This window comes from Emydura macquarii, unplaced genomic scaffold (assembly GCF_026122565.2).
Source record: "Emydura macquarii macquarii isolate MOO-44397 ecotype Brisbane River unplaced genomic scaffold, CSIRO-AGI_Emac_v2 contig_1477, whole genome shotgun sequence".
In the NCBI taxonomy this organism is placed as follows: Eukaryota; Metazoa; Chordata; order Testudines; family Chelidae; genus Emydura; species Emydura macquarii.
In genome coordinates this window covers 4,287,166-4,359,254 of record NW_027131614.1, presented here as the reverse complement: position 1 = coordinate 4,359,254, position 72,089 = coordinate 4,287,166, and the positions used below count along the sequence as shown (strand labels likewise).

Below are 72,089 nucleotides of genomic sequence, written 5' to 3'. Positions count from 1 at the left end.
AGATTTTCAAAGGGGTGGAGCATCCACAGTTCCACTGGACGTCAAGGGACCTGTAGGTGTTCAGCTCTTCTGAACATCAGGCTAGTAGGGCAATGAATGGGATGTTTAATAAAATGCAGGAATTGATAGAAAGGCCTTGCTTCCACTCAAGCAGAAAGAAATGACCACTGGCATGGGGATGGATTAAATGGTCTAACAGAACTCTCTTCCAGCCCAAAAAATTCTATGAAAGACTGGATGACTACATCCAGTGCTATTCATTTCTGGAATCAAAGATAAATTGCATTGTGCATTGTGTGTGCAAAATAATTCTGTCAAAGCGATGGCGCCTATCATGGCCAATTTACCTGAAACGATGATGGTTAGTTCTGTGTCCTGATTAATCCAAGGTCTTCATGGGTAAGCAGGCTGAGTATTTTCTTGACAAAATCAGCTGAAAAATTGGGACTCACTATTCCACGAGGGAGAAATTGATTAAACTGACAAAAGTAACTTTTAATGATTTTACCATCAGTGAGGTCAGTTTCATAAAATGTTTAGCTTTGTTCGAAGGTTGCAAAGGAAAAAAGATGAAGTAACTGATGTATTTGCCAACTGGTGACCAGACACTGGATCAGACGTAACCTGTTAGAGGAGTCTCCCCATCTGCTAGCTGATCTCAGTTGGCCTGATTCTGATCTCAGTTTGACAGTTTTCAATTTGACTTCCTTGACTTCAGTGGAGTTACTCCTAATTTTCACATGTGTAAGACACCAGAATTAGGCCCAATGTGTGCATGTCCTTCACTTTAACACAAATTGGTCTCCAACCAGGAATCCTATAGTCCTTAGTCAGTAGTATTGTAGGTTTAATACAATCCAGCAATTTATTTTTAGATGAAGAGGGTGGATATAAGTGACAGTGTTTACCTGACAATGTTTCACTATTGATCTTCAGGAACAATTTATTGTTTCTTATTCCTTGATTCTGTTATTGGTAATGGCTGCTGCTATTACTGCTTTACTTATTTTTATGGTTGGGAAAGACCCAAAAGGGACAAAGGCAGACATTTTCACCTTTAAACTAACTTCTCTATACCAGAAATGCAACAAATTGGTAGAAAACCTGAAAAGCTTTAAGAGATTAGGCCACAGTAATGATAGTTTGAGAATGAGAACAAAAATAACTGATTATATAAAATGGATGTAAGTGATCAAGAAAGAAATATTTTAGTTTATGAAATCATGTCAAAAATCAGTGTATCATTTTCCAGAAGTATTAGAAATCTGAGCATAAGTGGATGGATTTCTTAGCATTTGGGCTATGCAGAATTATGAACAATCCTCATTAATGGGGGTAATGTATTTTTAATAGGATTTTGCTTTGCATAACTGTATTAAGCAAAATATTTCAGACTGGTCTGGTTTAAATTACCATCTTCAAATGTAAAACTGGCATTCAGGAACATAAGGAAATTACTTTACTGTCTAAAAGAAACAATGTAACCACTGAATGTTATCAAAACTGATCTGACTATAATTATTAGAATGACAGTGTGTATTATCATAGCATTCGTTACACACATCAGACTGAACCCACAGATTAGTCTGTCCATCCAAGCTGCCTTACTTGTATCTATCAGAAATTTAATGACTGCAGAATTTTTGTTTTCATGATACAGCAAAGGTCAAGAGGATTGCTGGGTTTGATGAACTAGGAACCTTTATATAGATGCATGCTTCCAAGTGTTAAATGTTATGTTACCACTGCCTCATGTGTTACGAAGCTGAATTATGTTTTTTAACATGACTATATATGAGCACATTACAAGAATCTAGCCAGAACAAGGAGCAGACCTTTGAAAACATATCAAAACCTGTCTGAAGAACAGACTAGAATAGATATTCTGAATTCACTAATGTGCATTTCAATTAATATCCCACCTGCCAAGTGTAATGAAGCTGAACAGATTGTGGCCATTAGTGTTCAAAAGCAGCTTTCTGACAAAATGGGAGAAGAGTATTGAAAAGAAATGCTGGTAGCATAACTATTGTGATTCCTCTATGTCTGTCAGACACTGAGGTAAAAGGGTTGATTTTTGTGCAAGCTAAGGAAATCTCCTTGCTTACAGACTTACTAAGCATCAGAGCCATCCCTAGGGTAGGGTGAATCGGGGCTACTGCCCTGGGCCCCGTGCTTTGGGGGTCCTGCACCGGACTGGGCGGGAGGTGGGCAGCTGCAGCCCGTCTCCTGGCTGAGAGCAAGGACCAGGCCAGAGGCAGGGGCTGCAGCCCACTCCTCTGATACCGCCAGGGTCCTGGCTGTGCACCGGACCAGCCGGATGACTGCAGCCTGCCTTCCGACTGGGAGTGGGGACCAGATGGGAGGCAGGTGGCTGCCCCCAGGATCCCTACTTCGTGCAGGACAGGCTGGGAGGTGGGTGGCGGCAGCCCGCCTCCTGGCTGAGTAGGGACCGGGCAGGAGGCGGGCAGCTGCAGCCTGCCTCCCAGCTGTGCACCAGACCGAATGGGAGGCGGGTGGCTGCTGTCAGGGTCCCAGCTTTGTGCTGGGACCTGACAGGAGGCCCACACAGTGTGGTTTTTCCCTGGGCCCTGCATCCCCCTAGGGACGGCGCTGCTAAGCATTATTATTACAGGAAGATAAGAAAGAGCAAGCTAGGAAAAAATACAGGTTGGGTACATCAAGGAACTGATCATTCAAGTATTAACTCCTGCTGCACCTGGCCCACAGATGCTGCGGTGACTTCTGATATAGGAGGTTAATTCCAATTCTCAAGGGGAAACTACCCTACCCAGGATCTAAAAATGCTGAATTAGGCATTCCATCCCATCCCTTTCCTAAAGGTGAAGTCAGAGGTTCAGCTGATTCTGTCACAATTGGGGTCTGATCCTGGCTAAGTGCAGCCAGCCCCCAGAAGGCTCTCATCCTAAGGAACAATTTGAAGGGAGTCCAATGAGTAAGCTCAGTTGGGAGGACTGTTGCTTGGTTCTAATGCAAGGCCATGTTCTTTCTACAGCTGCCTGCGTTTAAGAAGAGCCACAGCCCAAAGCTGTTGATCTTCTTCTCTTAGCAAGAAGCTAGAGGCCAAATTAAAGGTTTAGAATAAAATGACATGCTAAATTCAAGGATCTTGGTTTTCTTGCTAGTGACATCACAAATGCTTACATGTAATGAATGATAAAGGTTTGAGCTTCTTTGAAAATCCTAGCCTGTGGGAGTTAGGTGACCAATTGCCGCTGAATGACAGTAGAAATTGCAAGTTGGATGCCATCAGACTCCTTTGAAAATGTAAGTCTAATTTTTTTTTTCTGTCAAGCTTTTGTTGATGATGCTTCTGTTGTCACTTATTTACCCAGAGAAACCCAGAAGTCTGCAGTTCATATTTGTCAAGAAGGTGGCAAATATTTCAATGATAATGCATTGTAATTTAATGTTTAACAATTCCTTCGTTGTTTTTGACACCTTACAAATAATTTTTAAAAGGGCTTAGTAATTTAAAAGCAATCCCCTGCAGTTCACGTCTAATATAGCCATAATAATTAATTAAAAACCACAGAAAATAATTTTGAAATACATCTATGCAGCATGATATCGCAGGTGCCCCAAGCCAGTGGATATCTTTAAAGATGTAAAGCAAACACCGTCCATTAAACAGGAAAGAATTACAGGCAGCATAAAATTGAAATAAGCCACTACTATAGATGCAGAATCTGATACATGTATTTCATAGCTTATAACATGAAAGATTTTACATATTTTCACCTATTTAAAATCTTCTGCAAGAAAATATGCCCTAGGCAAACTTTCAAAATATTTCCCTTTTGAAGAAAGGCGCTACTGCTTCAAAGTGTATCTGTTTGGTTGTGTAGTATAATCTACTTCAAACACAGGTGAAATAAAGCTTTTAACTTAGCACAGTGTTAGGAAAGAGGTTTAAATCTCAATTTTCTGAAGCCCCTCCAAACTTCTTACAGAATTTTCCAAGACACCACCCCATACTATTCTCATGCACTCTTTAAAGTCCATTATTACTGCCATTATATTTACCTCACCAGACAACTATCAAACATAATAAGCCAAATTAATTCCTAAACTAATTCCACTAGACTCATTAGATTACTTCAGGGATTACCTGGCCAAACCTGGGTACACAAATGTAGAAATCATATATATGCCACCTTAAAGACACATTGAGATATTTAATTTGCTGGCTTGTGTTTTGTCTTATCTTGACCCCCGCCCCTTTCTTTTCCTCCCCCATCTGTTCCGCTATGTAATCAGACCAGTCAGACATTGTAATAAGTGCTGGACATGACAGAGCAATGTGGATTTTGAACTGCATGAGTCTTATCTATATGCCCGCCTATCTAGGGCAGCCCTCCTGCAAGCATCACAGCAAGGTATAGAATTTTCTCTAATAACCTCACTAGGCACTCAAAGGCTAAAGCAATGGAGCAGCTCATTTTACCATTATAGTGTTCGTAACACTGCAGTTAAAGGTCTGACAGAATCACTATACAAAAACATATTTCAGGAGTTCATATAATTTAGCTACAAAAATGATACTCCATAATGAACTGGGGCATATCCAGTGCCCGCTAATCAGGAGGATGTCCTTAAAGCAACTTAAAAAACAATCTGTTTTTAATTTATGGAAAGGTTTTTTAAAAAATCCCAGCCCTCCTTAATTCCATTATTGTCTATGTACAAGGTTAATGCTATACTCTTTGTGCACACTCCTATTTGTCTATCTAAAATTACTGGTATTAGATAGTCTTTTGCCCTCATTTAGAATGGATATTTCTGAATTCAAAGGCTTTCTTTTTACACTACCAAACTTCATAGCCATAATTCACCACAAGTACAGCTCCAGCAGTGGTAACAATAGTGGAAGCTGTAGAGTAGATAGGGATCAGATTTTTGCCACTATGCTGCATGAGTTATGCTTTTGCTACAGCTTGCACCATTGCTTCCAACAGTGAAACTGCACTGGCAGTGAATTAGGCTTATGAAGTTACCCAGTGTAGACTCAAATTAACAGTCCATAAAGGAGTCTATCAGAGAACAGGCACAGTCTAACATATGCATATGAGTAATGTTGTCAGGAAAATGTCACATTTCTAAAAGTCATCAGAATACAGATTTGCATGTTTGCCCATAAATAAACAAGCAAATGATGTGCTAACAAAGATGAAATGAAATATTCTTCCAGCCAACATAAAGAAGCAATGTGGTCTGATAGATAAAGTATTGGATTAGAACATCAAGAGACCTAGGTTCTACCCCTAGTTTTGCTATTGACCTGCTGCGTGACCCAGATCCACAAAAAGACTATGGTGCCCAGCTCTCACTTTAGGTGCCTGAGTCGAAAATGTAGGCACTACTGAGACTTTAAACCCCTTCTTGGCAGCTGCCACCTAACTCTGTAGGCATCTACGTTTTTGCCATAAAAGTCCACTGGTGTCTAGGTTTCTGCCGCTGGGCATGCACACAGCCTCATGGCAGGCATCCAGACATCTATCACATACCTATGTCCCCATGCAGTCCACAAGTCTATTTCACCTGTGGGGCCCAATCCAGGAGGCATGTTTTGAGCACACTTACTGGATCAGGGCCATTACAACTCTGGAGCAAGTGGTGGTGGATGCTCAATGCTGCAATGCCTCAGTTGCTTTGTGGATCCAGATGTTCATTTCTCTGTTTCCGCTTTCATTCTTTGGCCATCTTCTCTATTTAGATTGTAAGCCCTTCAGGGCGGAGGCTGTGCCTTATTGTGCATTTGGGGCCCACATGGTTTTCTAAATGCTACTACAATACACATAATAGCAATAAACTGCTTTTTCAGAGTAGCAAAGTAACTGTTCTTTCCCATATTAACATGCATGTGCAGTTCTGAGAAAGGACTTCTATGATTTACCATTTTAGTATTTGCTATTCTAAAAACATACTGGATTTTTTATGTAAAATATTACCTGGTTATGTTTTGAGGTGCCAGAAGGGTTTTGTACCACCTTCACCAAGACACCTGAAAATAGGTTAGCAGCTATATGTTTTAAAAAGAGCTGTAATGCTACAATGGAAATGGAGTTAATCCTGATGTATGTGCCAAATGTCCCCACTAACCTGGCTGTAGGGGACAGTCAGCACATCAATAAATCTTAAATAACTTTTCCTGAGTGGTTATATTCCTCCGGCTTTTGCCGTTTCATTAAAAACCGTGGGCCAAATTTGTCATATGGGTATGCCTCAATTTAGGCATCTAAATCCATATTTACACAGCTAAGTTTGAAATGTTTGGCCATTAATGATATCACAGGCTATAAAGAGAATTCTAATATCAGAGAAACTGCTGAGCTTGAACTGATCTGCAAACTTGACACAATTAAACTGGGTCTAAACAGGGACTTGGAATGGTTATCTCATTACAAGAAGTAATTGTCACTGTTCACACATTCTCACCTCCTAAGCAATGGTTATGAATAGGCCTCAACTTCTTCCCCATTGTTGTTCCTTAGCCTTGGATACGCATATATATATCTGCTATCTGATTTCTATTCCTTACATCTGACGAAGTGGGTTAAAGCCCATGAAAGCTTATGCCTGCAGAAATTAAATTTGTTAGTCTTTAAAGTGCTACAGGACTCTCGTTTTTGCTGTATACAGACTAATACGGCTACCCCTCTGGAACTGATATCCATGAACTCACATAATGATCTTATATAGGATATCTTTAGGAGCTAAAAGAACATTAAATAAAATTTATTTTACATTAATTTCTATCTGGAATGTCTGCTAAAGGCCACATAGGGGGAAAATTCAGCATATAAACTTAGAGTTAGCTAAATTTTCATAACAGACAGACTACTCAAGTGGGGACTTAGCTGAACTTGCATAAGTTTGTAAATAGCTATCTGATATTTGCAATACATTAAGGGTTAGTGTGAGTGGGTGTCTGGATGGGCCACACTAAGAATGCCACACTCAGGGCAGACTGCAAGAAATAGGGCAGACAATCCCCAAAACTGGTAGTTTATTCTATAATTAGATTCACCAAGCCAGTAACAAAAAAGCTTCTGCAACACAACACTGGTTAATCAGAAGCCAAACACAGTCCCCTATAGGCATTCCAGCCCTTGGCTCCCATCTAGGCAGACAGGTCTAATATAGTGAGAGGTTACTGAAAACTCTATTCATCATATTTAAAGTTCTACCAGTCCCAAAGGATCAGACACTTACCCTCAGGTCAATATATATCTCAGATCTTACTCAAATAGTAACTAACTAAAAATTTATTAAAAAAGGAAAGAAGATAGATATTAAATGGTTAAGCAATCATATACATGCAAGTGATTTTCAGGGTTCACTGTTCAGAGATCAGGATATTGATATTCACATATGAGTGAATTGTCCTGATACAACTGTAATGCCTTTTGTTAAGTTGTTATGGGTCATACACAGGTTGGCTGGTCTGCCAGTATGACCGTCAGATTTTTAAAGATATTTTGGTATTTATGTTCATCTTTAGGTACATAAATACTTTTAAAATCAGGCTCTAAGATCCCCAAAGTCTTTTATAACACCGCATTAACACTTGGTGTACTCTCTTTCCCTGAATATTTCTTCTTTGGCATATTTCTTTTCAGTCCCTTGTTTATTGCTTTAAATGATTTTTTTTTTGTATTTAAAATCTGTTTTGACCAAATAAACAAATGAGGTAGGCTGAGGACAAAGAAACAGGCAAGGAAAAGAAGAAGAGAAGGTAATGCAATTTTGTAGCATATCAAAAGTCACTTAAATGTTACTTTTTAATATTTTAGAAATCTTTATACATGGCAGCCAATTCAGGCCTAAGAAGGCATATACCTTCAGTAGCTAAGGCTATTTGCTCATTAGAAACACTGCAGCAGCACGGGATTCTCCCATTGCTGTAAGTAATCCACCTCCCCAAGAGGTAAGTAGATAGGTCGATGGAAGATTTCTTCTGTCAGTGTAGTACTGCCTACACCAGGGGTTAGGTCGGCTTAACTACGTCACTCAGGGGTGTGACTTTTTCACACCCTGAGTAGCATATCTGGGTTAATCTAATGTTTGCATACAGACCTGGCCTGAGTTTCACAAGAATTGGCCAAGGAGTTCTCTGAATCACTGTTGCTGGTTTTTAAAACCTTGAGATACTGAGGAAGTTCAAGTGGACGGAAAAAAGCTAATGTTTTGAAAATGAAATGGAGTGACCCAGCTAACCACAGACTGGTTAGCTTGACATTGTGCCCGAGCAAAATCATGAAAAGACTGCTATGGGACGCAATCCATAAAGAATTAAAATATAAAGCATGCCAATGAGCATGTTTTTTTGGAAAATAAGTCTTGTTTTACAAATCTGATGTATTTTTAATGAGTTTACAAGTTTGTTTGATTAAGGTACCTGTGTTGACATAATATATTTAGACTCCTGTAAAGCATTTGATTTAGGACCACATGATATTCTGATTAAAAAATAAGCACTATACAAAATCAATGTAGCCCATGTAAAATGGATTGAAAACACAGTTAATTGACAGATCTGAAAAAGTATTTGTAAATCAGGAATCATAATCCAAAGAGTGATAGTAATTCCTACATGTATCTCTTCATGGCCCAATGCTATTCTACATCTTAATCAATAATCTGGAGGAAAATATAAACTCATTGTGGTATAGTTTGCAGATGAGACAAAAATTGATGGACATGTAAATAGTAATAAGGACAGTTCAGTTACACAGTGAACTGGATTCATTTGAACAAGATGTATTTTAATAATGCGAAAAGAAAGCTACAAGGAGAGTAACACCTTCTGGGAGATTAGTATTTCGCACCAATTAATGTTTCTCTCCTGTCTGATGATTTACGCAGTTAGAGGCTTATAATACAAACACTTAAATATTACCTTACAATATGGAAGACAGATGTTATAAATCAGATTAAGGCATGCAGCAATTTGCAGGCATTAAGTAGAGTCTAAACACTAAGCACATTTTTTATAACTCTAATACCTATTTTAACAATACTAACACACAGATGAACTGGATTGATTCCAGCTACCTGTTTGTCAGTATTCAAGTGAGGCATGGGGAATTTGGCATAAGATGGCACCGGGTTTGCCAGCATCACAATATTGTAACAAGTTGTAAAGATATTGTAACTAATCGGTTGTCATCTAAGAATACATTATTGTCACTATGCTGCACACCATGGCCACTCAGAACTTCATGGTGAAAGCCACGACTGGACCAGGTCTTCCTACATGAAAAGCAAAGACCTCTTGACCTAAAGGAGAATTTCTGCTAGTGGCTTTGTGCTCATGAGAGGCTGTTGAGCAGTTCCAGATTCATTCAACGGGTGATGGTGGCTCCCCTACACTACAATAATATGTAATACTTGAGAGGAGACTTTTTGCAGGAAAGTTAAACATAAGATTCATGATCATACACTTCTGTGGTGAAGGATTTCACCTCTAGTGTCCTAATAGGCCTGTTTAAATTTCAAGTGTCAAGTTTACATTTATCAATTAAATGATAATCATTATGACACTGTCTCACCCACTGTCAAGGGGGCAAACATTCTTTTCAACTTTAAATAGATTAAATTAAATAGGCTCAAGGCCTGCACCAAAGACAGATTGGCTTTGTGTTGACAGGAATTACTTTGATTGACATCTGTCTGGCTGACTCGGAACAGTTACTATGATGAATGGCATCAGTACAAAGGGGTTTTATGCGCTTGAGAGAGGTTTGTACATACACAATCACACAATCAGCTGTTGGAAGCAGGCCTTGGGAGAAGCAGCAAACAGTTGAACAGCATCATTGGTTCTAAGTTTGAACAGAGAGCGCTTTCGCTCGAGCCCTGAAACTGTGGCTAAATATGTGTAAGGTTTGTTGTTGCTATTTCATTTATCCTTATTCCAGGAAACAAATGTATATCTGTAAACAAAAATCAACTAGGAAATAGTAACCCAAGTCTGGATCCATTCATTTCTTTTCCCAAATAAAAAAATATTCCAATAAACAGAAGTCTTCTTTATTCCTGTTTTAAGACGTTCTTTAACAATAATAAAACATTTGTGTTAACAGCTTTATGCTTATGGTTATATATTTTTCACTTAAATTTCCTCCAGATGTACAATATTTTTGACTAGTATCATCAGATCTCTGTAACATTTACATGGTCTTTGAGAATCCACCCTTGTTATCCTTCATTCTAAACAGCAGCAAGTTCACAGAACACATCTGAAAGTTGTTTTTCTATAAGGCCATATTTTGGTTTCAGATGTACCTTTAGTACCACTTCCAGAACTACTTGAACCCATGGAACCAGATCCTCAGCTGGTGTAAATGAACATAGCTCCACTGAAGCCAAAGAAACTATGCCAATTTACCCCCGCTGAGAAGTAGGTTTTTTAAGAAGAGCTTGAAAGAAGCTGAAGAGAATTTCCATCTTCACTCTGAGATGCTAGTTCCAAAGGCTTTTTTTAAGTGTTCACTTTCATAAATTCATTGTACGTTTTAATTACACAACGGCAGCAACTTCAAAAGACTCTAAGTAAGCTGCAATTATAGCTGTACAAACACTTGAAACTGAGACTGAATAGTGAGAGAACCGCATGTCTACGTTTATAGGCAGATCAATATCCTAACCTTATTAGAAATACTTGATATTCAGAGTCGCTGTTGTGAGCATATGAACAAAAGTGCTTAGAATTCTAATACAAAACATTGATTACTGAAGAGGAATATTCCAATAATTACCTCATATAAATATAATTGTTTCTCAGCCAAATTGTTCATTTCTCTTTCTATTTGCTTCCACATAGATGATACGTTCAATAATTTGTTTGCTATTTTTGTCAGGCATTCAAGAACTCGATTCTGCTCTCATATAAGTCAATGAAAAACTCCCCTTGACTTCAATGATCTGAGATCAGGCCTTTGCCTTCTGGCACTGCAGACAAAGGGAGTTACAGGTTCTCATCATCTCTGAACGGTAGGCCACTAGAGTGCATTTCTGTAATCCAGTCTCCAGATGACAAAATGCTAACCCAGGGCTCAGAATGGGCTGATACACAGTGATGCACTCTCCAAGCACCTCTCTGATGATGCTGGCTCGTACAGCTTTCACTTGGAAACAAAAAGTAAGTCTGTAGCTATTATGGCTGTGAAGAAAATCTCATAAAATGACAAGTGAGCATAAAGCAAAGATGTTTACGCAAATCTGCAGAGAGCTTGGAACAACAGTGCTGAGAAGTGAGATGTTAACTCAGATGTCCAGTAACGATAATTTAGACATCAATACTGTTAGCTATTTCTTTGCTCGTGCAAGAAAGCAGGAGGATCACAGATCTACACAATTTACTGAGTGAGGTCTCATTTTGGTGCTACAAGTAGGGGGTGGTTAGGAGATGCCATGACTCGTTTCCCCACTCCAATCAAGAAAGAGCTGAGCCCAGCAGTGCCCAGGGTCATATTCAAACCCCACCAAGGGGGAGGCAAGCTCACAGATCCCAGTGGAGTTTAGACAGCACAGACAGTCATATTTTTGACTTCTGCACACTATACTCTTAGTGGTGTATCATTTTGGCAGCTCTCATGGGCAGAGTTTATTTTGTGGTTGGGGCATGCAAGAGTGCCGCAGCCTTTTTTCACCACAGTTCACCCCCCTGACTAAACCAGTGAAAAAAGAGTCTTAAAAGATGTCTTTCTTTCCTCCCTTCAATTATAAATAACAAGACTTGTCCACAGACTAAAAACCCATAGCTAAGAATTCATTTATTGCTCAATGTATCAGTTTGTGACTGCTTCAGGGCCCAAAGAATAACTATTAACATGACTACCAGTCAGATGCAAAGATGCTCACAAACATAGTTTGCTTTTAATGTTTAGCATATTTTACACATTGCTGTTCAATACCGTTTCAGTTGCCATTCATAAATCACTTCAGCTATGCTTCCTTGGTTTATGATCGGAGCTAACTTAATGAAAGCTGGTTGTCAAAACAGGGTGTTCCCTTCTGAATCAACTAATTTTATTTTTATATCCATAATAAATTTGTTATGTAAATTTATTTGTATACCCATAATAAACCAATACCCATAATAAAATATATCTGGAATAATTGACTTCTAGTATGGAGTTTACTTCAAACACCTCTAGTAATTAAAACTACAGAAGGACAACTTGTGACAGCATATTTTATTATCAGAACTTATTTTCCTATCATACCCACAGAGGGCAACTTGGTGGCCATGTAAACACTCACATATGAATGAACAATGAAAGCTCTATTTGTTTAACAACTCAGAGAATTAATTTCCAAAGCCAGCACAGCAGCACTAATAGTAACATTGCCATGAATGTTGTGTAGGAAACCTAAGTTGGTGAAGGATTACAAGAATTCTGCTCCCTGAGGGCAAAATGTTCCCATCTGATCTGTTGAGGATCCAAGGTAAGGAGCAAAAAAGATGAGTGCTCTCTGTTGCAATATACCTGCTCTACATATATTCATATGCCAAACAGATTCTGCAGCACATCTGCATTAACTTCAATAATACATAAACACTCATTGTTCACCTCAGATCCCTTGGGAAATCTGCCTAATTATGAGAGTCATACAAATATGACAGTTTCCTTTTATTTAAAAGAGAAATTCACCAAAAGAAAAAAATGATTGGATTGTCCAACATTATTTTTTAAACATGGATGCCTAAATTTAGGTACCTAAGTAAGTGACCTGATTCTCAAAATTGCTGACTGCTCAATACTTTTGAAAATCAGCCTACTTATTTAGTTGCTTAACTATGGATTTAGGAGCCCAACTTTAGTTTTCCATTTTTTAAAAATCTTTGCCAATAGCTCTAGACACTACTTAAGACCCTTCCCATGATCTTCTGAAACAAACAAAATACAGCAATCTAGCACTGGCTATGTAGCAAAGCAATACCTGTTGTTTGTAGGACCTCTGCATCATTCACTGCACAAGTATGTATACATATGCATAATATATGGGCCAAACTATGCTGGTAACTAGATGGGGATCTAGGAGAGCTGGGTTCTATTCCTGGCTCTTTCAACTCCTATGTGATATTAAGCAAGTCATTTAAACAGTAGTTTTTGGAGGCAACCACCAGCTGTGAGTTCCTCTTTTTCTGGGTGTCCATCTTGTAAACCAGTATACAGAGGTGCAACAGAGTAGAGAACCAGATCCTTTTTCTTCACAGCACTTCCCATTCCTGTTGACTCAGGGACAGAGAAATCAGAAACTGAACACCACATTTCTCAAACAAAACTGAGCAACAACTAGAGATTTTGAAAATAGGTCCATAAGTAAATGTAAGTAATTTATATGTAAGAAAATAACAAACTAATCTTTATTATAATAAGGATTTTAGAATGTACCAAGCTCAAGCCAGGGGGATCTCAGGTGGAGATGTTTCCTCATTCTGATATTTCATAGCTTCCCAGAGCTTAAGGCCAGAAGGGACTATTAGAGTCTGGTCTGATCTCCTGTATAGCAAGGGTCATTAATTTTCACCCAGATACTCTAATATTAACATCAAAGACTTTTTAGTTAGACCAAACCAATTCCATCCTCAGGAAACTATGTGCCATGGAGAGAGAATGAGAGAAGCCAAAGTGCACCAATGTCCAAGGCTGTTGCAGATGATATATATCCAGATGATCCCACCTGGTGAACCATGCCCCATGCTTCAGACAAAGGCAAAACCAACAACAAAAAACACGCATGTTCCTACCAATCTGACTGGAGGGAAAATTCATTCCCAACCCCAAATCTGATTGATCAGTTGGATCCTGAGCGTGTGAGAAAGATACACCAGCCAAGTATCTAGATCAATGGTTCCCAACCTGGGGGACACCAAAGATTACAGGAGGTCCATGAGGCTTCAGTAATATTGAGGTTATTTAGCCCTCCAAGGTTCGTGCCAGGCACAGCAGCCTTGTGCTCCATGCCAGCCGGGCACAGGCCCCCTGAGCTCTGTGCCAGCCAGAGTGGAGCAGCAGCCCTGAACTCCACTCCGGCCAGAGCAGAGGAGCATCCAGCCCCAGCCCCATAGTGGCTGGGCGCCTGGCTGGAAAGGAGCAGCCCCACGCTGGTGGGGGCCTGCAGAAGCCCCAGCCAACCCGCCAGAGCCCACCTCCATTACCCTCAGTCCATGAGAGATGGGAAGAGGTGGGGCCACACAGGGCATGCAGTGGGGGCTGCACCAGGGTAGGCTTAGCTTCTTACCCAGGACAGAGTAATGTGTTATTATGTAATTTAGTGTTGTTATTATCATTATATGTATTTGTGTTCATGAGTGGAGGGGGAACATATTTTACCTAGTGTTAACTAGTGGGACTTTCACACAAAAAGGTTGGGAACCACTGAATCTAGATGGAGGATTCTCTGTACCACCTCAGAGCATAGTTCCACCCCATCTGTGTCCCACCTGTAGCTGTGCCAATCTTTTATGCTTGAGAGAACGGCAAACTCTTCCCTGCAAAAGAACCCCAGAATATATGTAGCCAATTGTGCATCAAGGAAAACGTTCCTTCCTGACCCCTGTAGGTGACTGGCTGAAGCCCTGAAGCATGACATTTTATTACAGGCATTATCTTAAAGCTGCAAGTGCTATATTCTCTGTTTTATATGTTGGGATAAAAACAGAAAGTCATTTACAAGAATAAAATGTAGAAAATGAAAAATAATTAAATTATGATATTTTTTCTAATAAGCACTTATTTAATTCTTAATTAAGACACACTGTCAAAAGAGAGTTTGTGCTCTATCCAAATAATGCATTTAATAAAAGCTTTTTTGGTGATAGTTGAAAAAAGCAAACGTATTTCTATATCCACATTTTAAAAGTGCTTCTGTGTAACACATCTTGACTGTCAGGCATATTGTACATTATCCAAATAACATGAAATCAGCTGTTCACCGTAACTTGGAAGATGGAGCTTCCTCTCCTTTAAAATGAACCATTATGTTTAGAAATAGAAAAGCTCACTGTAAATTATAAATAAAAGTCAGATATTTTCTGCATGGATCATTGTATTTAGATGCAAATATAACCTGTAGGTCATGCTCCATTAGCTATACAGGATACTGCTTCTGAAAGGTTGCTGCTGGTTAGCCAGTGCCACCAGCAATATTCTGTTGATATAATCTGAATTAAAAAACCCACCACAATATAGCAAGTAATTTGAGATTCCAGATATTTAAACTCTACGCTAGAGACATATCTTTGAATTCAATTTGTATACTATGCTGCGTCTCAAAACAGAAATGTCTGTGACATTTGACTATGCTTTTCAATGTATCAGTGTATGTGAATGCATTTGATTTGAACCAGAAGCTAATAATCTCTACTTTATTTGGATTTATAAAGATCAGTTTCTTTGCCAGTTAATCGCTATACTAGCTGCTACTCACGCCATCTGGAAACACCCTTGTAAATATGCAAAAAAAAAGCTAAAAATAAATAAACCAAAGCTGTTATTAGATGGAGATCTGAAGATACAACCAAGACAGAAAAAAAAAGGAAGTGACTTGTTCTAAGTAAAGCTAAACTGCTTTAACACTGAGAAGCTCATTTTCTGTTCTCCAAATCAATATGCGGTAAGAACATCCAGGACAGAACTACTGAATATAAAGCAGAGAGATGCATTACAACATGCATTTTCATAGCTATAATATTTTCTTACTCTCAGCTACGTTAACAACCGTAGTAATTTTGCTTTGGAACAAAAGGGTTTTTATATAAACACGTGGTTTTTTTCTTACAGATAAACCCAACTCTGATCAAAATTAATATCTGAATTTACAGCCAAACATGACACTTTTAGACAGTAATATATCTTCATTGAATTTAGCAAAAAAAAAAAAAAAAAGCGTCTGTCCAATAACTGTATTATGACCTCTACAACCTAATATTATAAAACTGATAAACGGAAACCTGCCACATTACCTTAGATTTCCTATAATCATCATAGTACCAATCAAAGGAGCAAATTACTGTAGGGTACATGCTATCCTAAACAGAACCACTTCGGGAATCAATCTATAATCTCCTGTTTTCAGTAATTCCAGTTATTTACACAGTGGCCATTTAAAACAAACAAAAAAAAAAAGTGAACTTTTCTCATGTCTGATTTTCTACTTCCATTTCTACACAATACACACAAGGGGTTAGCTAGGGCGGAGAGAGAGAAAAACCTTTTTGCTTTTCATCTTAAACAACTGCAATATGATCCTTGCTTGAGGGCTGTTCCACATCAAAATCTGAGTTTCATCATATAGACAATAATGGAGCAGCAAGCACAACATCCACTTGATATGTTGCCCTTTACAGTGACTTTTTGCACCTCTCTCTGCAACAAGGGAAATAAATGCATGAGCCTGAATGGAGTGCCAGCAAATTGTGCAGGGTACTATTTGTTGTTATTGTTGTTCAGACTAGAAACTCATTTTTTGTTGTTGTTGGTTGATTTCTCTTGTTAAGGCTTGTGTCACATCAGTTTTACCACATCAGGGTAAGAGCAGGTCTACACTTAAAATGCTGCATTGGCACAGCTGCACTGATACAGCTGTGCGGTTGTAGCACACTAATGAAGATGATTTAAGCCAACAGGAGGGAGCTCTCCTATCAGCATAGTTAATTCACCTCCCTGAGAGGTGGTAGCTATGTTGACAGGAAAAGCTCTTCCGTCGACATAGTGCTGTCCAGACGGGAGGGGAGTTGGTAAGGATGGTATTACTACGTCGCTCAGGGGTGTGGATTTTATACTGATATAGGCTATATCGGATAGGTGTGTATTGTAGCCCAGACCTTAGAAACGGAATCCAAACAAAACAAACTTTTTGACCCTGCTTTCTGTGTCTATATAGCAATAGTCTTAGGGCTTGTTTACCCGAGGAAACTATTGTGACATAAGCTGGGTATGAATTGAAAATGCAATAGCTATTCTGGGCTATTTTCCCTAAGCGCCCACTAAGGAAAGGTGATTTTCCCTCAGAATCATGCTTTTCAAGCACCACTGTGCAAGCAGGAGAGTGTAAAATACTCTATTGTAACAAATACACCAATCTATTTAGTATGTCTCAGACTCATCATGCTCTTTTCCTCCATTAGCTAACGTTGATGCAAACCCAAAGTAAGCTCTGAGGGGCAGAGAGAGAAAGAGAATGTTCACAGAGAGCTGGTGTTGGGGAGGGCCCAGAAAATATGCTCTCTCAATTACACTAACAAGTGGCATGGTGTAGCAGCAGCTTTCAGCTTCATGCTGCTCATTAGCTGCTAGTGCTTAGCTGCAAAAAACATTCAGGAACACCATAGGAAAAATCTGGGCAACAAAGGAGCGACAAATGCCTTCTCCTGCTCCCACTGAAGTCAGTGGCAAAACTCACATTGATTTAACTGGGAGCAGGCCTGTGCTCCAATAAAATTCAGATTCCTGTATCTAGTAGATAGAGCCTTTTTTAAAATTTCAGTTTTAAAGCGGTTCAGAATTGTCTTTTTTTCCCCTGGAGGCACAGTCATTGGCTTCATACAGAAATAAATGACTAATTAGATTAGCATAGTGAGTAAGAAAGGCCCTAAATTAACTCCACTTGCAACACATGTAAATTTGGAGGCCTGGGTTTCAAAACCAGAAAAAATCCGAGTGCAAGAAATTTGATAGGCACATTACCAGTGTCAAATGATTGTCTATTACTGCATGTCTGACCAAATGCATCCTATCTTTGTGTGAGAGAATATAAGCGGGGGGAGGGGAAGACAGACGGTGAAGCAGGGGGATCATACCTGTTCCCTCTGGTATGGAAGAAGAACCATCTTCTCCTTCTCTGAGCCCTGCAGAGGCATCAACAGCTGAAGGGAAACCTTCTGAAGCTAGATTAAGTCTCCTGGTGGATTGGTTTCCCCTAGGTCTGCCATGTCCTCAGCCAGGCCACAATGCCTGCGAGCCTGGAACCAGTTTTGGAACTAATCTCTGCCCTCTTTCTCCTTTATTTGGGGACCATTTTCCCCATTTCCTCACAGCATGGAGTAGCATTACTTGGGATTGTTGGGCCACAAAACAATGAACATTGAAACATGTTCTAGTTCCACACCATGCCACTTCACAATCCACTCTAAAATCCCTTATCGTGAATCCTGCTCATGAAATAGTACTGATGGCCGAGGTGAATGCCTGTCAGGGACATGACTCGGACATGGATGGTCAGGTGGAGTGGTGAAATTGACAAGAAACCCCCCTGAAAGCTGAACAGCTGGTCTACACTCCCGGCTGGAAGTGTGGTGAGAAACCTGGCTGGAGTCTACATTGACAGCCCCACAGCCGATGCAAGGGACACAGTGTCTACATTGACACTGCGTCACCTTAACTAAGCTGACATAATTCTTACACCAATCCTTGAGGTGGTTTTATTATGTAGGCATAGCAGGGAACTTACATGGATGAGAGGAACATTTTAGTTTGTACATCTCCACTGTTTTGTCAACAAAATTCAGCTTTTGTCAATAAAAAAACTCTCTAGTGTAGATCAGCCCATAGCCTCTATTCTAGAATGAAAGTGGCATTATTGAAGTAGTTATACTGCAGAAGAAGTCAATTTATCCACAGATGCAAGCCCTTAAACATGGAAACCCCAACAAATGCTAATTCTACCACTTTTCTCTGGCTAGTGGTAGCTAAAGTGTTTTATGCTCACTTCTCACCAGTGGTGTGAGAACAATGGTTTGATTACTATTGAGCCCAAAAGTGGAAGGGTGGAAATGTAGAGAACAGCTGGGTTTAATGAGCTAGAACTGATGTCTGTACTAAAACTGTGTATGCATGTGATTCAAGCACTATCTACTTATATGTAAATAATGAGCAGTCTAATTTAAGACTTTTGTTATTAAGTTTAGAATAGAGATAAGACTCTGAAAGAACTTTTAAAAATGGGAGACAACATTTCTAAACTCTACTCCAGGGATAGCTAGTTTGGTTGTTTTTTGTTTTTTTGGCACTTTATAAACAAAAACCAAAATAATTACTTTATCAAGGCATAAAGTACAAATCTCTTCCCAAATGTGGTGGCCTTTCCATTCTAGGCTACACTGTTGGTCTCCAGATAATGCCTTACAACAACGTATGTTTTCACTTCACTTTTTTGCTTGCATTTTATTCAAAGTTATGTGGATTTTTCCATAGTGAAGTCCTAGAATGTCAGTAGAATGATCACTTATTCTTTTGAAGAAAACAGTTCCAGAGGTAATGCATTAATAGTTTTGTGCCACTGTGCAGTGGTTGAGCCAGACAGTAAGGGAAAAAACTTAAATCCATGCAAAAAAAAAAAAAAAAGTTTTATAATTCCAGCAAAGTAATTAAAATATAAATCATATGGTAATATGATTTGTATACTTCACCATGAAGCAACCTCAGACAACAGAATCTGGTATCTGGAATATGGAATTTTCTCTATGTAATTAAAGATGTCAGTTTATGTTTCTTCAGATTATTTTCAGCTACTTAACAGTTTTTCATGCTAGTCGTTTGTCTCTTTCCACTAAAACTAGTCTTAGCTAGATTGGGAAAACTTTGTTGATGAAATCACAATAGGAAAAATTAAATAAACCCTAGTAGTTAGCCTTGTGTTTAGGATTTTAATCTAAAATGAGTGATTATTACTTAGAAGAGGGCAGTGAGGAAATTAAAAGCACCAAAAAGGTATTGCTTTTATAGTAACTATAGTATCTGTCTTTAAAATTTAAATCAGCTTTTTGTTATTGACCATGAAAACTTACTGTTTTACTTTTATGGATTCAGTCTCACTTCCTAATCTTCAAACTGCTACTTGGAGATATGCAGGCAGAAAATCCACAAATGTGAACTGTCCTCAGACATACAAAATTACTTCTTTTTCAAGGCGAATTCAGTCTGTGAGAATTCTGGAGATTCACTTTTTCAACAGATCAGTGGTTGGCTGACTTTTGTAACACATCTCTGCCAAAAGCTCTCTCCCGCAGATGGTAACAGCTGGGTTGTGACCGAGTTTGAAAAAATACAGACGGAGTCCTTATGAAGGGTCCATTGTATTATCCCAATGATTTTTTTCTTGTGAGTTTTCATTGTATCATTACATAATTTACTCAGGAATTTGGGGAGGAAGGGGGTTAAAGCAGTGATTCTCAACCAGGGGTACGCATACCCTTGGGGGTACGCAGAGGTCTTCCAGGGAGTACATCAACTCATCTAGATATTTGCCTAGTTTTACAACAGGTTATGTAAAAAGCACTAGTGAAGTCAGAACAAACTAAAATTCCATACAGATGATGACTTGTTTTTACTGCTCTCTATACTATAAACTGAAATGTAAATACAATATTTATATTCCAACTGATTTATTTTATAATTATATGCTAAAAATGAGAAAGTAAGCAATTTTTCAGTAATAGCGTACGTGACACTTTTGTATTTTTATGTTTGATTTTGTAAGCGAGTAGTTTTTAACTCAGGTAAAACTTGGGGTACACAAGGCAAATCAGACTCCTGAAAGGCGTCTGGTAGTCTGGAAAGATTGAGAGCCACTGAGTTAAAGGATCTGATATGGTAAACTGGGTTACTTGGCCACATCCTATACCCATTGCAGTTAACAGGAATTTTACTACTGACTTCAGTAGAAATAGGATCTAACCAATAATATTACTTAATCATGTAAACAAATTATATGAAGTGGGAGATGGCTCATTTTATTGTTTGGGTTGAATTAAATTGTGATATTGAATATTTTTAATTAATATGAAAGTGGCCTGAGCAATGTATAGGCACTTTAAATATAAAGTAGAACAAAAATAAATGTAATATATTGTTTTTAATGCATCTGCTCATATAACACAACAGTCTAATTACACAACACAGTAAGGGATTATTAATAAAGTACTATAAATCTGGAATGAGGGAAGTAATTTTATTAATCAGCTTCCAAAAATATATGGCATTAAGTATTTGACCCATTAATGTTAGGTATGAGTAGTACAAAGGGTACACTGTCACTCAAGGGGCCACGTGACCGGAAGGTCCGCCTTACCTGCCTCAGTTTACCGGAATTTCCGCCTCAATCAGGCTCCCGATTTCCGGCCCCGCCCCACCGAGACCACGCCCCCTTGACCTTTAGGCCACACCCCCGACCTTTAGGCCACGCCCCCCAAGGCCCCACCCCACCTGGTCACCTGACATCCAGGCCCTCCTTGGGTTATGACGTCCTGGTCAAGATGGACCAATGGGAGAGGGTTATCCTCCGAGAGCGGGATTGGTCCCAGAGGGGGACCTGACCGGAAGCGGGCATTGTGCATTACATGCCAAGAGCGGGGGTTGGGGTGTTTGAATTTGTGCCAAGAGCAGGGATTGGCCCAGAAAGAGCTGGGGGAGGAGCGTGGCGTCCCCATCCCCAAGGGGAGCGGGGTTAGGCCGTCCCAGAAGGGAAAGGTGCACCAATGGGGATGTTCGGACGGCGGCGGCGCAGCCCCCGGAAGTTTTGGGGCCTTTAAAGCGTCTCGTTTTCGAGACAGCGTGGTTCACAGCTCGTGGAAAAAAACGCCGAGAGGGGAACATGGACGCCTTCACCACCCCTGTGTGGCCTTCGAAAATTGTTTTGGCTCCTCAGTTCTTGGCCCCCAGGCTTAGAAACCGCCACCTTAGCGAGAGTTCCGAGGAGGAGAGCCCTGTGGCCCAGCCTTTGTTCGACACGCCGGAGATGCCTGACGAGCCTGACGGCCTCACGCTGTCCGTGCCCCTGGAGGAAGGCCGGTTGCAGGAGGAGGCCGAAGGAAGAAACGAGCCGCAGGTAAAGGACCGAGCAGGGCTGGTGGGGGGGGGGGGTAAGGGGGGGGGTTAGTAGCCGAGCCGGGTACTGTAAATCTAAAAAGCCAAAGCCAAGCCGTAGAGACTTACAGCTATTTCTTTTTTTGAAAAATCTCTCGACAAGTCGACGATGCCTTTTTACAGGCCTTTGAGAAGCTACACATCGATAGTCCTGAGGGAGTAAATCAACCATGCGTCAGCTGTTTTTGCACATGTGTGTTACACCAATCTGAGAGGGAAGCAGCTGTAAAAAGGGGGGGGTGTTAAACCCGGCTGTTAATAAAGATTGTCAGCATAACTGTGTCTTTTCATACTTGTGTTATGCGCGACAACCATGTCAACGCAGGCGGCTCTTTTAAAGCAAATATATTACACCCCTGGGGAAATTGGGCGCTTTGGAGGGGTGAACTCTCTTTTTCAAGCGGCCAAAAAGCATAGTAAAACTTTGAGCAGAGGTGCGGTAAAAGCCTGGCTTTCGGACCAGGATGCTTACGCTTTACACAAACCGGCCCGAATACGTTTTAAAAGAAACAAGACGGTCGTTTCCGACGTGGACGCGCAATGGCAGGCAGATTTGGTGGATATGCAAAGGTTTGCCAAACACAACAGCGGTTTTAAGTACATCTTAACAGTGATAGACATTTTATCCAAATACGCATGGGCTTTAGGCCTCAAAAAGAAGACTGGTGGCGAAGTGGCCGGGGCCTTTAAAGCTATTTTTAGCCAAGGGCGTGTGCCTCAGAAATTACAAACCGATCAGGGAAAAGAATTTTTAAACAAACCTTTAAGCGGTTTGTTAAAGCGGCATGGCGTTTGCCATTTTGTTACTAATAACGAAGTCAAAGCTGGGGTTGTGGAGCGATTTAACAGAACTTTAAAATCTAGGATGTGGAGATATTTTACCTCCCACAACACCTTTCGCTACATCGAAGCGTTACCCGAGTTTATAAAGAGTTACAACGGGAGCTTTCACAGAACCATACGTGCCAGACCCATCGACGTGAACCCCTCAAATTCTCTGAAAGTGTGGAAAACGGTATACGGAGAAGGTTTAGAAGTAAAACCGGTTGTTGCCCTTTTTAGAAAGGGTGATCACGTGAGACTATCTAAAACCAAAGGTGCTTTTGAAAAAGGTTATGAACAAACGTTTACCGATGAGATATTCATAGTGACTGAAACCTTAACGAGGGGACAGAGGCCTGTATATTGATTAAAAGATTACGCGGGCGAGGCAGTTGTTGGATCTTTTTACCCTGAAGAATTACAAAAAGTGAACCCCAAACGGGACAGGGTTTACAGGATTGAAAAAGTTCTAGCGGAGAAAGGAAAAGGGAGAAAAAAGCAGCTGTTGGTGAAATGGTTGGGGTGGCCCGCGAAGTTTAACAGCTGGGTGGAAGCTTCTCAACTCTGCGACGTTTAGAAAAGAAAATGAACGATGGAGGCTTTTACATTACTTTACCTAGCAACGCCAGCTCTGGGGTTTTTCCCCAAAACACCAACTCGAACTTTACTGTACAACTAATTAAATCCTTGGATCTCCCGGGGGCCTGGGAGGTCGGGTTAGTGGAAATACAGTACCCACACAGCTGGAACAACATCAGCGATGCCACGCCTTTCGAAATCACCTATGGAGATAAAAAATGGAATTTCGTCCTACGACGAGGTTATTACTCGTCCCTGCCCGAATTACTGGAACATATGAACAGCACTGTGGCTAGTCAACCAGGGGCACCTGAGATGGTGCTGAACTATGACCCCGTGCGTAGAAAAGTTAGACTTAAGGCCTCTGATGAAGCTTATATGTTTTCCATGGTCGGAGAGTTGGCTCATATTCTTGGTTTGCACCCCAAGAGCCGTGTTAATAAAATCCTTTTCACGGCAGACATCACAGGGGGTTTTAACTCTTTATATTTGTACACGGACATCGTGGAACACCAGTTTGTGGGGGACTTTTCCGTTCCACTGTTACGCTGCGTGCCCGTCCGAGGAACAAACAACGAGTTTGTCACCATCACCTACGATAAACCACACTACATTCCTGTCAGTAAACACCACATCGACACCATCACCATTGAAATAAAGACAGACCAGAACAAATACGTCTCATTTCGCTCTGGTAAGGTGATCGTCAAACTGCACCTGCGTCCCCGGAGAGAGCGAGGCTTCTAAAAAACAAAACAAAACATTATGGTAATCCTAAAAAATTATGGCGACCCGGTCGTCTACAGCAACTATTACAAAGCCCAGGCTGGATACGCCCTTCCCGGTTATCACAGGTCCCCCGTGATGTATGGTGCAGGAGTGGGTGGAATATTCCGTAGCCTCTTCAGAAAAGCCGTACCGCTTTTGAGGAGGGGGCTAGAGATCATTAAACCCCACGTCAAAACCGCCGCTAAAAACATAGCTAGAGACATGGTAGGCAACGTCACCCGGGCTGTTCTGGAGAAGGTGGGGAACCCTCCCGAGCAGGAGGGGTCGGGATTATTGTACATTAAAAGGAGAAAGAGGAGCGCTTCACACCAACGACGCACGGGACCACCGAAGCCCTTTAAAAGAAAGGCCGTGACGCACGGGGGCCGTCATAAGCGAAAGACCAAGGGTAAGCGTAGGAGACGCCCAGCACCTGGTAAAAAAGACATATTTTAATCACCATGGCTTTCGTTCACTGTGGGTCTGATGAATGTGCCAAATCCGAACTAGACTTGTTCCAAATAGCCCCCACCCAGACCAGCATCGAGAAAAGCATCTACATCGAGGTGCCACCGCTATCGGCCATTACGGAGGCATCCCCCCTCGACTTCTTTATAGCTGGGAATGGCATAGATTATATGGATTTAAACAACACGCTTCTGTACCTCTGTTGCAAGATCGTAAAAGGAGATGGAACCGCCCTCGCCCGGGACGCCGCTGTGGGGCTGGTGAATTATCCCGTGGCGTCTATTTTCAGCCAGCTGGATGTCACGCTGGGAGACCACCTCATAAGTCAAAGCAACAACTGTTACCCTTACAGGGCCTTTATAGAAGCCGTGCTCAATTACAGCGACGACACTCTCGCCACGCAATTTTCCGCCAGTCTGTTTTTCAAAGATACCCCCGGACAACACGAAGACGTGGCACGGGACGGTGAGAATCTAGGGTTTGTCAAGAGGTCAAATTTGACAGCCCAGAGCAGGACGATAGAGCTGTTGGGCCATCTGCACAGCGACCTGTTTTTTCAAGAAAAACTTTTGTTGAACGGCGTGGACGTGAAAATTAAACTGACACGCTGTAAAGATACCTTTTGCTTGATGGGGGATGCGGCTGAAGGCTATAAGCTGCGCATCGTCTCAGCGTCCCTTTTTGTGAAGAAAGTACGGGTGGCCCCAGGCGTCCGTTTGGGGCACGCTGAGGCCCTGCTTACCGCTAATGCTAAATACCCCGTGGACCGTGTGGGAATGAAAGTGTTTAGCATCCCCGCAGGCAGCAGGGTCAGTAACCAGGAGAACCTGTTTTTGGGACAGCTGCCCAAAACGCTTGTTCTGGGGTTTGTGGATAACGACGCCTTCAGTGGTAATTACGCTAAAAACCCCTTTCACTTTAAACATTACGATATTAATTTCGTGGCGTTGTACGTGGATGGTGAACAGATACCCACCAAGCCCTTGCAACCAGACTTTGGGGCCGGGCGCTGCGTGAGGGAGTACATGAATCTGGTACAGACGGCCGGTAAACACATGAAAGATCGCGCGCTGCTCATCGACCGTGTGGAATTTGCACAGGGCTACACGCTGTTTGCCTTCGACCTGTCTCCCGACCAGGAGTGCGCCGACCACTATTCCCTGATTAAAACCGGGAACCTGAGAGCAGAAATACGTTTTGCGAAGGCTTTGACGGCCACCGTCAATATGATCGTGTATGGGGTTTTTGACAACGTCATAGAGATAAATCAGAGAAGAAATGTTCTGTTTGACTATATGTGAACATGGACACCGTGCAGCTCTTGCGTGTCTTATCAGCGGACCCTGACACGAAAGAGGGTTTCTTAGATGTGTTCCCTAGCGATTGGCTCCCCGGCGGCAGGCTGTCTCGGAGACCCCTGCGTTTGGTGGTCAACACGCATCCGCACAACCAACCGGGTGAACACTGGCTTGCCTTGTACCTGGCGAAGGGCGACTGCGGAGAGTTTTTTGACTCATACGGACACCCCCCGGACAGCGTGTTGTTTCCTAGAAGCATCATGAAATTTTTAAACAAAAATGCCGCCGACATCGCGTTTCACACTAGACAATTACAAGACCCCCGCTTCGTCGCCTGTGGCTACCACTGCGTGTTTTTTTTACACCACCGTAGCAAGGGTTTACCTTTTGACCAGATTTTAAAATTATATTCTAACGACGTAGTGCAAAACGACCGGATGGTGGTGAATTTTGTAAGAAATATAAAAAGTAAATTCGTGGGCAAGCCCGGGCATGCCCAAAACATGTTTCAACATGCCCAGACATGTATATCGGCCTCCTCCCGCAACCGGCCTTCCTCCAGGGGCACGGACAGCGTGAGGTCGTCAGGCTCGTTGGGCGTCTCCGGCGTGTCGAACAAAGGCTGGGCCACAGGGCTCTCCTCCTCGGAACTGTCGCTAAGGTGGCGGTTTCTAAGCCTGGGGGCCAAGAACTGAGGAGCCAAAACAATTTTCGAAGGCCACACGGGGGTGGTGAAGGCGTCCATGTTCCCCTCTCGGCGTTTTTTTCCACGAGCTGTGAACCACGCTGTCTCGAAAACGAGACGCTTTAAAGGCCCCAAAACTTCCGGGGGCTGCGCTGCCGCCGTCCGAACAACCCCATTGGTGCACCTTTCCCTTCTGGGACGGCCTAACCCCACTCCCCTTGGGGATGGGGACGCCACGCTCCTCCCCCAGCTCTTTCTGGGCCAATCCCTGCTCTTGGCACAAATTCAAACACCCCAACCCCCGCTCTTGGCGTATAATGCAGAATGCCCGCTTCCGGTCAGGTCCCCCTCTGGGACCAATCCCGCTCTCGGAGGATAACCCTCTCCCATTGGTCCATCTTGACCAGGACGTCATAACCCAAGGAGGGCCTGGATGTCAGGTGACCAGGTGGGGTGGGACCTTGGGGGGGCGCGGCCTAAAGGCCAGGGGGCGTGGCCTAAAGGCCAAGGGGCGTGGTCTCGGTGGGGCGGGGCCGGAAATCGGGAGCCCGATTGAGGCGGAAATTCCGGTAAACTGAGGCAGGTAAGGCGGACCTTCTGGTCACGTGGCCCCTTGAGTGACAGTGTACCCTTTGTACTACTGGTATGTCAACAAATCTTACTGAAATAAGTTTTACTATATTAGCTATATGCTCATTGTCCTATAATATACTCAGATATTACTGTGTAAGGCTACTTTGGAATAAGGAGGAATTGAACTGGGATGCTTGCAGTAGCTCATTTGGATAGTACTTTTTCATGGTGGCTATCATCTTGTTCTGCAGAATCCAAGCTTCATTAAAAAATGATTCTAGACATTTCATTTGTCAAGAAAACCATCAGAGTGTAAACGGAGTATAAACCAATGCAATGCTGTCTCCATGAATCTGCATAAAGCCTGAAAGAGTGGTTCTGAGAGTTGTGAACTACCCCATTCACCTGACTAGGGAGATAACTCTGGTCTGTGTAGCTAACTGTGGGTAGCATTTCATTCTGATGTTATAGCAGGCAGAGGCTGGTTGTTCTCAGTTCTTGTTTTTTGAGTAGACACTGTTAAGCAATAAAAAACATTATATATATATTTAGATGTGCGGAAAAAAACCCCCAACCAATCCACAACGCTACCAACATGAATTCACTGTATTGTTCTGTGTTGTGCTGTCAGTAAAATATCAGGCACAGAACTGTCTCTATACAAAAATAGAATCCTAAGCCATCAAGTGAGTTCTGATTTTCACCATTCAGCATGGGAGCCCTATTTTTACATCTCACAAATTGACACAGCTGTTACTGAAGCAGAAAGCCACTTGCTAAAACCCCCAAGCTTTGGTAGGAAGTTTGTGACAATTCAAAATGCAGCAGATGGGTTCAGGGAGAAGGTGGGAAGTAAATTCTGCTTTAATCTACCCCAATGTAAATGTAAAAGGAGTGACTCCTTTGTAGACAGGAGAGTTAGTCTAGATTTACACCACGTAAATGTGATTTATTTCCTTCTGGGCATTTTTTCCAGTAGCACATTTGTGGCTGTGCAGAGGAGTAACAATTATCCTTTCCTTTATTATTGTTCTACTAGTACTAACATCTGCCAATTAGGGATTTGTTATTATCCAGATTACAACTGGAATTTGTCCATTTACCATTCTCAGCTTTCCCAATGCACTTCTAATTTAGCAGTTTCTAGGCACTCTCAGATGGCAGTTCCCCATGTCAAAAGCTATTACTTAATTGGTTAAAACCTGTCACAAATATTGCAGCTTTCTCAAATCTTGTATTTGATTTGTTTAACAGCCTCTTGTTTTTCCAGTCCTCTGTGAAAGGGTTTTCCCTTCTAATTTGTTTGGAAATCTTTACATCTAAATCAATCTATGAAGGCAAAGAGAGAATAAACCCTTGTGAGGAAGGGAAGGATGATGCAGAGATACACATTCTTATCTCAGCACCGATACACATTCTTATCTACTAGCAGGGAAATTCTGCTAGTAGAATGGTACCTAAGCAACTGATGACAAGTGAAGTTACACTTCTAACTTGCTGCCTATGTGTCATCAGCAATTCTAGTTTAACTAAAGGTAAAGTAATTAAGGAGGTGGAAGATTGGAATGAATGATAATCTGGAAGAGGCCATAGAACAGATATACAATTTTACCATAACCAAAAAACTATAGACGGAGTGCAGCATTTATATATTAACAAAACATACAAGACACATTTACAATAACTTGTATTTATAGAGTCTCTTTTCTCCTGAACACACACAAGACACTTTACATACCATTGTATATAAATACATAATTACTAGAGCTGGGTGAATAATCCCCACAAATTCACTCAGTTTTTCATTCATTCATTTTAGTCATGCTTATGCTCCCTTTTGCGTCCATTTCCAATGAAATGTTGAAAACCAGGTTTGCTGACATGAATGTTCACAGAGTGAATTTCAAAGATGATTGAACAAGTCTTTGAGGAAACCGAATCTCACATTCTTGCTGGAAATGTCTTCGGGCTCATCCAGTCAGGGAAGAGAAGCAACACCTTAGGCCTTTTTTGATCTATCATCACTAATAAGCAACATAGCTCAGATTTTAACACTAAGTATTGAAAATTGTGTCAAATAAATTCAAGGAAATCATGATCTGCTAATGCACATTCTGAGACCAGAAAAAGGCTAAATTCATTAAATAAATTATTCATTGCAAGTTATTCTCTGTGGTCTAATATTCAGCTAGAAAGATAGATTAGATGTGATCATTTTACATTCAGTTCAGACAGAAATAATTGATCCATTCAGTATATATAATTACTCAAGATAGCTTTTGCTCATAACACTGTGAAGAGTCTCATGGAATCTGCAATGGTCAAAACTATTAGGTGTATCATGGTTTTACATCTCATAAAAAAAATTGAGCATGCACCACAATGACTCCTAAATCTGGTCTGTTACATTGGTCACATACTGAATCAGATGTTAAATTGTGAGTTACTTGATAACCAATATTACTTTCTGCAACACCTGGGGTTTTTTTGGGTTTTTTTCTCAATTATTTTTCAGACCCATAGCTACTTATATGGGAAAGATGGAAAGATTAAAATCCAATATCTTCACATTTTGCCTACTTAAAATTTCCCTTCCCCCCCTCTAATCCTCCAAATAACAGCAAACAGAATATCATCATTACTCCAATTTATAATACAAGAAAAATGGAGAAATGGAAATCTAGCAAGCTAAATTACTGCCATATCCCAGCACATTGTTTTCTAATCTCTGTTTTATAGACTGTAAAGTACTGTCAGCTGTATATTATATAGCACCCAGCAGCTTGTTAGTGCTTAATGAATAAATGTAGATAATCATAATTATAATAGTTTCAAATGGAGAAGTTTTTCTTTATCTCACCTCCTCTAAAAGCTGTTGTATTATTACTGGTATAAAATGGCTACTTTATTCCACTCCTCAGCTGGCTGTATTTGAGTTGCTTTATTTGCAGCCTAAAGTTTTGGGGAAAGAAAAGTGACTGTATGAAACACCAAGAAGAGGAATTACATGATCTTGAGTTGTATTGTGAAACATGTTAAGAAAATGCCATCTGAGACAATCCATTACAAAAAAATCTGATCTGAGTCTGGTCTTACTGCAAAACATAAATGTGTTTCAAGTAAAGTAGTCATTCAATCATCCTTATCATCATGACTTACATATCACTTTACCTTTTTAAGACACTGTATACATTTAACTAATTAAGAATTAGTTAGAATGCTATTCTGGTGCTAGATAATATGTATGGAGTCTGCTTCATATTTGGCAACTTCAATAACAATTTTGAACTAGCAATACATGCATAAATCTAGCTCCAGATATGGAACTAGCTATTTTGTGAACACCAAGACCAGGTCTACACCTAAACACTAGATCATCTCAGTTACATCACTCAGGGGTGTGAAATATCCACACCTCTGAGTGATGTAATTAAGACAACCTAACCCCAGCGTAGACAGCACTAGTTCGTCGGAAGAACTCCTCCATCAATCTAACTACCACTTCTTGAGGAGGTGGATTACCTTCGGCGATGGGAGCCTGGATTAACTGTAGTGACTATAGTGAGTGTCTACGCTGAAGCGCTGCAGTTGTACAGTTTAAGTGCAGACATAGCCTAACAGTGTTTGAAAAGTGCCAATCTAAAAACACCTCTTATAGCTAGATTAACATGACAAGATCTGTGTGGTACGCAGAGACGTTTTGAACTGATTTCCCCTACTCTTTTTCTGTATAAAAATCCGCCCCCTGAGAATAGACACTAACAAACACCTAGGACAAAATACTAACTGCAAAACTGCCATAGACTTCAATGGGGCCAATACTTCACTCATAGCATCTATGTCACCACTGCATTACTCCAGCTTAATACTGGTATAACTATAGATTACAATGAAGTTACACCATCATAAAACTGCAGCTATGAAGTAATGAATCACTAACAATAAGGAATGTGGATATCCCTAGGAAAATATTTAGTGTGCCTAGATATTGGTAAAACAAGTAGCTAGATATACATGGTACTACAATGTATTTGTAAAGAAACAATCAGCAGATTATATCTACAAAATATGCTGTAGTTACTTAAAATTACTTATCAGCCACTGATAATACTAACAATCTGACTGCTGATAATATGTTAGTTATTTATTTCTGGTTTTGTTTCTTGGTTCCCACACCAGCAATTTAGCCTACGTCAGAAGTTCCTAGTTAACTTCCTTACAACTCAGCAATTAAGTTAGTGATTTATTCTTTGTTTCTTTTTCTGTGCCAACATTATATATTAACATTATTCAGCAGTTTTCAGAAGCTGATTTTCATTTTGGTGCAATTACTGATTCCGTTCTTAAGGATTTAAAATTTAAATAATTAGCTGAGATTTCTCTATCCCTATATGTCATCAGCAGTAAAATATCTTTTTCAGCTCACTGCATCTGATATTTCTATGGAATGCCCATCCCTGTGGGTGCAAAACTGGCAGACTTTTCAGCTAACGTTCTAGATCAGTGTTTCTCAACAACCAGTCCATGGTCCGGCACCGGTCCCTGAGATCTCCCTTACACAGTATAGGAAGCCTGAGATCTCCCTTACACAGTATAGGAAGCTGGTCCCTGGTATCAAAAAGGTTGAGAAACACTGTTCTAGACAATGGCACACTAATGTTGCAAGACCCGTGTCAGTATAAGGACAGAGCATTCACTGTAATGTATTGATAGTGACTGAATGGGTTGGTACCACATTTTTATTTCAGTATAAATATTTTGTATTTGTATACCTACCACAATGGTACGTGAGTGCCAGGGAACAATTAAGCACTACAGCAAAAAAGGTTATAATCATTTCATTTTACACCTTTTCCCAGTGATGTTTTGTATGTAGTTATTTATTTAGCCCATTCTTCTTTGTTTTTCATGTTGTTTCTTCTTTTCTTATTGCCTCCTTGATTTCCCTCCTAATTGTGGGTCACTCCTAAGTGTTAAGGGAGTGCTATGTTAGAGTTCTGTATACCTGAATTTATGTAAATCATTAGTTAATATAAAGAGTGCCATCTACTGGCACATAAGAATGTGTAACATTGTTCATAAGTTCATACATGGAATAAAGTTATTCATACTCGCAATAAAGTTGTTATTGACTTCAGTGGATCATTGCATGGGGAATTCTGCCTATGTGGGTCTCACTGCAGGACTGGGGGCTTAAACCTTAGTGTCCTGGAAAATAAGCCTGAAGAAATGCCAAGAGAACATGGCACAGTCAGACCCACACAAGTGATGAACACCAAGAGGAAATAATTGAAAAGTAGCAGCAAATATTCTATCAGTTACAGCACCCCTAAAGAAAAAAAAGATTAATCTCCACAGGGGAATTGTGACTTTTTAGACAACTGATTTAGGGCTAACCCATGGAATATTATTGTCATAAGACAGGTTTGAAAGAGATATTATTGAATACATTGTAAATCTGAAAGTGATGCAGAAAATTACCTCTACCAATTGATGTCAGGGAGGAAAGGATGTGCATAGATTACTGCTAATGCAACTGCACCATGCACAAGAAGAAACTTCTCTCGTAGTGGTACTGGCAAGGTGTATAAACTAAAGCAAAAACCATTTAATATGAATCATGTGATATACTTGATTACACACAAGATGTTGGACAGATAACAAGGGCATTAAAGGTCAGAAGTTGTGAGGACAAATCAAATATCAAAAGAGAAGGCTAAGAAATCCTCACTTATGAAGTATTTTAAAAAGATGAAACATCATGTCACATCTTTAGGGTTTATAGGTATTGTCTATGTTCTGAAAGCCCCAGGAGAGGAGACAGAAAGAATTTAAGACAGCACAAATCACTCTGGATTTAAAAATTAAATATACTGCAACCAAAGGGCATGAATCAATAACTGAAATGGACTATATCTATATCAGAATATAATGGGTGAAGGAGTCTGTTTTTCTAAGATGATGATCTCTTTACTTGATTATAGATGATTATATGAATGATTCACAAAGGACAGAGCAGTCTTGGCAGTGGAAGCCTTGGTTTCATCACAACAGTGAGCTAGACTAAACCCAATAGCCTGCTATTATAAAGATCTCCTTTTGTGTGAGCTTAAATGCACAGTATCCCACTTATCATGCTCAGTCATCCTCATCATAGAGTATGTGCCTTAAAGATGAAAGTAACAGCACCATTCTATGGATCTGGGACAAAAGAATGTTTTGCATAAACCCATCTGGTTTGTTTTGGTGATATAATATCAGACCAAGATATGAAAAGGATGGTCCATCATTTTATTATACATTATTTCTATTACAAGTAGTGCCTAAAGACCTCATCCCCGTTGTGCTACAAACATATAACAAAAGGATGGCCCACACCACAAAGAACTTATGCTATTAATATACATTGTTATGGCTGGGGTCTACAAACAGACTTGTTGCACAATCTTAGGAGGCCTTTTTCTGACCAAGCGAACAATGTACAATCTTTGAAGTAACACTGTACCGTTGTTAGTTTTGTGATGCAAGTTCTTTTGGGGGAGTTGTGGCAAATAGCAAGAAAATTGGCTTTGTCTTAATCTTTCTAACTAGAGTCAATTATTAGGATTCCTTGGAAACAGGTATTAATATTTTGGCTAACAAGCCTAAAAAAGGAGATTGCTTGCAGGCAGTTTCTGACCACCTCTGTTCCAGTGCTGTATATAGTCTAAATAAACAAATTACTCTAAGAAAATACCCAGACTCCACATCACTGATTTCTCCTCCAATTGGAATCTGACCTGCAAGCCGCCCAAATCTGTTATCACTTAGCAGAGAGGTGACAGTATAGTAGAATTGACAGGTTTTGTTCTTGAATACTTGTTTGAATGACTCTAGAACTATTTATTTTAGCAGAAAACAACAAGGCCACATATTGACTTTACATTAGTTCCATGCTCCAGTCAACCTCTACTAAGGAGTGAGGCACATTCCTGCTGCTAGAATCATCTTTAGATAACACTTGTTCTTGATTTTTAAAATTGGCAAATAGTACAAAAAACCAATTTACTGCAAGTATTTCTAGTTTTATAGAATTTTGACTATGATTACTGTTTATCAATCAAGTTAGAGAGATGGTGGGATTGGTATATTTTTTGGCATTCTCTCCTTTCCTCATAGCTTAACATTGACTTTTTGTAAGACCTGAAACTTTGATATTTGAAATCAATAGGCTTAGCTCATTTCTGTTCAAACTGCTTAGTCTCGTAAAAAAAATCTGGAGCTGAAATTAAAGGACCATTATGAAGGCATTGATTTTGCCAAAAATGTGTGTCTCTCTCTGGATATAACTGGTTTCTAACCTATAGATGTAAGTCCAAAATTTTCAGACTTGGGTATCTAAAGTTGGGTACCTAAATCCTTATGAATATAGGGACATAAATATAATTTTAAGTGCCAACCTGAGGTGCATATGCTTTAAATTGATCAACAAGGTGCCTTTATTTAAGCATGTTTGTATCTACCACATGCCCTGTTCTTGCTATTCAGTCCTGACCATGTCTGATTCTTTAGATCCAAACCTGGAGGAGATTCTCAGTTGTTTCTATACCCGTGACAACTCAAGTCACTCAAACCCCAAAATCCATGTGGATCTCTAGATCAGTAAGTTTTGTAGAATGGTAGATTGGTGAATAGATGAAGAATTTATAACAAAAGCCTGTCTAATACATAAGGAATGTTTCTTTCTTCCCTTTCGTGATCTTAATAGTTTTATAGCTCATGAAACGAGCTTTACAGTTAATGAAAAGAGTTCTCACTGAAGCCAGCTTCAGGCAGGTTCCCTCTCAACTTTCTAAAAAGTGTACCTAATACATTATCTTTAAAATCTCATTGGGAACGTGATCCACCATATTGCTCATAACTTTGGCAACAAGTGTCAGAGAGTTCTTAGCCTACATAAAAAATGGGCTTTGTGATTGAATCAATAAAACCTTCTTCTAATGCATGTATTATATAAACTGCTTCAAAACTAAGCATAAATGAGTGCTGTAAATTTAATATTTATATATTTAACAGAAGAAAAGTGAATAGAACTAAGCAGTGAATGAATGCTATGCTAGGGGCTCTGATATGTTCAACTTAGCTAATGTGCTTCTTATAGTTTAAGGGGAATGCAATGTGAATGTGCTATTAATAATTCAAGACATAATGAAAATTGATATAAATGAAGAGGTTTCTTCAGTTCTGTGAGACAGAGAAGAAAGACTTATAGGGGCCTTCAAAATACCTAAAACTTTAATCTGAAATAGTTAAACTTCTAGAACTAGCCAGATACAGATTCTCTGCCTGCTTATCAGATTGCAAATTTCCAGTGACAATGAATAGTATTCCAGAAGTCTCCTCCCTGCATCTGATGCTGTAGGATCAATATTATAGATAAATAAAAATCATTGGAGATTTTTTTTCACTTTTATGGTATCATTTGCATTGCATCTTGAGTTTCTACATTCATTTGTGTAGGGTAATTTCCCTGGGAACACCTATCTAAATGGTTATCTACAATCTACTGTGTCCTCTGACATAATTCCTACACAACAATTCCTGTATTATGTTGTTCATTTTCTTATATCTTCTGACATACTTATTTTAATTAGTTCAGATTAATTTAATTGCCAGGCTATTAATTATTGCTATTATTATTATTATTTATTATAGATTAAGGAGACACCTAACAAATGCTTCAAAGTGGTCAAGATCTATATCCTAATAATGCTGCAGTAAGTTTATATGCATCCTTGATTACAGTGCACTTGGAATTCCTGTGTAGAAGCAACAGAGATACTCTTACTAACTTTGGGGAACTTGTGTAGATGCACACCTGGTACACTACAGGAATACACTGTGGCAACACACTGGTATCTCAATTATTTTCTGATTCCATAATTGTGCATGAAGCTGCAGACAAAAGATGACTCGTGAAAAGTACTGGCTCTAGGAAAGTGTGCAGCTAGACATACCGTACTAACAATTTTTAGTACAAATGGCACAAATCTATATGCATGTAACCTGCAAGTCTACTATGCATGTACAGAATTGCCATACTGTATTTTTTTTTAATGTGATGTCTGTTGGTACATAGAATCACAGAAATGTAGGACTGGAAGGGACATTGAGAGATCATCTAGTCCAGTGGTTCCCAAGCTTTTCGAGTGAAAGCCCCACAAGTTAACACTAGGTAAAACATGTGCCCCCCACCTCTCCGAGCCAGCCATAAACACATATAAAGATAATAATAATACCACTAAGGCCTTGTCTACAATCAAAAACTAAGTCGATATAACATATGTCGACTTACAGCCACCGCAGTAACGGTGGCTGATGTCCACACTACCCTTCCTGGGACGGTGGAGTGCGTCCTCACCAGGAGCACTTCCACTGACCTAAGAGGGGCAGTGTGGGGAGCTGAGAGACCCATCTTTCAGCTCCCTGCCAGAAGCCCCACAGGCTGGCTCCCAGAGGGGCTGGTCTGGTTCCTGCCAGGAGTCATCCCCGGGCTTCTCTCATCCCCATTCCTCACTGGGAGCCAGGGGAAGCCACTGGAGGCTTCCCTCCTCCCTGTTCTCAAGGGAAGCAGCCCAGAGCTTCTCGTCCCGCACCAATATGCCCCACTGTGCAATTGACAAGGCTGCCTGGCTCCCACCTGGGAGTGGGCAGAGAAGCTGCCCAGGGCTTTTCCCCTCCCTGCTGGAAGGCGAGCTCCAGCCATCCGCGGCTTCCCCGGTCCTGGCTCACAGGAAATCCTTTCTGGATTTAGGCTGGAAAGAGAACATGGCACATCCATTGCAGGTCACCACCACTGATCGATCAGTGGCCATCCTGATATCACACAGTACTGAAACTGGGGAAGGAAAGCTTTCCACACTACCCCTCTCAATTCCCTCCAAAACTCTTCTGTTACCTGTCTCTGTTAGTGCTTCTTGAGTTTACCTAGCAAGTGATTTTTTGTAACAAGTCTTTCCTGCTTCGCTCAGCTCAGCTCTGTCCCTCATCACCAGGGAGTGATTAACCACTCAAACAGCTGGGCTGATCAAAGCTACAAGAACAAAAGAATGGTCATTCTGGGTCAGATGAATGGTCCATGCCAGGCGCTTCAGAGAAAATGAACAGAACTGGCAATCATTGAGTGATTCATCCCGTCCTCCACTCCCAGCTTCTGGCAGTCAGAGGCTTAGGGACACCCAGAGTATGGGGTTGCATCCCTGACCATCTTGGCTAATAGCCATTGATGGCCCTATCCTCCATGAACTTATCTAATTATTTTTTGAACCCTGTTATAGTTTTGCCTTTCACAACATCCCCGTCAACAAGTTCCACAGGTTGACTGTGTGTTGTGTAAAGAAATATTTCCTTATATTTGTTTTAAACCTGCTGCCTATTAATTTCATAGGGTGACCCCTGGTTCTTGTGCTATGTGAAGGGGTAGGTAACACTTCCCTGTTCACTTTCTCCACACCATTCATGATTTTATAGACCTCTATTAGATCCCCCCTGTTCCAAGAACTAGAGCCTTGCAGCGTTTAGCAAGGCACTGATCAAAGCTCCAATGGCTTACTCAGGGGCTCACAGCCCAGCTATGCAGCCAGTACAGAGAACAACAAAGAAAGAACCCACAGACAGACTGAATGCACCACTCACCAGGTCCTGCTACCTCCATGCATAGGGGCTGCAGCTGGAGCTACTCCCTCTGAAACTCTCCTGTTAGCTTCCTTTGTTCATGAATGGCCATCTGAAGTATTTTTATGAACCTCAGTGATAAGTCATCTCTAGCAGTGATCCTCCATGGGAGATAGGGAAGTCATCCCTACCACCCCTTTAGTTTGAGGCAGAATTTTAACAAAGGCGTCCCACATGTCCTTAGTGCTCTTAGAAGTCTCTGTCCATACTAGGTACTAGCATCTGCCTCTTGCTGCTGTTTTCTTGGAAGTAGATGGCCTGGTCTGCACTTAAAAGTTAGGTCGACTTATGTTGCTCAGGGCAGGGGTTTGAAAAATCCACACCCCTGAGCAATGTAGCTATGTCAACCTAAGCCCCAGTGTAAATGCAGCTCGGTCAACGGAAGAATGCTTCTGTCAACCTATCATCACCATTCAGGGAGGTGGTGTTTCTACACTGATGGGAAAACCCCTTCTGTCAGTGAAGGCTGCATTTACACTACAGGGCGATGCCAGCATAGCTATGGCATCAAGCTAAGGCGGTATAGTCCCTGTGGTGTAGACATGGCCTGTGTGTTTCTCTGCTTCTAGGAAAAAATTGTTTTATACAATCAAACCAGCACATTGTCCTTATCAAAGACCCTCTTCTGTGCAGCCATTGGAGACACCTGCTTCTGTACAGGCAGGCATGCAGGGATTGTCTTGGTTCACCTCTACTCTTTGTGGCCTGCTGCCCCCAGGCAGCATTACATTTTATTCATACAGAGAGTGCATAGTGTCATAAATAGGTGTTTGGAAATGAATTACCAAATGCTAAATCTTGGGTCTATAGCCATCTGTGACAGAGGGTCTTAGGAAAATAATCAGAAAAAAAAAAGATTAAAGGATTCAAGGGAAGGAATCAACTTAAGATCAGATGGGCCTGAACCAAGACTCCAGAACCAAACAAGACCTTTGAAGAAACTGAAGCCAGATCTCAACTCGGCAGCTCATACCTTTCTCTATTTAAGTATATTACAGAAAGGAAAATGAAAGTGAGGAGAAGTAAGGGAAAATAGACAGACCAGAATCAAAACTAACAAAACAAGGAAGACAAAGCAACAAAGAGAAAAAAACAGCCTGAGAAGTCTAGCTAAAATGCTAGTTCGCTGCTGTCCCTCTCCATAATGAGGGTGTGTGAAGGGGCTGAATTGCTGCCTGATGCATACACTGGTAAAATATAAAACTATGGAGTGCCAAATTAATCTTTAATGGGACTAATGACACAAATTCCACAGTGTTGGGCTTTGTATTTTTTCCTTTTGAGAAAAACTTTGTCTCTCTAAAATAGTAATTAGAATAAAAATAAATCAACTTGATGAATGGAATACCAACGTTACAAATGTTAAAATATCATCGTCTGTTAAAAGTGACTACATTCTAGTTATTGCTATACTTAAGGATAATTAATCACTTGGTTTCAAATGTAACTCCTTGGAGAATAGTCTCAAACATAGACATTTCAGATTTCTCAGATTACCTGCTGGAATGGAAAGGACGGGTTAAGGTCCTTTGCAGATAATTTGTTATGAACCATTCTGGAATCAAATTAAGACACCATGGGTCAGAGTTCAATCTCAGTTACACCTGTATAAATCCAGAGTAACCCCTGACATTGATGGAGTTAAACTGGTGTAAAATCTCAAAACTAACGTTCCTGCTTCTGTTCCATATTCAATCTATGATTTGGTTGTAACCAAATATAGTGAAGAGCCTTCTTCCAGAAAACAAGATGCCTGCATTCATTTTCCTTGGCTTCATTTCATAGAAAGATTCTATATTTTTAAGGGAGGAAAAAAGAACGTATTGTCTGAAGGTTACCGCACTTGTATTTTCCCTTATGTTACTTTTAGTTAGATGGATCAGTCCAGGCAGCTAAAAATAAATTACAGAAAAAGGGATTGTTTTATATCTTTCCAAAGTGATTGTCCAGATCGAGAAGGAAAGATAAAACTTTTACAGATTATGACAAAGACTAAGAGGGTGGTTGATTTGCAGTATGGAGTTGATGATCGGAGAAGGTTCTCTTCGCACTGGGTTCTGCACAGCAAACTGTACAAATTCCACAGGCAACTGTTATCAAAACAGAACAGGAGAAGATGCAAAGATTATTTCTGCCTTACCTATTTTGAAATCAACAGGAATAGAAGATGCCCAGTACATGGCAGAACTGAGCTCTTAACAATCAATAAAACATCCTTTCTTCTTCATTCCCTAATCAAGGTTGATCCAATACTTCTGTAAGAGATGCTGATGGAAATTTTGTCACTGATTTATATTATAATGAACAGAGAGAAGGATTGTTGAAGTACTATAGTTTGATTTCACCTTTTAAATATAAAATATTCTATTTGCCTCTTTATGTGCCTGATCTGGCACTCCTTATTCAGGCAAATCCCTTTTAAAATCAGTGAGGTTTTGCTTAAGGAGTACGTTCGTTACAATACTTTTTCTCACAGATGTATTTTTTTCAAAGACAAAGAACTAAAATATAAATGAATTTGGAAACAATAAAGTTTAATAATATATTTACTTCTGAACTTAGTTTAACTATTTAATTTATTTTCTAGGCTACATCTCACTAGAAAGTTTGGAGTTCACTTAGTGCCTACTTAAAAAAAAGGGGGGGGGGAAAGCAAAAAAAAGCTAAAGCTATCTGACAACAATAGCTTAGTGTTTCCAAATGATTCCAACTATTCTATTTTGTACACCAGACAATTACTGGGGAAAAAAGTGTCACCAGCACTTCAACACAAAGTAAAAAGGAAATACAGTATTGAAAGACTCCTTAGAACGTCACAATGCATTTAAATACGTTACCATTACCAACTAATTTATCCCAAATTCCCACACCAAAGGTTTGCTCAGATCCCAGTATTCTACCAATAATGAATTTCAGTTAGCAAATTCCCAAAAACTTTAGAAAAGGTGTCTCTGCCATCTAGTGGAAAGTTGATGAATTAGCCCGGCTAAACTGCATTCCTAGCACCTTCAACAGTGTTTGTTTAATGATTTATTATTTAGCTGGTTTATCTTACTTCCTTTTACATATTTTCTAATGCATCTATTTAAAAAAAGTATTTATTTCCATTTCTGACAGACTCTTCAGTAGGTCTCTCCTATCTATTTTAACAGTAATGATTCAGATTGCCCTTCATTTAGTATACAAATATTACAAATATTCTTATAAAAAAGTTTGTCTGAAAAATGGATAGATATAATCGGAGAAGAGGAGGCCATGCAAACCAAAGCAAGACATATAATTCCCAGGAGAAGTGGTGGAAGCCACTTGGAATACCTGAAAATCAGAATTGGGGAAGACACTGGTAAATATACACTATTACAGAAATAGATTCAGATTCTTCAAAGCGCTCTGCATGGATGTCACTGTACCCACACAGTGACCCATTACAGGATCAGGACCGTACACTGCCAGGGAGAGGGTCTAGACCTAATAGGTTGTTATATCCTGAACTCCTACAATTCTAAATTACATGAAGGCAGAAAAACCTACCAGAAACTGCAAGTGATACCTCATCTGCCAAGCCCCACTGAAGTCACTGGAGTCTAGCTGTGCAAAGCCAGTTGGATTGGGTCTGTGTGTAAACAAACTACAAGGGCACCTATAGCACTGTCAGTAATATGACTATGTTTCTAGTTCTGTATTTTCGCTCCTGTTTGAACATAAAAAGAATCAAATTTCCTAACGATCGCTCTGAACTTGAATCTTTGCTCTTTGTCCTTTGAAAGCTTTAATCAGGCCTGGTCCTCCTTGTTTTCGCTCAGGGCTGTAAATGTCCCCACGCCCCCACTCCTCCACTCCAGGTCAAAATCAGAGTCTGCTTCGAAACATGGGGATAATTTCTTTAACTGAGTGAAAACCTCTCCTCATTTGAACAGACACAGCAAACCCCCCCACCTTCCCCAGTGGGACAGGCTGCGACCCCTGCCATGAGATCCCAGGGCGAGGGGCGGCTGTCAGCTGGGGATGTTGCTAGACTCAGAGCACAAGCCCAGGCACTAGCAGAGCTGCACCGCTAGGGGCTCCAGCAGCCCGGGGCCCGCCGCAGCGCAACCCCCCGCCCAGCACTACATTACCCACAGGGCCGCGCGCCCCGCCAGCCGCTCGCCGCTGCGTTCTGCCTCGGCGAAGGGGCTTCTGGGAATTGTAGTCCTAGGCAGAGCACGGCGGCTGAGGAGGACAGGACAAGGCCTGGGAGAAGATGGCGGGGGTGAAGGCCACGAAGGTGGCGCTGAAGCATGTGAAGAGCGTCATGGTCCGGTTCTGCCCTTTCGAGACCAACGTGGAAACCACGCGGTGAGGAGAGCTCGGGGTGCAAGACCCCCCCCCCCGCTCCCGTACGGGAAGCAGCCAGTCCCCCACCCCCTCCTGGGGAGCAGCTCCCCTCCGCCGGGGGAGCCTAAGGGCAGTGGCCAGTCGCCCTGATCTGCTCCCGGTTCAGCGTAGCTGTTCCCGCTGCAGGCGAGGCCCCTCCCCTCCCCGGGAGACGGGCGCCTTTCGCGGGTGGTTGCTCTGTGCCCCGCTTGTGAGGGGGAGGCGGGGGCTGGATGGGATTCCATGCGTGTGGCGGGGCCGCTCTTTCCCCCTTGCCCTCCGGCCCGGGGACGGGGTGCCCCTCCCCGGCCGTACACACCGAACGCATCATTGAAGCGCAAATCTGGTTTGACTCCAGAAACGACCCTGTGCAAAGGGCCTTGTCGGGGGTTGTCTGTGTTCGCTGTTCTGTGGGTTCTGGAGCAGGAGATGGGTTCTAGGTCCGTCAACAAATGCAAAGACCACTTTGCCTGGGCTGAGAGCGTCAGCATGGGGCCTTTCCTTCTTCCCATTATTGTCAGTAATGAGCAGTAGTGCCCTCCCTAAATGTTTACAAAACCACATGTCAGGTACCCAAAAATTGAGATAAAAACACAACAATAACAAAGAAAGCTTTTAAAAAATGCCCTTTTTGACCCTATAAGGTGCACTCAGGTCACATTTTTAAGCTTTTCTCTGCAACCATTAGGCTTATAGGCTTTTTTAAAAATTGACGACTGAGATTTTTGTGTAATTAGTTGTCTCCACTAATTAGGGCTTTAATTAATAGGCATAAGGTTTAAAACTAACATAAGGAAGTACTTCTTTACACAATGCACAATCAACCTGTGGACTTCTTTGCCAGGACATGTTGTGAAGGCCAAAAGTATAATTGGGTTAAAAAATAATTAGATAAGTTTGTGGAAGATAGACCTATCAAAGCCTATTAGCCAAGATGGTCAGGGACGGAAACCCAAGCTCTGGGTGTCCCTAAACCTAGTAGAAGCTGGAACTGGACTACAGTAATAGTAAAATGACTGAACTTGAATGCCTGATAATAAATTAGGATATTGGTGTAATAGGTATCGCAGAAACTTGGTGTAATGATGACAATCAACAGAACATAGTAATGCCAGGGTACAAAATATGTAGGAATGATAAACTAGGTCATGCTTGTGGGGGAGTGGCATTATATGTGAAAGAAAAACATAGAGTCAAATATAGTACTAATCTTAAATGAATCAAACTGTATTGTAGAATCCCTATGGGTAGAAATTCCATGCTTGAATAATAAGAGTATAGGAGTTATAATATACTACAGGCCACCTGACCAGGATGGTGATTGTGAAATACTCAGGGAAATTATAGAGCCTATAAAAAAACAGAAAACTCAATAATAAGGGGAGATTTCAACTATCCCCGTATTGACTGCTTACATGTCACCTTAGGATGGGATGCAGAGATAAAGTTTCTAAACACCATTAATGACTGTTTTTTGGAGCAGCTAATCCTGAAACACACAAGAGGAGAGGCAATTCTTGATTTAGTCCTTTATGGAGCACATTTGCTGATAGCTGAACTGCTCGGAAATAGCGACCATAATATAATTAAGTTTAACATCCTTTTGGGGGGCAGGAAATGCCAAAGAAGCCCACCACAGTAGCATTTAACTGCAAAAAGGCAAACTACACAAAAAATGAGAAAGCTAGTTAAAAAGAAATTAAAAGAAACAGTCCCAAGAGTGAAGTGTGTGCAACCGCATGGAAACATTTTAAAAATGCAATAGAGGCTCAAATTAAGTGTGTATCCCAAATTAAAAACAGTAAGAGGAACCAAAAAATGCCAGCATGGCTAAACAACAGAGTAAAAGAGGCAGTTAGAAGTAAAAAGGCATCCTTTAAAAATTAGAAGTGAGATCTTACTGAGGAAAATAGAAAGGAGCATAAACTCTGCCAAGTCAGGTGTAAAAGTATAATTAGGCAGGCCACAAAGAATTTAAATAGCAACTAGCAAAAAATTCAAAAATTAACAGAAAAAAGTACATCAGAGGCAGAAAGCCTGCAATCAGTGGGGCCACTGAATGATTGAGGTAGTAAAGGAGCACTCAAGGAAGACAAGGCCATTGCGGAGAAGCTAAATGAATTCTTTGTATTGGTCTTCACTACAGAGGTTGTGAAGGAGTTTCCCACGTCTGAGCCATTCTTTTTTTAGCTGACAAATCTGAGGAACTGTCCCAGATTGACAAGTCAAAAGGCAAAGTTTTGGAACAAATTGATCAGTTAAGCAGTAATGAGTCACCAGGACCAGATTGTATTCTCCCAAGAGTTCTGAAGGAACTCAGACATGAAATTTCAGAACTACTAATCATGGTATGTAACCTATTGGTTAAATTAGCCTCTGTACCATCTGACTGGAAGATAGCTAATGTGATGCCAATTTTTTAAAAAGGCTCCAGAGGCGATCCTAGCAATCACAGGTTGGTAAGCCTAACTTCAGTACTAGGCAGATTGGTTGAAACTATAGTAAAGAACAGATTTATCAGATACATAGATTAACACAATTTGTTGAAGAAGAATGAACCCGGCTTTTGTAAAGGGAAGTCATGCTTCACGAGCCTATTAGAGTGCTTTGAGGGGCTCAAATGTGGGCAACGGTGATCCAGTGAATATAGTGTAGTTGGACTTTCAGAAAGCTTTTGACAAAGTCCCACATGGAAGGATTTTAATCAGAGTAAGCAGTCATGAAGTAAGAGGGAAGGGCCTCTGATGGATCAGTAACTGGTTAAAAGACAGGAAACAAAGAGTAGGAATAAAAGGGCAGTTTTCAGAATGGAGAGAGGTGTCCCCCAGGGATCTGTACTGGGACCAGTGCTGTTCAACATATTCATCAATGATCTGGGAAAAGGTATGCAATGAGGTAGCAAAGTTTGCAGGTGATACAAAATTATTTTAAGATAGTTAAGTCCAAAGCTGTCTGCAAAGAGTTTACAAAGGGATCTCACAAAACTAGATAATTGGGTAATAACATGGCAGATGAAATTCAGTGGTGTTAAATGCAAAGTAATGCACTCTGGAAAACATAATCCCAACTGTACATACAAAATGATGGAGTCTAAATTAGCTGATACTATTCAGGAAAGAGATCTTGGAGTCACTGTGAATAGTTGTCTGAAAACATCTGCTCAATGTGCACTGGCAGTCAAAAAACTTAATAGAATGATAGGAACTGTTAGGAAAGGGATAGATAATAAGACAGTAAATATCATAATGCCACTGTAGAAATCCATGATACACCCACATCTTGAATACTGTGTGCAGTTCTGGTTGCTTCATCTCAAAAAAGATATATTAGAATTGGAAAAGGTAGAGAGAAAGGCAACAAAAATGATTAAGGTATGGAACAGCTTCCATATGAGAAGAGATTAAAAAGGCTGGGACTATTCATCTTGGAAAAGAGATGATTAAGTGGGGGATATGATAGAGGTCTATAAAATCATGGTGTGGAAAAAACGAATAAGGAAGAGTTATTTAGCCCTTCACATAACACAAGAACCAGGGGTCACCCAATGAAATTAGTAGGCAGCAGTTTTAAAGCAAACAAAAGGAAGGACTTCTTCACTTGATAATTGCCTCGTTCTGTTTATTCGCTTTGAAGCATCTGGCATTGGCATTGGCCATTGTTGGAAGACAGGATCCTGGGTTAGGTCAGACCCAGTATGGCCATTCTTAGTTTTAAATTAAAATATAAAATATTGAGAGTTTGCCAAGTTTAGACCTATGCAACCCCATTGTTTTCAAACTACTTGTTTAGTGACACCTGTGCAGTTGTGTTCACTGGATTTGCACAGATGTAAATTACATGAATTTAGCAAACAATTCTGTAGATGTAAACGAAGGAATAGAATCCAGTTCCCACTCTGATGTGCTTTCTTTACAACATTGTTAATGAGAGTAAAATACAGCAGGGAAAATTACTGTCACTAAAATAAGATGATATGACTTACTATTAGTAAGTATATATATGTCTGAACACACTGAGGAGACAATTCTTTAAAAGGAAGGTGCCATTTTTAATTCACTTTTCAGAGAAGAAAGGTATCTTAACAAAGTTCTGCAGGAAAGATGTACTGTATCAAATGATCAGAAGAAGGGTTGAAATACAGCTAGTCTTTCTTCTGCATCTGTGTCTTCGGATATGTCTGTACTATGATCTGGAAAGTGTAAATTACAGCTTGAGGAGACATATCTGCTCCAGCTCTGACCAAGTTAGTATGCTAAAAATAGAGTGAAAAGTTCCAGACAAAGTTCTGATGAAGTGGATTGCAGCCCAAGAAAGTTCATGCCTGCAGAAATTTAATTTGTTAGTCTTTAAAGTGCTACAGGTCTCTCTCTTTTTTTTTTTAAATAGAGTGTAGCAGCAGCGGTGGGAGGGGCTAGCCACCCACAGTAGTCGGAGATGCTAAACACGTGCTTGGGGTGGCTAACCCTTCCCGCTGCCACAACTACACTCTATTTTTAGCACAATAGCTCGATCAGAGCTAGCATGGGTATGTCTCCTTGAGCTAGAATTTTCACCTCCAGGTCAAAGCGGAGAGATACTACCTAAGGCCATGGTCCTGTAAGCACACATTTGCTTAACTTTACTAAGCTAAGCAGAGAGACCCTAAATCCTAAAGTCATTGGGGATCCATGTGGGAGCAAGGTCAGCCTATGTGGAGTCAGCTGTAAGATTGGGGCCTTAGTTATTAGTGTTACAATACTTGAAATAGTGAGGAAAAACACAGTAGCGGATGTTCTTTGGTAATCAGTTGCTTGAGAAGTCCAAATAATTGTGCTTTTTGAATGAAGTACGACTTCACTAAAAGAATATAAAACACAGACTTGGAGCAGATATGAGGAATTATTTTATACACACCCGCATGCGTGCCTGTGCATACACACACAGTAGTAAAGGTTAAGGCTAGAAGGGACCACCAGATCATCTAGTCTGACCTATATATCACAGGTTGCTGTTGGCACCCAACAACTGAAATTACACCAAAGTATTGCAGCCGTCACAACACTAGATACTACAAGTCACAGGCAGAGAATAGGAGGGGCCAAGGTGCACCAGTGCCCAAGATCCTCACAATGGCAGGGGAATGGTTAAGTGAAAGATACCCAGCTAATCCTGGCAAGTAACTTGTACCCACGCACAACAGAGGAAGGTGAAACAACCAAGACCTGGGAGAAAATTCCTTCCTGACCCCACATATGGCCTGGTCTACACTGACCGCGGATTTCGGCAGCAGTCGACGGGAGAGACGAAAGCTACGTAACTTGTGTATCTCCTGTCGACTTCCTAACGTCTACTTACCGCGGTGTCTCATCTGTGCTGCACCGACGGAAAATGCCCTCCCATTGACGCAACGCTATGCTTCTTGACGGGGTGGATTAACAGAGTCGACTTTCGGGTTTGATTGAGCGAGTCTTCACTGCCGCTCAGTCAAATTTGCAAAATCGATCCTGCTCTGCCGGTGGTGATGCTGGCAGTTAAGACATACTCTTAGACCTTTATCATGTGAGCAAGAACCAGCCAGCCAAGCACCTTGAGAGAGAGAATGCTTGATGCCAACTCAAAGCTCTGCCCTATCACGTCCAATGTCCCATCTCCAGCTGTGGCCATCACAGATGCTTCAGAGTCAGGCAATAAAAAAACCCCAACACAACAGAATACATTGTTGTACGTGAAGGGAATCCCTTCCTGACCCCTACAGATGAGTGACTTGCTTTCAAAGGGACCCTACTAATTGAACTTTGGTCAAAATTTAAATGTTGAAAAACAAACAAATTACACAAACTTCAGCAAATCTTAGGTCATTAGAAGTGTTACTGTGGAATTGGGAAAAAATCCAGTGGAAACAGTTATCTAAACAAAATAAACATTTCTCTGAACTCCAAACACTGAAACATTGACAACCTGAAAGTAAAACTGTTTATAAAGAAAAATGAAACTGATTTGATTGATTGATTTTGCATTGTCCCAACTAGAAGAAATGTAGAAAGTAAACAAACTAGTGAAAAGCAATTGGATTTTAAAATTTCTTTATTATAATCTGTTAAAATGATCATGCAATCGAGTCTGCACTTATGAAACTCCTTACAGAACTGGTGCTGTAAATAGAAATCCTAATTGGTTCGTATTTTGTTTAGCTAGCAACATCAAATTATGCAAATGAATTGCAGAAATATGTTCTGAATGTTATTACTTAATCTGTATTTCTTAAATCTTTTCAGACTATTTCTTGAATGTGTAAACGGTAAAAAAGCTCGTGCCTCCAATATCAACTGTGTAGTGAAAACAGATGTAAGACACGATGGGTCTGAACCAGTTGTAGACATCATGTTTGGTAAGGAGTTTATCATTAATCTTAAAGGGAAAGTAACCTTTCTAGACTCACACTGGAAGATATTTGTAGTTGTTTCCTGTATTAGTATTGTGGTAGTGCCTCAGAGTCCCAGTCATGGACCAGAACCCCGTTGTGTTAGGTGTTGTACATACATGGTTTTGGGCAAAAGCAGGATGGAATCACTGTCAGGTTAATGTAGTGGGAAGGAAATCATAAAAATTTCTGTTTACTGGAGTTAGAACTGGGAATAAAAAGGTTAACTTCATTATAAACATAGGGCCCTGAACCTGAAATGGAGAGGCCTTGCAACTGTGCAGAGCCCTACCTAAGTCAGTGTGGCTCCCTGCTGCCACAGAGACCTGCCCACCTCCGTGCATCTCACTTGCAATACTGGGATCATAGACTTCTCAGTCTTATTAATTTAAGGTCTGATCCTGCAGCTAACTTACGCAGCTGAGTAACTTGATCATATGAGCTGTTCCATTGAGTTCAATGGGACTACTCACATGTATAAATGGTTGTAGAAATGGGTCTACTAGATGTGCAGCCAGCTTCTTAGGCTCTTCTAACTTATACTGGAGGTTTGTAGAAGATGCCCAGATTTGAAACACTGCACAGATGGCGTTAATCCACCTTTGTCTTTCTCTCTCCTGAGTTTCATCTTCTGTTTTGCAGCGTTCCAAGAGGTCCAGGACAGAGACTAGCCCATTATGCTTTTCCCATCACTTAATGTTTATCTGTTTTTTTTTCCCCTTTAAACTTTCATATTTTAATTGGGTCAGCTGCCATTTCTACAGAACATTGGCTTTGATATGTCAAGCATATATCTTTTTCTTTCAGTGTTGCCAGGATATGCTTGTTTTTCTTCCTCCTTTATTTCCTACCCTTGTCTCTTGCCAGGATGTACTAGATGACCCTAGTCAAAAGAGATTACCTCACCCACCTTGTCTCTTTATATGCAATATATCAGATGTGGAATTCTCTCCCTTAGAGTCCAAGTTGGCTGACCTTTGAGAATAGTGCAAACTACTTTAGTCATACATCTGTTCCAAAACTAGATCATCTCTGGGGAGGTTTTCTTTATGTTTGGATGAGGCAGTTTGGGGATGGAGGCTGTTTTTGTTGTTGTGGGCAGTTAACCTTAATATGTTGCTTGCTCTTAATGTATGCTGTGTGCCCATATTCCATGGTAATGGGTATATGAAATCATGGAATACTTTTAAGCAAATTGAATGAACTGAGTGTTTACACCTATTTTGGTTTGAATGTACACTAAATTGTTTCTTATAACTTTCTTTGTCACCTCTAAAATCTTACTATCCTTTACAGCTGATGGAGACAGATTGATAATGAAAGGAGCCAACTTGACAACAGTAGAAATGTTATCAGCATTGAACTCCAGATGCATAGCAAAAGACCTTAAGGCAGAAGAGAAAACCAAGAAAAAGAGTGCTTGAAGATCAAAGGAACACTTAGGTTTCAAATTGTTAAGGCATGTGAAAAGCAGCAAGCAGCTTTCGTCATCAGAACTACAGAGGAAACTTCACTGATAACTGACATGAAATCTGAAAAAGAGATATGGACAAAATGCTGGCCAGTTCAACATACAGCTGAATGATTCATATAAACATATTTTTTCCTAAGGAAAATATAATGGAGAAGCTAAAATCATTAACTCTGGCAGGATTGGCAAGTCTTGGATGCACAAGTGAATCCCTGTAGCTGTATGAACAAACCATCAATCTCTTGACCATGCACACACTGGATCAATATGCCTATTTGTTTATTAATATGAATAATGAAGATGAGCCTAATAAATTTATTACAAATTTTAAAAATGCTGTTTAGTCACTGTTTTCAGCACACTTGCTATACATTGGTATTCAAAACTTCATTAGATTGTTAAACAATGTTACCGCTTTAAAAGTTAGACAATAAATATAAATGTGATGAAAAGGTTTAAAATATTATCTAGATTTGCTGTTACTCAGCTACAATATTTTAGACAAAATTCAGGACAGATTCTATAGTGTTCTTCTACTTCTCTGTCACTAACTGATTTTGATTCAAGAATCTCTGAAGATTAATAATTACCATTAGCTCAGTAATTAAATCAAACCACAAAATAACAAGAGTGTGTTAGATCCTCTCTTAAGGGGCTGTCCACAGAGGAAAAAGTGCTACTTGTTGTGAGTAAGGGTGGCAGAATATAGCCCAAAGTGAAAAATGAATTGGTGTTTTCAATAGTTTGGAGAAAGAGGTCATTTGCTGTGGTACAGGTTTGTAGATTTTTTTTCATATGCCTAAAAGCTACAGCAGGAAGGGTAGTTTTACTGTTACTGGGATTGTAGGTTTGGGCTCATAGAAAAGAGAGGAGTAAGGTCCATTTGGCTCCCTCTTATTTATAAGAAAGATAGCAAGAGGAGGTAGTAAGACTCCCTTTTTGTTCTGTGTTTGTACAGTGCCTAGCCCAAAGAGGTCCTGGTCCATGACTGGGCCTCCCCAATGCATGGCCACAATATGCATAGTTATAATAGATTTTTTAAAAATTTACGTTAACTAAATCACTCATCAACCCTTATACACATATTAAAAACTATGGCAAAAGGACAAATATAATCAAAGGACTCTACCACCCAACTCATTGTAAAACACAGCGTTTATACTGATAAAATAACAAATTTTGGTACATTACATAGTAATCCCATAATAGTCAGAACCTTTCCATGAACAATAAAACCTCACCCCACTTTGTGCAAAACAAGCACATTAAAAGAGAAAAACCTTGAAGTATACCCAGAAGGTTAACAAATCTAAGCTGTGGCAGGCTGAAGGGGAAATGAGTTCCAAAGGCAAGGTTCCCGCAGAAAATGCCCTACTAGCATCTCCCCTTTCAAAGCAGCAGATTGTCAGCTTCAGTGGCTCCATTGGGCACCTCAGTGCGAAAGGAGGTCTTTCAGGTAGTTGGGTCCCAAGCCATTTAGTGCTTTATGGATCAAACCCCACAACTCAAATTTCAATTGGACATCACAAACTAATGCAATTGTCATGCTTTCTTGGTGAGACATGCTTAATTATGAAAGACAGACATGGCAGCAACATTCCTTCCCATGATATGTATGTAACCCACATGTTAGTAGTGAAGCAACTGAGGTTTTTTTTTAAGTTGAAAGATGGGAGAGAAGCAGTGGGGAGGAGACATGGAGTTTTGTTGAATCCTGAGTCAGCACTTAGGCCCAGAGGCATATAGAGGATAGTGGCAGTGTGATAGTATTTGGGCATGCTCAGTAGATGTTTCCGAAACCATGCAGAGGGTTTCCATTCAGGGCAAGCAGTGTAACTAGCAGGTTACACACATTCACCGTATCTAGGAGCTGAGCCAATCAGAGATCAGTGGGGAAACTGGAGATAGCCCTGTGGACTCAGTGGCTGACCAACACAGGACTAGGACATGTCTATTATGAGGGCCGCATCCCAAAGACACTGCCACCTTGGATCCAGACTACAGCCTCCCTGCCTCGCTGCAAGTTGAGGAGATGGCTAGCAATTGACTGTGGGACTGGAATTGCTGCTGGCTGTGAAGATCTTTGGATTGTTTTGTGGAGGAGATTTTGAGGAATAAGGAGGCGAACTGTGAGGCTGCCATTCACCCCTGGCTCTGTGGAGTCCAGGTGACACATGTACTTTTGATGCCACGCTGCAGAGACTGGAAAGTCATGGCTGTGAAAAGATTGAAGAGCAGTGTTTATGTGTGTGTGTACACTAAGGAACACCTTGCGCTGAAACTTATGCAACAGTAACAAGTCTGTGTGGGAAAACACCAATAGAATTACAGTGTCCAAGTTGCTTAAGAAAAGTTTGCACAAGTATTCCAAATGGCACTCTGTTTTGGTGGTTGAACTGTGTAGTCTGTTTTTTTAAAGTCCTAAGCACGTGAATAAAGTTAACCATATAAGTATAAGTACTTGCTGGATTGGAACCTTAGATTGCAAGATATTCTGGGCAGGGACTTGTCTCTTACTCTCAATTTATACAGTGCTTAGCCCAGTGCAGCCATGATCCTTGTTGAGGCCTCTAGGTTTTACTGTAATACAAATAATAATCAGTGTATGCATATGTGAAATATGTTGGCTAACATGAACTCAACATGTTCATAGCAAATTTAAAAGAAAATGCCCAAGCTGTGATCTGAGGTTACTGTTGTAGCACACTGAAAATGCATTAATATAACCTAACTATACATGGAGCAGGATGAAATGAGAGAAAACACAAAAGGTAGCAGCGAGCAACTCTAGATCAGTATTTTAAAGGACTAAAACCTGACCGCCCTTCCACTCCTTGGAGCAATTAAAGACTTATCTACACATTAAAGTTATTCTAGATCAGGGGTGGCCAAACTTACTGACCCACCCAACACCTCCCTACCTGCTGGACAGAATCCTCTAGCCCCACCACCTTGCTGCAGGGCAGAAGCTCCGAGCTCCCCACCCCAGTCTAGTGGGTGGAGAATGGTGGGGAGGGAAGGGGAATAGGGGGCTCCGTAAGATGCACTTTAACTGTAAAAGAGCCGCATGTGGCTCATGAGCCACAGTTTGGCCACTCCTGTTCTAGATTAAGGTAGGGTGTGAATGTAATGTGGAATAGCTATTCCTGAATAACTCAGCGGGAAGACGTTTATTCCACAGTAAGAATAACTTTTTTGGTTGATTTTAATCCACTTCTAAAGTAGATTCCATAAGAAGAGTAACTACACGTGTAGTTACTCAGGAATAGCTATTCTGGAATAGTTAATCTTGAATAACTCCACACATAGACAATCCCTTAAAATATAAAAGAAGTTATTGAAGTTTGTGTCAAACTATGGAAGTTTATAAATATCCTTTTAATTTAGTAAAAGTGTCTGTGCTGGATGCTAAGAAGCGTACACATGGTTATGAAGATTTTGATATTTGTAATCAAAATTTCTTTGTGATGGTTGTTATAGGTGTAAAAATGTGAAAGGAGTAATTAGACTGGTTATACATTTTCTATATCTGATTTGAGAGTAAAAAGGCCTTTTGATTATATAAAAGAATGGCTCATTAGCAGGAGAGGAGAGGAGACAGTCTAAAAGATAATAATCTGGTATCGCTATTCAAAGGATGTACAGAAACCTGGTCCAAAACTGCACTGATATAATCAAGTAAAATCAGATCAGTCTTTCCTTTCTATGCTGTCTCATAATTCAAGGACAAGAAACTGTGAAATTAATGGCAGGTAAATTGAGAACAAACATTGGTAAAAGAAGTATTTCTACACAGTATGTAGTCAGCTTGCAGAATTCACAGCCACAAGCCACAGGCATGTCAAATGATTTAGTTAGGTTTAAAAAGGCTGGATATTTTAGAATCAATAACAACCTTTCTAGTTATACATATTGAGGCAAAGTTAATGAAATGTCATGCTTCAGGGGACAATTTATCACTGCAGAGGGGAGAAAAGAGCCCCTTTTGCAATGTACACCATTTCTTGTTGTTTGAATTATCAGTTATGGGCTGTCATCAGAGGCAAAACACTAGATTTGAAGGAACTTTGCTCTGATCCTTTATTGAAAACCCTTTATTTTAAACCCAAATAAATTAATCATTATTTGTTTCTGGTTGAGTTAATATGAAGATAACCATTGGATGGGATAAAATATATGGTCACCTGGGAAGTAAGACATGTTAGCTTAACAGTGGTATATGTGTTAAATTAGGAGCACATCAGTGTCCGTGGGAAATGATAGTCTGGCATTTGAGGTATAGTGCTGGAAAAACTGACAATTGTGAGCTCAGTAAAAACTAGAAAAATGTGCACTTCTGATAGGGGATAATAATACTTAACCTTTGTGTCCAGTCCTTGTGCTCAGCCTTTGAGATGACATTGTCTCATTGACATTAATATTGGGTGAAGTCACCCAGCCTCAGGTCCCCAGTGATTTTCTTCTTTTGAGTACTTTAGAATTTGATTCTGTTTCTAAGTCCTTGTCCACATTAAGGGTATGTCTACACCGATGGCGGCAAAGTCGCTGCCGTCAGATTGACCTTTCTGGATTGATTGAGCGGTCAATGAAGACCTGCTCAATCGATCCAGAAGTTGATGCTGTAAAACCACCCCCTCAAGTGGTGTAGCGCTGCATCGACGGGAACGTGTTTTCCGTCGGCGCAGTGCAGTGAAGACGCCGCGCAGAAAGGACGCACAGCAGTCGAGGGGAATTATGCAAGCTACTCTATGTAGCTTGCGTAACTCCTGTTGACTGCCGCCAAATGGCCAGGTAAGTGTAGACCAGGGCTAGCATTTATACCGGAAAAATGTTTGTTGCTCGAGGGTGTGAAAAAACACACCCCTGAGCGACATAAATTTTGCTGGCATAAGTGCTAATGCAGACAGCACTGTGTTGGCAGGAGATGCTCTCCTGATGACATAGTTACTGCGACTCATTGAGGCGTTTTATTATGTCAGCAGGAGAACTCTGTCCTGTCAAGATAACACGGCTACACAAGTGCTCTTACTGCAGCACAGTTGTATAGATACAGCTTTACCGCTGTAAGTTTTAAGTGTAGACTAGCCCTAACAAGGAAACTTACCAGAGATTATCACAGCAAGATTTCACCATTTACCAGTATGACATTCTCCCTCCCAAATAAATAGGGAATACTTTTGAAGCAATAACTTTATTTTCTTACAAGAGATCTTGGAATAATTAATGGAATTGCCTTTGGACTAAGCCTTGACCGTATCATAAAATGTACTTTTAAAATTAATTTGTTGATTAATTACGGTTTTCTATTACACCTCTGGACTGAGGGCTGCTATCAGGCAATCAGATCTGCACTGGTGACCCTGCAGAATTTCAGAGACTTCATAGGGACTCTGCATGGGTACTGGAATTTGTCTGTGTATAGCTATTGCAGGAGTTGGATCTTTTTGCTGAAAAAAAAAGTTTAATCAAGTAATCATATTAAAATGCATTACATTTTTTTTAAAGGTATCAGTTGAGATTTCCAAGCTAACTAGGGGATTTATCCACACAACGACATTAGTTTCAAGGGGTGTTGCAGGGTTAAATCCCCTATTTGGCTTTTAAAACCTCAACCACTGATTTTGGCAATTTTGTCAAATTATACTCCCATTTCCATTTGTACAGTCATGCTGCATATGGTGCCACTGTATGGTCCCAATCTGGTCCCTACCATAAGAGAAAGGCAGCAGGAGGGAGGAGGGTGCATACCTTTGGATGACTAATGCTAGGGTGGAATTTAAGTTGCATTGATTACAATCCCTAAATTTACACCTTAACATTTAGAGTTTGAAATTTCTGACTAGTTTCTTGGTGGGACAAAAAAGTCAAAACAGGACCAAAAAAAAAAAAACCCACCAAATTTTCTAAAGCTGTGGACCAAAGATGGCAAACCTTGAGGTGTGATTTTTGATCACTCAAATGAGCCTCAAGTTTGCACTTAAGAAGTCATTTGCTTAGGTTGCACACAAATATACATTATTACTGTATATACAGCAGCTATAGGTACTAAGGATCATTTTGTATATTCTTCTGACACATGCATCTTTGGGAAACCTGCCAGCTAAAGGCAAAACTCTGCCCAGATATGTGTGCACACATCCAAGGGCAGAATGGGACACCAAGCTTTGATTCCCAGAAACTGTTGGTTAGGTAGAAAACATGTAGTGTGATTTGCAGATACCAGGGAGATTTTGCTGGGCATGGGGGGTTCGAACAATTTTGTTCTGACTTAAATCCGAACAGATTGCATACAGATAAAACCCACTGCAGTCAGAATCACACCTAAGTCTTTCAGCTCCTTCCCAGAGCTCAGAGACTAATGAAATATCTGTAAACTAAAGGATCGCAAGAGTATTGACATGCAAATATCAAGGGTCACACGTAGCTTCATAGTTCCCGATATGTTATTGCCCAAACAAGTACCTTTTGAACTGAGTAAGGCTTACCGACATCAGATGTGCAACCAGGGAATTGTGTTTCATCTTGTTAGCCCAATTACTACACAGCTGGCAACAGAGTAAAACACAATAAGGAAATAGAAACGGTTAGCCTTGCAGAATTCTTCTTACTCACAGTGGGTGGGCGGGGGGAGGAAAGGGGAAGCGAGTAACTTATTTTGATGGGCTAGTAGAATGTTGTTAGCCTTTTCACTGCTAGATAATGGCAGGTGAGTTGATTTTGTTTGTGCTGTCAATTTTTTGGACAATTTTGCAAGGCTCCAGTAGGCGCTGACATCTATCTATCACCTCCTGTCTGGTGCAAAGAGAGTTTGGCCATTTCTCTAGACATATAATTAATTAGAGGAAAGGAAGGTGTTCTCTCTTACCCAATACAGCCCACACATAATACTATCAGATTGGAACTTCATATGGGTTTCTCCCTGATTATGTATACAGGCATTTTAATGAGGCAAAGTCTAGGATAGAATTATGCCTCTCACAACAAGTCAATGATATGTTGCAGATGGGAAGGAGGCAGGAGGTGACCTGCCCAAGTAGCATCTGTTGTAATTTTGAAAGACGTAATTCCTCCCCTGGCTGGCGTGCTGAGTGCGAGACCATGGCCACATTATGACAAACCTCATCTGCCAGCAGTGTTAACTGGCTCTGCTTCCCAGCTCTCATTGCAGTCCAAGTCCATCTGCATTATACACAGGTGTCCTGAGTAGAGCGAAGGCCTCTTTGCATCCTCTTCCCACCTTCTCTCCTTGCAGTCAGTGATAAACAACAAAATTATGCCCCCCTTTACACAACTCAAGCAGGATCTGCCTATCTGTCTGTGTTTCTATATTACCCCTATGTCAAAATGGTCATTTTCTCTAACTTTGGCTATTTATTTTCTTTCAACTGAATCTCCAAGGAAATATTCAAAGCCCTTGATGGAAATTTGATTCTATTCTTCTGGGACAATAATGATCCGCTAGTGACACATCCAGAACTTCAGGTCCGTTATGCTCTCAAAGAGCTCATCCTACCCAGACTGGAACTGGAACACTGAGCACATGGATTGGCCTTACTGTGCTCCAATGTAAACTTACCAGCTTTTCCTTCCCTGTGGATGTGGCAGGAGTGGAGAGGGAGCTGGCCAGTAGAAAGGGGCTCTTTCTAAGGTGGTCCATGCCACTGAACTTGATGCTTACCTGAATTCAGACTTGAATAGGGACTTATAGAGAGAAATCTAAAGAGAAATGTGAGTGGGAACCAATGAGGGCTCTTCATCTCTGAAAATTCAGCCACTTTTATTTTGGTGCCTAAATATGGATTTTGGTATCTAAATTCATTCATCTGCATTTGATATGTTTGGACAATATCAACACTATGTAAATTAATCAAACACACATAAATAATATGTTATAATGCAATGTACATATATCTTACATGTGTGCAGATAGATACGTCTGCATTGGTCACACTTACAAAGTTTCTTCTCTTGTGTGAGATATTACCAGTTCCAGCAGTATTTCCCATTTCAAGGAAGTTTTTTAAGTTTGACTATGGGAGACATAAATACAACACTGCCAATCTCAAGCATTTAAAAATCATGAGACAGCCCTCCCCCTGAAAAATCACAGGATTATTTTAAAATGCATTTGATTTTTTTAAAAATTGGGGGCAATTTGTATTTGCCTTTAGTATTTTTTGAGCCTTAGGGTGCAGTTGGGTTACATTTTCAAGCTTTGCTTTGCACCTAGTGGAGCTAGACTCTTTTTTAAACACGAAAGCTAAGATTCTCCCATATTCACATGACTCCTGGAGCTGGGACTTTAAGAAAAACACCAAATATCATAAGATTCATACTAAAATCACAAGAGTAGTCATCACTGTAGTTACATAGGTAACTAGATCTCTAGCTGTATACCTACATTTCAGGTAAAGGAATATTGTCTCACCACTAGATGGGAATAGAGTGTTTTCCATTCCCCTGCTGTATTGCCAAGAGGGTAAACCAGAAGTCTATGAGCAAATAACACCTCTGCAGCCAGGACTGTGGAGAAGTTTTGAATAAGGAATTAATATTTTGCAATGGTAAAGGCAATATTTCTGCTTCTATGGAGGAACCTCCCCATCCCTCAGCCTTGTGCTGTCACAAGACAGAAGACTCAGTGCTTCCCAATACATGAAAGACGATTACTTGTGAAGAACAGATGTTCTGTTTGATCTTTAATCGGATGGTTTTTAATTTATCCTTTTTAAAATCAAGACTACCAGTCCTGCAGCACAGTAATGATTGTGACATGAAATAGACAGTAAATATCAGGCTAAATAAACCCCACCCCAGATCCAATTGCGCAATAAAAAGATCAAAGAGGAAGGAAGCTGAAGGTTTTGTGTTTGAACTTAACTATTTAATGACAAGAAAACAATGTGACTTGTTTTACTTATGAGTAGACATTATTCACATATTTTAAAAATAGGCTTCCTAAAGATTAAGGGCATATAGAGCAATGATTAGCAACTCAGCCACCAGGAAGGGAATATTGGGCTGCTTGTTTGGTTTATGGGACTGAACATCTGGATTTGTACAGGATATTTTTTTTAAAGCCTGGTTTATTATGAGAGTTGGTCAAAAAATGGGATGAATTTTTGGTGAAAAATCTGTCCCTTTTTTCAATGAATAATTTGAAATTTCCAAAATTTCCAACTAGCTTCATGGATTAGCTTTGCTGCAAATTCTAATGCCTAATGAGAGAACAAGACTAGCTGCTCCAACCACACCAAAACAATTCAGAACCCTGACGTATTCTGGTGCATTGGCACTGCAAAAACCCAGAACCAGCACAGGGATCTTGCAGTATTCATTCAATTTTTGACCCTCAACTTCAAATGCCCAGGCATTAATAGAAAACAAGTGTAGCCACTTCTATTGCATCAAAACCCCCCACACCCTGATGCATCTTGAGATTTGCTGGAGCATGGATTTTTCTGGCCAAGTAGAAGTGGCACCATATGTTGTCTGTCTTAATAGTAAAATTTTGGAGCTTGGGGCCAAAAAAGTGGTAGGATCCAGGGACTCAAGAACTTGCATATGTATCTTTGGGGGGCTTTTGAACAGGGATGCATTGGGATCTGTATTTCTTTAGTGGAACTGGAGCAGTTGCACTCTTCTACTTAGTTGGTAGAATTTTGAGAATAAAAATCTAGCTTGATTCAGCAGGGGCGAGATGAGTGTTTTTGTGGTGCTTCTGTCCCACTTTGCGGCAGCATGTGCTAATAGCTGCTATGTTTTGTCTTTTAATAGAATTTGAGGGCATTGTCATTAAAAATTGGCAAGGTCCAGGTATCAGAAATGTGTTTTTCCAGGGATGCACTGGGGTTTCAATGTGTCCAGTGTAGTAGGAATGGCTACCCTTGTTTTCTATTTATTTCTCTTTTCAGGCCTTTCAAGGTGAGCGCCAGAATTAAGTGGCCTTAGTAGGATCCCTGCGCTAGATTCTGGATTTCTGTGGCCTTCATTTGCCGGAATGCACCAGGGTCCAGATTCTTTGGGTGCTAGTAAGAGCAGCCAGACCGGTCTGGTTAGTCTCTATAATTTAGAAGCTTGGGGCCAAAATCAGGCTGGATCCAGAAGGGTGCAGGTGCTGGATCAAGGGTTTTGCGTCATTGGGCATCAGGGTCTGGCTGTGGACGTGCATGCGCGGCAGAAGCAGCTACCCTTGTGCACCCTATTGATGGCGGTCCACCCTGGGGGCTTGCTCAGAACCTGGCTGGAGGTGGAGTCCGGCTTTCCCTTTTCCCCAGCGCGAGGCAGGGCCGCTTCTCGGGCTGCGGGGGCAAATGCGGAGCACGCCCGGCACGTTTCCCTCGGGCTCCGGCCAGCGGAGATCACTCTCCTTTTGCAAGGCGGCAGAAATGCAGGCCCGTCTCCCCCCGGCCCGGGCGCTGCTCGCCCCGGCGCTGTGGACACGCCGCCGCTGCACGGCAGCAGCAGGTCTCTGCTTGCCGGCGCTGACTGGGCGGACACCTCGCCCGGCGCCCCTGGGCAGGGACTCGAACCTGCTGACGGGCGGCGGCGCTGACTCCATCCCACCCCTGATCCCCCGGAGTTTGCTGAGCAAGGGGGCGCGGGCGGGGAGTAGCTCTGTCCCCATTGGCTCTCCCCAGCAGCACATGTCCAGGGCAGCTGGATAAAGACTCCTGTGGGCCCCCTCTGCAGCCCACACCGTCCTCCTGCCTCCTCCTCCCTTGAGACGCCTCCTCGCGCCGCCGGCACAATGAGCATAGACGATTTCGTAGGGAAGTGGAGCCTCATCTCCAGCGAGGGCTTTGAGGAGTATATGAAGGAATTAGGTAAGGAAGCCTTGGTGGGCAGAGAGATCGGAGGGGCTAAAACTCATCAGTCACCACCAGTGGCTCTGGGGGAGGGGAAGGAGGACTGGCTGGCTGGCTGGCTAGATGCTGGTACTTTTCATTCAGGATCTCCCTGGCTGTCAGGGGTGGGGGAAAGAATGAGGTTTGGTGGACTCTGCTTTTGATCGGATTTGATGGGTTTCTGCCCACGAAAGCTTGTGCCCAAATCAATGTGTTAGTCTTTAAGGTGCCGTGGGACTCCGGTCGTTTTGCTAAAAACAGATGAACCCGGCTACCCCTCTGGAACTCATCTGGTTTTTGTGACTATTGCTGCTGCCCCCTGAGAGGAAAACTGGCTCTCGCTCTCTCTCGTACACGTGTGCATAATGTATTGATATTGTCTATATACTCGTGGATTTGTGTGGGTTGGGGGGGGAAGGGTATGCAGAGAAAATAAGATTTATATTACCCCTTCCTTGGGCACCCATGGCCTAGCTCCACTCTGCCAGTTCGCCTGGGATCTAGAGCTTCCTGCCTAGTTTCTTCAGCTCTTAGGAGACGGATGCTCTGTCCAAGGTCTGCGTTTCAGTGCTTGTGCTAGGAGCCTGGGAATAGGCTAGTCAGAGAAAACGGCCATGGGATGCTGCCCCTGTTGTAACGTAGGGCTCAGGCCATCAACATGCAAGCAGCCATGCAACCTGAAATAATGCCTGAGTAGCGAGAGCTTCCCTCTCTCCTCTGCTCTCTAAACTGACCCTGGGCAGAGCACACTCTCCTGGGAAGGTGGCTGGTTTTATGCCTGCACTGGAACAAAAGGAGAGGGGTGAAGAACAGAAAACAGAATCTATCCAATGCAGAGAAAACGAACATGTGTGCATGTTAGTCTTTATTATACTGCACCTGAGATGGGTAGCACCATGAGTGTTCATCTGTGGCTTCACTGTCCAAACAAAAACATATGCTGTGACATTTATAACCTCATGGTTTGCTTAAAGTCTAAACCCCGGGACCATAATCTGCTCTCAGTTACACTGAAATAACTCAGCTGGAATAACTGGAATTACTCCAGATTTACACCAGTGTAACTGAGATCAGATTGGGAATCAATGGTATCGTCACCTTGAGTTATTCATGAACAAAATAGCCTGCCTGTTATCTGGTTTGGGAGGAGGTTTTGTGTTTTGTATTAAATCTGCAAAATCGGAGCACACTGGGCTGAAACTGACTAGAATCACAGTACTTTATATTAAAATTTCAATGGTGGATCGGAAACTTTCGTGTGTTTGTGTTCATGCTTTCAGTTAAATGACAGCCTTTGGTAATTAGTGCAACTGGGTAAATCATAGCATGGGAAGAGAATGATTTGTGTAGGAAATCCTCAACTATAACACAATTATCAACCTCACCTATTTTCTATTAAATTTGTGCTGTAATACTCTCACATGAATGTGTCTGATAACAATAGATTATCAGAAGGGGTCATATCAATGCAGCTGCTACTGGGATACAAAGTATCACTGAAGAGACTTTCTATTCTTAGATGTAAAATGGATCTGTATTTCTTAAAAGATCTGATAGTAGCACCACCAGCTGTTCACTTTCTACCCAAGTATTTTCTTCCCATTTTAACTTAATTTGAATTGCCAATCTCAAATGTTCAAAAATCACAAGATAGCCCTCCCCCCAAATCCTGAGATTGGATTGAAACAATCCTTTAATTTTCCTTTGGATTTTGCATCTTTTGGGGTCATGTTTTCAAGATGAGCTATGGGATATTCTGATGTGGGGCTCCCTCAGTCTCTCTTGTTGAAGCTGTTCCACTGAGGATAAATAATGAAAGGGTAATTGGGACAGGCCCTGGGTCTCCTGCCTGCCTTCCAGATGGGGGCCCAAACCACTGGGCTACAGTCATTCTCTCTCTCTCTCTCTCTCTGCTGCCTCCCCAGCCCCTAGGTGACTGCTTCACTGTGTATAAATACTTAAATAGTCATTGGGCCAGAGACAAAGTGACCCTGCAGTCCAGTGGTTAAAGAACCCACAGGGTAGCCCAACCAGGCCAGTTCCCCTGCTCAGCTCACTCTTTCGTTATTAATCCACAGTGGAAGGGTTTCCATCAGGAGAGATTGAGGAAGCTCCACTTCAGAATAACCCCAGAGCTCAGTTGTTAGATCACTCTCCTGAGAAGTGGGTGTGTGATCCCTGTTCAAATCCTTTTCCGGTAGAAGGGGGACTTGAACCTGAGTCTCCTACATCCTACCTGAGTGCACTAACTACTGAGCTAAACTTATTAAATGAGTGGCTCTTCCTCCAACTGTTCTGCTTGTAGCCAGGTAGGCACCTAACTCATTTCTGCAAGAAACGGTTTAGCACCTGAGCTCACTGTTGGCAGCAGCTTCCTGGTCATGGATCATTATTGCTAAGCCAAGATAGGCACCTTCCTGCAGCCCAGACTTAGGTGCCTATCTCCATGAGGGGAGGGGCTTAGCACACAACACACCCCTGTCTCGTCAGCTTCTTCCAATGGCTAGCTTAGGTGGCTCCCCAGTTAGCATGCTGGCTTTTGGGGATCACATTTGAAGACACCTGTCTCTCCCCATGCATTGCATAGGGAGCATAGGGGCCTAACTCAGGCTTTGTGGATTATAGCATGTTCCTGTGATTTTCTAGGTGTTGCGACACTGAGCACCGCAGTGCCTTTGTGGATCCAGGCCCTTCTGTTTTGGATGCAGACCTCATCACAGTAATTTATGTCCTTAACAGCTTCAGTTTGGAACCCTGCACTGTGCTGTGTGTGAAGGCCCTTTAAGACTATTCAGACTATAGCTAGCTTCTTGCTTCTGACTTACTTCAGGACACTTCTTGCGGAAAAATGTCACGCCAGAGCTCTGCACTGCCTTCCAGTTTGTTGCTAGATGCAATTTGAGTGGCTGGTTAAGAGCTGATGTATATAGCCCTGCATGATTTAGGTCCTGAGTAACTCCAAAGCCTGAAACCTGTTGAGTTAGTTGAGTTGGGTGAAACACTCACACTAGTGAGTCACTGGATTGATCAAGGGAGGACTGGAGGCAAGGTGTTCCTCTGGTCATGTGCTAAAGTCCTACTTTGTTGAATTTCAAGTCATGCTCCAAAGCTCATATTTTTTCCTTAAGCTTTTCATGCTTTTGACATTGGCCTGAAAATGTGCATTTTATTAATTGTTTACATGTGTCTAGAGTGACAGCTGAGTGTACCTTATGTAAGTTGGAAGACATAAATATATGTAATGTATATAGACTTAAATATAAATTTTATGTAAATATAAAAGCAGATTAATTTTACAGTTTAAAAAGTCAAGTGGAGAATTTTTAAAACACAGTTCACTTAGACTTGGACAGAATCTTCTTGTAACACTACTTTACAGCTCTAATTCCCCCTTTCCAGCTTTCACGCTGGTTTATGTGAATTCAGATGCTGCTTTTCAGGAGACCTGCAGGTCCTTTAGGGGGAGAAAAAGATTCAGTTTAGATCTCATGAGCATTCAGGATGAATGAGTCTGCACAATTAATTTCTCCTCCCTCACCTGGATAACTAAAAGGGATCTTCTCTCTTTGTGGCCTTAGTGTTTAACTGTCCCATCTGACATGCCGTTGCTCTTGCTCTGTAGGTGTAGGTGTGGCCATGAGGAAAATGGGGAGCATGGCCAAACCAGATGTTTACATCACCAAGGATGGAGATACAATCACCATAAAAACAGAAAGCACCTTTAAATCTTCACAGCTCAGCTTCAAGCTGGGTGAGAAATGTGAGGAAAATACATTAGACGGCAGGAAAGTTCAGGTTAGTATAAAAGTCTTTCTATTGAATAAACCCAGTCCACTGGAGTGGCTGGCTTACTGACACAAATGCTATTTAGGGGCCCAGTTTCTTCCACCGTTACTCCTGCTGAGTTAATACCCTGCTCTGTTGGCAGTTGGGTGCCCCTGCCATCACAAGCCCCATTGAAATCCATCAGTTTTTATGGACTAACTTGTCTACAAATGGGACAATGCTGAAACCAAATGAAGCCTGGTATGTTAATCATTTCCATATGTATGGCAGCTGTGACGTACCGTATGGTAATAAAACTGGCACTTCCGAGCCCATGTTAAAAATACCTAAAGCCACATTTCACTTACTTTGGAGTTAATGTCCAAAAAACCTTTGATTTTTAAAGGGAGCAGGATTTGGTCCTACAACTAATCTGATGACCCAATCTCTCACATTTGCGTAACAAGTGGATGGAATAACCTATATAGGGAGTAAACGTGACTCAGACTCCATATTCCCCAACTTTACAAGTCACTTCCAACTTGACTGAGTAAAGGGACTATCCATGGGCGGAAGTGCCTGAGGGTGAGGGAAGATTATTCCCTCTGCATAGGATTCTCTCAGGCCAATTATCTCTTTGTGTGAATGCTGGCCACTCGCCAAGACCCTCCCACACCTCATCTGCGCACTGGCAAGGACACATCTGCCTAGTGCAAGATTCAGAAATAGATGATACAAAAAGGCAAAGCACATGCATGAGGAGATAAACTTGGCATACTAAGCAGGTTTTGTCCACTTAAATTCTGCATGCTGTCCAAGTTCGGTTTCACATAGAAATATGCCAAAGCAGTGACTGAACAAATAGTAATTGAAGAAGAACAGGAGCCATAAGAAATTTAGGGTGAAATCCTAGCCCTACTGAAGTCAATGGCAAAATTCCCATTGACTTCAATAGGTCTTTGGAGTAGAGCATGGAAGTATATCACCTCCATCAAAGAGACTTAGTAAAATATTTAAGTCTTGCTTCTCTTTGCAGACCATTGTCACCTTAAATGGTGCCACATTGACTCAGCTCCAGCAGTGGGATGGCAAGGAGACCACAATAACACGGAAGCTAGAGGATGGGAAACTGGTGGTGGTGAGTGCATTCTTACATTCTGATCATTAACTACTGCAAGGCTGTAGACTACAGCAGGAATCTAACTTTAAAAGAGACTTGAAATCTATACTCAACTGCCATCTATGTTCCTGTGTTCTGCAGTGATTTAGCCTATGCACTACTGAATTAATTTCTTTGTTTTCTAGGAATGCGACATGAATGGTTGCAAGTGTAAAAGAGTCTACCAGAAAGCATGAGAACATTGTCTCCATATTGGGTTGGAGCTTGCTACAAACCAGCTCAGTTTGGCGAAAAAAGCTCCTCTATGTGCCGTTTTTAACTTTTTCCCCTGTTTTGTAATATTTCAATGGACTGCATAACTGTGTGCGATCATATTTCAAAGCCATGATGTACTTTTCTGAACAGGTGTGGCTGTTAAATAAATATTTCAGCTATATGAAGTGAAGCTGTTGTCAATATAGTGGAATTTTAAAGGGTTTTTTTTCCAAGTGAAGCTTTATAAAAGCTCATTACTTATGCAGAGAAACCTAAAATAAGTATGAAGTCAAAGATGATTGGGGTTATCGTCTCACTGGAATGGTAAGGTGTAGTTAACAGCAAACTGCATTTTGGTTCATCTATTCATATTTCATTGATGATAAAGGCAATAAAATCATATCAACTAGAGCAATCATTGTTATAGGGCAGAATCTTTCCAACTGCTTTAAATTGATGCCTGTTGCGAAGTCAGTAGAGTTGAATTAGTAAAAACTGGGAGGAAAATTTCATCCGTTGTGTTTAAATAGCTAACCACAATTTTAATTGGTTGCTTTCTGGTGAGAATCAACACCCCCTAACCCAAATAGTCAGCTGATACACTTAGGTGCCAATAGACATGCTAGAACTTATGCAAGTGCTGAAGTGCTTTGCTGAAAGGAGGCCTTAATATGGAAATACACTTTCTGTTCTGTTCGCCTTTTCTCATTAGCAACATTTTCTAGCAACATTTTCTTATTTCCTTTTTAGTAAGTTTTGAAAATCCAAAACCATGAACTACTGAAATATTTCCTGAAATTCAAAGCCTCCATTTTACTTGCTCAAAACATTTGGTAATGGAGTTTATATACTTACAAGTGCAATAATAAATTATCACAAATATTAATGTCTTGGTTATTATTTTTATAATAGTTAGGAAATGGTCAAAACAGATCCTATGAAATTGCTATTCTCCTACAAACTGTAGATTGTTTAGCTATTAGACTAGACTAACTTGTCCTGAAAGCTAAAACTGGCTGGCAAAATTTTTAATAGGATTATTAAATAATAGGTTCAGAAGAACCTATTGGGTCATGTAATCTCACCCTTTGCATTTTGCAGAACTAATCACTACCTTATTCCTACTGATGTTTTAGCTAACCAGTGCAAATACAATAGCCTGTTGTGCTAGCCAGATTTTCTATGTGTTAATATTACCCAATATGGAACCTAAAATTTTCCTTCCATAATATATGAAGAAATGGCCTAAAGTTGACTTCTTGTGATTTTGTGAATAATCCCCCTCATTTACATTATCTACAGGTATTTATAGATGGATCAAGGTTCTCTCAGATATTTTTTCTAGACACACTCTTCACATATGTTTCGCATTTCTTTCTTGATGTCTTTTCTGGAACCAATCTTCGTATAAATGTCTCAAAATGTAATTGTAAATGGGGAATCATCACTGAATGGGTGTGTTTCTAGTGGGGTCCTGCAGAGATTGGTTCTTGGCCCTACTCTATTTAACATTTTTATCAATGACTGGGAAGAAAACATAAAATCCACTGATAGATCTTGCAGATGACAAAAATTGAGGGAGTGGTAAATAATGAACTGGACCAGTTGCTAATACAGGTTGCTTGGTAAGCTGGGTATAAGCAAACAATATGTGTTTTAATATGGCTAAATGTAACTTGTATACATCTAAATACAAAGAATATAGGCCGTACTTACCCAATGGGGGACTCTGTCCTGGGAAGTAGTGACTCTGAAAAAAACTTGGAGACTGTGGGTGGATAATCAGCTGAACATGAACTCCTAGTGCAATGGGGTGGCCAAAAGGGCTAATGCAATCCATGGATATGCAAACGGGAATTGCGAAGAGGAGTAGAGAGGCTATTCTGCTTCTGTACTTGGCACTGGTGCTGGAATCCTGTGTCCAGTTTTGCTTTCTACAATACAAGAAGGATGTTGATAAATTGGAGAGGGTTCAGAGAAGGACCCTGAGAGTGATTAAAGGATTAGAAAATATGTCTTATAGCAATAGATTCATAGAGCTCAATCTATTTATCTTGACAAAGAGAAGATTAAGGGGTGATTTGATTACATTCTATAAATACCTACATAGGGAACAAATATTTAATACTGGGCTCTTTGATTTAGCAGAGAAAATTATAACATGATCCAATACCTGGAAGTTGAAGCTAAACAAATTCAAACTGGAAACAAGGCATACATTTTTTAACAGTGAGAGATAATTAACCATTGGGACAACTTAACAAGGGTCTTGCAGGATTCTCCATCCTTGACAATTTTAAAATCGAAATGAAATGTTTTTCTAAAAGATGCTCTAGGAATTACTTTGAGGAAGTTCTATGTCATGTGTTATACAGGAGGTCAGCCTACAGGATCACAATAGTTCCTTCTGCCCTTGGAATCTATGAAAAACAGCACAATATGATTGCTCATGTGGGATCATTGCTTTATTACTTTGTTGTTTGCACTGCTAACACCACATAACATTTAATTGTTCACCTTTCATTTGAATAGAAAAAAGGTTTCCATGTCTTGGGACATCTGTTTCTTTTGTGATGAAGTTACTTTTGATGGAGTAGGACACAAAAAGCTATTTAGTTTTGTTCTACAGCAAATTCCAGGTGCCTTCATAACAGTAAATAGGTTTTGATGAGAAAATGTGATTTCTTCCTGGCTACTGGTCATGTGAGTTATTTTACTGTAATTATATGGTTATGGCAAAACCACCTCATTTCGAAAGAAGAGGATGATTTAAATGAATACGGCTGTAGATTTAGGGCTGGAGTCTGCTAACCCTTATGCATATGCTTAACTTTAAGCATGTGAGTAGTCCCATTGACTTCAAAGGGAGACTTAAAATTAAGCAGATGTGTAAATGTTTGCAGTGTTAGTGCCCTAGAAGACTAGATAGTAGTGTTGAAATGGCACTTATGTTTGAGTTTTGAACTGTATGGTTTGTAATACTCAAAATTAGAAAATCAAATTTCTTTCCACACTGCTTTTATTCTCCATTTAATAAGCTCAGGTTTTCTCTTTCTTTAATAACTCCCATGCAAATATGACATATTGTCTTCAGTGCTAAAGTGACTGATTTTGTCTTTGACTATTGACTAATTATCTCTAGTTCTCCACATCACAGAGGATGGCTACAAAACTAGGAGCTGCACAAACAAATCAAAACCAAGAAATACAGCAATATCCAGTATTACTTCATAGCAGTACTGAAGAACTTAAAACTTATAAGGCAGTCCTGGCATATCACTGTGGTTCCATCTGCATGATAATTGGAGGGGCAGAGAAAAAGTCTTTTTTAATTTTTTAATTTTTTGTGGCTGTGGGAGAATGGCAACAGGAAAAGGAACAGACAGTGCTGCTCTGCTTATGATTTCACAGTCTAATTAAATAAACTGGCATCAGTTCTGTGATGGCTGGAGGAGCAGCCTGTGATATATTAGCGTCAGCAATTAATTGTGATCAGCTCAGAGACTGGGGAGGGAAGTCTAAGCTCTTCAGAGTATTAGCTTTTGTGGAATGTTATGCATATAATCTCGATACTTCTCAGTCAGGCTACCTGTCCACTCAAGACATGAGAAGGGCGCTAGGACTCAGGTAACATCATCCATGGTAACTGTAGGAGGAAAAATTCAGTCATCCTAGGGAAAAATGAGTCATTGAATACCAATTTGCATTCCTTCAATTTATAAAATTTGTAAAATATATGATTGTTCTTTCCACTAGGAGTAAAAAAAGTGAAAGTTTATATCCAAACTATGTCCAATACACCCACTTCTTCATAAAGCAATTCACTCAAAGTGACTCATTACTTCTTTAAGTTAGAGTGTCTGAGTAACTGTCTTGCCACATTGGAACGAGTATTTCCCTCTTCAAGTTTGCAAGCATACATATAAATCATATAGTATACCAACTATTCAAATACTGCACCAAAATTCACGTAGTGCAGCACTTTCCCTGAAGAAGCTGTCTTTACATTTGAAAAGGGTTTCTCTTCTACCCAGGCATGATTTGGAAAAACAAGAAACTATATGGTAGGCTAGCTCTAGACATGAAATTTTATAATTGCCCTCTTCTCTAGTTGGGTGAGCTTTTGTATTGGCAGCCTTCAGTCCTGTGCATAGTTGACCAAGTAGATTACTCTTGCCAGGAGGAGGAATAATTTGCCTATAATGAAGGTGCATGGGTCCATGTTAACATTCATTAAATGCCCTTTGGCCTCTCAGCTCAGTCCCAGAATGTCCTCTAGTTTTTTACCCATGGAAGACTGGTGGAGAAGTATCTCCCGCAGTTTTGGAGAGAAGTCAGAATTCAAGCAGACACATTTTATCCCATGATTCATCATTGCCCGGTTTTGGCTTTTCAGCCCTTTTCAGCCCTTCAAACCAGAATTTGTCCCATGGGGCTTAGAATTTATTTACTTTTCTTTATTAGAGAGATAAAGGTAAATTTATTTGTAAGTGTCAAAACACAAAAGTGTTGTGACTTCCCTTTGTTTCCTCATTCAATTCTCACTAGCAGATACTTTTAACTACTCTGAAGATATTTACAGGTGAAGTCAAAGTCAGTCAAAAGACAGGTATAAAGTTTTAGCTATAAAAGGAATTAAATCTAATTTGGAATCAGTTTCAGATACTGTCTTTCAAAATCCACTGAACCCTAATTCTTCTACTTAAAGTTGCAATTAAAAAACTAATAAAAAATTCCATTAAGCATAGTAATATACTGTAGAACCATGCCGTTATTATGCTAATGTTTAATACTTAGTGAAGGGCTGGACTCTCTCACCTTCACTCACGTTGTCTAGTACTTTACTCCACAAGTAGCCCCATTGAAATTATCAGTTGAAATCAATGGAGCTACTGGCTCAGTAAGGTGCTATGTTACACTAGTAGATGTGACTGAACCTGGCTCATAGTTTTCTGCAAATTCAAAAACCTAAACAGAAATTAAGGGCCAGCTGGTGATTTTCAGCCATGGCTTGCATGATGGCACTGAATAAGGAGAAACCATGCTGCAATGTGAACCCAGGGAAGAAATCTGGCCAATTGCCAGTATTCATCCTGCGGTTCTGAGGGAGTGCATGATGGGCCCTCAGTCCCCAAAGCCAGTAGAACAGAGCAGCGTGTACTCCCCTACTCCCATGATGGCCCAGAACTAAAATCTGCTGACCAGCATTCCCTCATCCTGTCCTCCCCATCTTTTGGAGGTGTTAGTTCCCAGAAACTCCGAGAATGCAAGTACTGTGATTCTGCCTGGCCTTCCAGCAGGCCTGGAAAGTTGAGGACTGGAAACAATTTGGACTTCCTCCTCACCCGATGCACGCAACTGCAGGGCTGGACACAATCTGTCCTTAACTAATTAACTTTTTCAATAATCCTGGGAGGCCCATAAGTAAGTATTATCTCCATTTCATAGATGGGGAAGGCTCTCAAATGATTTGTCCAAAAGCACACAAGAAGTCACTAGGAGCTGGTGGGATTAGAACACAGGAATGCCTGGCGCCCAAGCCTGTGGTCATCTCTCCAGACCATTCTCCATTCCCCAAAAGCCTTACTTAAGCTTATACAACCTCTTCCCATCAATTACCCAATTCATGCAAGAACAAGTCTTGAGAGGGGTTGCTAGGCATCTCTCTCCTCTTCTGTTTAGGAGGTATCGAAGAGATCTCTTTTGCAGAATGACATCTCCCCCAAACATCTGATTTCTTCTTCAGTGGTATCTCCAGCTGTATCTCCAGTGTCCAGTATCCTCTTCAAGTGAAAATCCATTCTCCTGCTCCGATCAGCCAGACTGAGTTCTCTCTTTTCTGGGCCCATTGTATTTACTGTGTCAAAATATAGTAGCAGTCTGAGGCTTTTCAATAATTTAGGGTTTGTCTACAAGGGGACACCCAGGAGAGTTAATCCCTTACTTTGGAAGTGAATTAAAATAAACCAAATTAAGGCCACTTTAATTCTAAATGAGAATGTCCACACAAGGGCTTAATGCAGTTTAACTAATCCGCTTTAAATTCACACTTTTAGGCGATGTCTACACTGAC

The 72,089-nt window shown here is 40.9% G+C and overlaps 3 protein-coding genes across 3 annotated transcripts; all 3 read left to right on the top strand.

Moving 5' to 3' along the window:
* The first annotated feature begins 24,529 nt into the window (after nucleotides 1-24,529).
* LOC137156645 (uncharacterized protein F54H12.2-like) lies at nucleotides 24,530-25,837 on the top strand. The gene has a single exon (XM_067553514.1). It carries the CDS (start codon nucleotides 24,530-24,532, stop codon nucleotides 25,835-25,837), a length of 1,308 nt encoding a protein of 435 aa, XP_067409615.1.
* Nucleotides 25,838-41,984: 16,147 nt separating this feature from the next.
* MRPL53 (mitochondrial ribosomal protein L53) lies at nucleotides 41,985-50,363 on the top strand. The gene is made up of 3 exons (XM_067553833.1): nucleotides 41,985-42,140; nucleotides 48,413-48,525; nucleotides 49,855-50,363. The coding sequence occupies exons 1-3, from the start codon at nucleotides 42,046-42,048 to the stop codon at nucleotides 49,980-49,982; spliced, it is 336 nt and encodes a 111-aa protein (XP_067409934.1). The 5' UTR covers nucleotides 41,985-42,045; the 3' UTR covers nucleotides 49,983-50,363.
* Nucleotides 50,364-60,698: 10,335 nt separating this feature from the next.
* On the top strand, nucleotides 60,699-66,197 carry LOC137156794 (fatty acid-binding protein 5-like). Its single transcript, XM_067553831.1, has 4 exons — nucleotides 60,699-60,855; nucleotides 64,499-64,671; nucleotides 65,678-65,779; nucleotides 65,947-66,197. The coding sequence occupies exons 1-4, from the start codon at nucleotides 60,780-60,782 to the stop codon at nucleotides 65,995-65,997; spliced, it is 402 nt and encodes a 133-aa protein (XP_067409932.1). The 5' UTR covers nucleotides 60,699-60,779; the 3' UTR covers nucleotides 65,998-66,197.
* The last annotated feature ends 5,892 nt before the right edge of the window (nucleotides 66,198-72,089 follow it).

Bases quoted from the DNA above. Each gene is read 5' to 3' on its own strand.
- LOC137156794 (XM_067553831.1), top strand. From the start codon at position 60,780: ATGAGCATAGACGATTTCGTAGGGAAGTGGAGCCTCATCTCCAGCGAG. The intron at 64,672-65,677 runs GTTAGTATAAAA...TTCTCTTTGCAG, and splicing joins TAGACGGCAGGAAAGTTCAG to ACCATTGTCACCTTAAATGG. The intron at 65,780-65,946 runs GTGAGTGCATTC...TTTGTTTTCTAG, and splicing joins AGGATGGGAAACTGGTGGTG to GAATGCGACATGAATGGTTG.
- LOC137156645 (XM_067553514.1), top strand. From the start codon at position 24,530: ATGGCTTTCGTTCACTGTGGGTCTGATGAATGTGCCAAATCCGAACTA.
- MRPL53 (XM_067553833.1), top strand. From the start codon at position 42,046: ATGGCGGGGGTGAAGGCCACGAAGGTGGCGCTGAAGCATGTGAAGAGC. The intron at 42,141-48,412 runs GTGAGGAGAGCT...AAATCTTTTCAG, and splicing joins ACCAACGTGGAAACCACGCG to ACTATTTCTTGAATGTGTAA. The intron at 48,526-49,854 runs GTAAGGAGTTTA...TATCCTTTACAG, and splicing joins AGTTGTAGACATCATGTTTG to CTGATGGAGACAGATTGATA.